The 72,089-nt window shown below is 43.5% G+C and overlaps 1 protein-coding gene across 1 annotated transcript; it reads left to right on the top strand.

Moving 5' to 3' along the window:
• The first annotated feature begins 1,731 nt into the window (after positions 1 to 1,731).
• PKDCC (protein kinase domain containing, cytoplasmic) lies at positions 1,732 to 38,995 on the top strand. The gene is made up of 7 exons (XM_056357537.1): positions 1,732 to 2,483; positions 16,731 to 16,853; positions 19,872 to 20,143; positions 23,835 to 23,914; positions 24,783 to 24,890; positions 34,862 to 35,035; positions 37,739 to 38,995. Exons 1-7 carry the CDS (start codon positions 1,818 to 1,820, stop codon positions 37,822 to 37,824), a joined length of 1,509 nt encoding a protein of 502 aa, XP_056213512.1. The 5' UTR covers positions 1,732 to 1,817; the 3' UTR covers positions 37,825 to 38,995.
• The last annotated feature ends 33,094 nt before the right edge of the window (positions 38,996 to 72,089 follow it).

Here is a 72,089-nt window from a genome sequence, read left to right on the forward strand (position 1 = left end):
CCCACAGCGGGCACAGGGGCTAGCTCAGGAAGTCTGCAACGAAGCTACCCTGGCACGGCTGAAAGGTAAGCGCTGCACCCGACAGATAAAACCAGAAACGATTGGGAGGGTGCCCAAAAAAAGAAACCCCTCCGCACTGCAGCAAACATAAAGCCCGGCTCTTCCCCGCCCGCAGCCGCGGGAGCGCAGGTGGCACCGCCCCGGCGGGCGGAGCGAGCTCCGCGGGGCAGCGCCCGGGGGGGGCGGTGGGCAGCGCCCGGGGGGGGGGCGGCACGGCGCGCCCTGGGGCTGCGGCCCCGCCGGCACAGGCACATACACATTCTCCGTCTCCGTGTTATTTTTATTTTAATTGGTGATTACGCGCTCCCCCGGTATCTTAATGTGGTGGTTAGTGCCGGGTTCCGGGGGTCCTGCTGGGAAGGGGCGCCCGGTCCGCCGTGCCGCCAGTGCCTGCCGAGGGCTCCCGGGAGAGACGGGCCGTCCGGCCCCCGAGCCCTTCCCCGCCGGTCCGGTCCGGGGGCTGAGCTTCCCCAGCTCCGCTTTCTGGCGGCGCTGGAGGAAAGGCTAGCGACTGCGGCACGCTGGCTCCTGGGAGCCTTCGCCGCTTCCTTTTTTTTTTTTTCTTTTTTTTTTCTTTTTCTTCTACCCGCCCCCCCTCCCACCCCACCCCCCCGGAATGACCGATGTGTATTGCCTAAATGGCTCGTCCCTTTCCCTGATTGCAAATGATTTCCCGCTTCCATTGTGCTGAACTTTGCCTCGCCAGACTCTTTACGGCTTTTCTCTTGTTGATGGCCTTTCCTTTGTGGCAGTTTCGCGAGCTGATTGTATTTGTTAATTAGTTGCTAACAGCATCGTAACGGGCTTGATGGATAACCGTGTCATTAGCACTCACCCCTGCAATTCACATTTCCAATAGGGCAGGGGCTACCCCATGCCGGGACTGTGATTTGTGGCTGTAGCCTCGTGTGGGTGACACGCACCCCGAGCCCCCACCTCCGCGTGGTGCTGTAGCCAGAGGGGGCGCGACCGAGACCCCACCGCTGCGGTTTCACCCCGCACCGCGACCCCGCGGCTCCCGGCTGCAGCCGCCCCGCTTCGCTTTGCTTCGGAGGCGAGCAAGGCAGGGAGCCCCTCCTTTGTGTGGCCCTGAGGGTACGCGTGCGCTGGTGCCGCCCCCGCTCCCGGGGCTGCCGGGGACAAGGGCATCCCGCACAAGCCACTGCCGCGCGAACACGCGTGGGAAGCACCGCTGCCCCCGGCCCGGCAGCCCCCGGCGGCGGCCGCCCCAGCGCCGGGGCCGCGGCTCCCGTCGGAGGGGCCCGCCCGCTCCGCGCCGCCCCGCCCCGCGCCTTCCCCGGCGGGGGCTCGGCCGAGCCTGGGAGATGTAGTCCCGGTTCCCGGGCTCGCCAGCGGCCGGCGGGGCTTCCGCGGGGGACTACGTTTCCCAGGCCCCCCTGCTGCTCGGCCGGGCCGCAGGGAGGGCCGGGCTGTCAATCAGTGCGCGTCGGCGGGGATAGAGAGCCGGGGATCCCCCCCGCCCCCCCGCCCCCTCCGGGTCCCGCTAATAATAAGTGCTTCAGGGGCTTAAAAGCAGGGAGGCAAGTGTCATGCGGGCGCGCCGTAAGGAGCCGAGCTCCGGCTGAGCGCCCGGGTCCGCTCTGCCGCCGGCGCAGCCCGGAGGAAAAAAAAAAACAAAAAAAAACGGGGGGTGGGTGGGGGTAGAAAAAAAAAAAAAAAGAAAAGCCTCGGAGCTGGTTCCCGGGGAAGGGGCGAGAGGAGCCCGAAGGGCTGGACAAGCCGGCAGCGGAGTGGCGATGAGGCGCAGGAAGACGGCGGTGGCGGCCGGCTGCTGCCTCGCGTTCCTGCTGGGCACCCTGCTCAACGTCCTCTTCATCCCCGGCTCCGAGCACCCGCCGCCCCGCGACGGGGCGCCCCCCTCCCCGCCCGGCGCCCCCCTCTACCCGCCGGAGGAGGAGGGCGGCGGCGGCGGCCGGGCCGCCCTGGCGCGGCAGATCCGCGAGCGCTACGAGGAGGTGCTGCGCTACCGGCAGCACCGGGCGGCGGCGGCGGCGGGGCGGCGGCCGCTGCGGCCGCGGGAGCGGCGCCTGATGGACCTGGCCCCACCGCGCACCTCGGCGGAGCAGCCGCGGCTGCCGGGGCCGCGGGGCCGGGCGGCGGCGGGGCTGCGGGCAGGCGCCTCGGCCGAGCTCTCGCTGGAGCCGCCGCTTCTGGGCTGCCGCGACATCCGCAATGTCAGCGGCGTGCAGTACTTGGGCTCGGGGTACACCAAGGCGGTCTACAAGGCGGTCCTCAACCGCACGCTGGCCGTGGCGCTGAAGGCGGTGGATTTCGGCGGGCACGACATCGCCCACTGCGTGCGGCAGTTCTCCGCCCTGGGGGACTGCTACCGCCTGGCCGCCTACAAGATCGTCAAGGAGATGATCCTGCTGCAGCGGCTGCGCCACGCCAACGTCCTGCAGGTACGCGGGCCCTGTGCGGGCGGCCGGGGCCCCGCCGAGCCGGGGGAGTAGCGCGGCTTTTCCGCCGTTGGCTCGGCCCCGCCGCGGGCAACCTGTCGGTGCGGACCGGGAAGCGGGTTGGTGGGGTTCCCCGCGGGAGGGCAGCGGGCCGGGGCCGTGCCGCGGACCCCCGGCGAGTTGACCACCCGCCCCCCACCCCCCCCCACCCCCACCCCCCACCCCCCGCGGAGGCGCGGTGGGGCCCGGCGGCTGGTGACACCGATGTCCCTACGGGCACGGCGGCTCCTCGCCAGCCCTCCCTACCGCGGGTCCGCGGGGAAGGCAGGGGGCGCGTCGATGGGCGCTTTCCGCCGCAGCCGCGCACTGTCAGCGGTGCTCAGCCCCCGCCGCCGAGTGCTGGCCCTGGCGGCGCGCCGGGCCCGGGGCACGGCCGGGGGAGTGCGGGGTGCGTCGCGTTCCCCCGCCGCTCCGGCACCCCGCTGCGGCCGGCCTGGCGGTTAACTGTCCCATCGCTCCTCCTCGTCAACAAAATTAATACTGAGGTGAGGAAGGACTCGGAGATTCAAAAGCACTCGCAAACGTGGGAATTACAGGCCGTCCCGCATGGCAGCGCCGCCTGCTCCCCGCAGCCCCGGGGGGCAGGGGCACCCCGGCAGCGGGAGCGGCCCGCTGGGTGACCTACGGGGGCAGGGCGAGTGTGAGCCGCGTTAGTCAGCGCGCCGGCACCGCGGCACTTGCCAGAAGGGCTGCATTGTAGGACTGTTACACATCAGCATGAATCTCAACGGGTCCATTTGGATGTAAATGCTGGTGTGGAAATTCCTATTGCGTTTCGCATAGCATGAGCAGTTGCAGTAGAATAAAAAATGAACGTTAGACCAGACGGTTTCGCAGTAGGTGCTTTTTGAACTGAATGGAGTAAAGGAGTTTTGTGTTTCTTCTTCAGCAGCTGCAGCAGGAGTACCAGCTCCCCCACGAGAACTTCAGATCCCAACGATCAAAGCTCTCGAGTTTCATATACTGTTCAAAGAAAGGGTAGTCATGATTTATCCATGACAAGAAAATAGATATTAACCATCCTTCCTTCCTTCCTTCCTTCCTATTTCCATAATCTTTCCTCTGTGGTGCCAGGTCTAGCTATAATAAGTAGGAAGAACAATACCTAGGAAACTATAAAAAGCTGTGCTGGTAGCAAGGATGTTAGCTGCAACTTGGTTACTGTGATGAATTCTCATTGGGAAAGCCAGGCTTGGGTGCAGCCATCGTTACTGATTGAGCTGACAGCAGGAAATACACCCTACAGTTGTAAAAGCTGAGGGGATCCCCCCCCGCACCCCCCAAGATTGTTTTTCTTGCTCAGTGGAAGCGAATTGGCCAGGCTGAGCTTGAAATGTGCGTGTTTTTAAAGTTGCGGGTCGTTTTGGTAGGCACTAGCGTTTCTTCCCCATCGTGGTGTTCTGCTCTGGAAATATGCATTTGGATCAATACTCCTCACGAAATGGAAGGAGGGTGCGTTGTCTGCGAGGGGTCCCGAGCCAGCCTGCGTGTGCGGGCAGGGGGACCCCCGGCAGCGGGACCCCCGGCAGCAGGCTGGCCGCGCCGCCCAAGCCGCCTGCAGCACCGCTACCGCAGCCTCAAAGCCTGGGGAGCCGCGGTGGTTCGCTGCCCCGTTCCGTCATCTCAGGTGGACTCTGGAGGGAGAGGCGAAGGGGGGGTGGGGGGTGTCCCTCGGCGAGGAGGGCCGGGGCTGAAGCAGCTGGAGGATGAGCAGGCGCTTCCACAAGCGCCGGGAGGAGAAACACCCGGCCTCCGTGCTGGGAAAATGCTCTCATGGGCAAAATTCCCGCGTGTTAATTAGGGTTTCATATTTACATGCCACCCAATTTCAAAATAGATTACACTTAAATCAGAAACATGTTTTCAGTTTCGTTCCACTTTTGTCACCGCGTTTTCTTTTGTCTGCCCTCCGGCTCTGCCAGCCCCCGGCAGAGCTGCCTGGCTGAGATCAGAGAAGCCCCAAGCCCCCGTACATCACCCACCTTTTTGTTTAACATATTTCATTCTGGAGGCGCACGGGGCCAGGTCGCTGCGGGGCGAGAGAGGGCTAAACGAGGTACGACATTACCTCGAAAGGGGGCTGTAAAAACCGAGCTGGTGGCTGTACCTCGGGGCGGCTGTATGGGCCGGGGATGGGGCTGTGGAGTCCTAAAACCGGTGCGGAAAAGGGGCACCAGCGAGCAGAGCGAGATGTATTGATTGTGTCTCTCCTAAAAGAGACATCTCAAAGGGGACAGGCTCTACCGACTCAAGACTGATTTTTAGCTTGTTTTCAGCGGAAGCCGGGCCGGGGCTTAGAAATCACTGTCCAGGGTTTGCTGCCGAGGCAGAGGAGATCGGTTCAAACGCCAGCATCTCCTCCCCTCCGCTGGCTTTTGACAGCCGCTTCGGCTTTCACTGGAGCAGCAGGACCCGCACTGCCTACAGATGCCAAAGGCACGGCGCAGCATCTGCGGGGCCGGCAGAGGCCGGGGGCTTCTCTGCTGCGCCCCTTACCTCTTCTTTGCTCCTTACCCCCGCCGGCGCCTGCCGCCATACCCGAACACGAGCCGGCCGCTTTAAATAGCTGGAAGGACATGCCACCCTCCTGCCACCCTGCCGCGCTGCGGGCCGGCGGACAGCCGGCAGCCCGGGGCACGAAGAGGGACCGGGGGGGGCTTTGGCACGGAGGCGGCCGGTGCTTTCTCCCTCGGCGCTGCCACCGGCGAGCGCCCGCCGCCCGCACCGCGGCAGAGGCCGGCGGGACCCCCGCAGCCCCCCGCTGAGCCGGGCCGGTGCCCCGTGAGGCCGGGGGGGCTTCCCCCGCCTACCCACGCCGCGGGGGGGGGCGGCCCCGCATCCGGGGCACAGCCACGCAGGACGCGGGGCGCCGTGGGCCGAGGGGCGGCCGCTCCCCCCCCCCGGGCTGTGCCGGCCCCCCGCGCCCCGCCGCGCCGGAGCATCCCCGGCCCCGGTCAGGGGCTATTCGGGGTGAGCGCGTTCGTGAGTTTCTCTTGCTGGAAATAAAGTTTTCGTGTAGGTTCAGTCCTAGGAAAGGGGGTTTTCCTGTAAATCTCTGGCAGCTGACAGCCTGAAGTGTAGTTTGTAAGATAACAGGCTTGTTCTTTACTGTCTCAGCAGTTCCCATTCTGGCCTGTCTCTTGTCAAAATCAGCTTTTTTTTTTTTTTTTTTTTTTTTTTTTTTTTGCCATCCTTTTAAAAGACTTGATTATTGTACAATATATGATAGAAGGGAAAAGAGCTCTTTCCAGAAAGTACCACTGCCTTCAGACAGCATGTTGACATATCCACCGTGCCCTCCGCCCGGGGAAGGAGCCAGATGTGTCAGCTCGGGCAGATGTGGCCAACCAAGTCTATCAAAAGAAACGCTGAAAAACCGGCAAAAGGGAGAGCAGTTTCGTGTTGGCCAGCGCTGAGGCGAAGGCAGCTCGCCCTCCTGTTTTTATTTCCATGCTCTGCCCATCACTCGTGTGCCCGTGCCAGTGCCGAGCCATCGCCCCCTTGCCCCCGCAGCCTGGGGCAGCGCACCAGGGTTGCCCGGGGCTCCCTGGCATGGCAGCCGCTGGGAAGGGCAGGTGCAGGCTGCAGTGGGAATGTATTTGCTTTGGAGCGGGGAAGAGAGGGGTAGTTCATTAAAGTTGATTTTATAATGAAGGGCACTGGGGAAGAGGGGGAACTGGGTCACTGATTTATGGTAACAGAGGATTTAGCAGCCCGCTAATTGCTTTGCAGTCGCTCTGTGTCAAATGCGGTGCCTGATCTCTTCCTTTCCCTCCGTGCTGCGGTTTCTTTTCTTGCAGAGTTCAAATACTGCTGTCTGAATCCTGGCTTTCCGTGCATTTTAGTGGGGAAAATGATTTAGTGTGCTTTAATTCCTCCCTGCCCGTATTTGAGGAAGAAAAGAAAATCAAACCATTTGCAGTTAATTTCAAACAATGAGCACGATTGTAAAGACACAAAGGCAATGTTTGATTTACTGTAATAATGTAATTATAGCCCTTGGAGTATCAGAATTAAGGGTGTTGCCGTTCTTTCTTCCTTTGGGTTGCTGAAGCTGAAGAGAAGGGAGGGAAGATTTGAAATTGCAGGCGTTTGGAAAAGTGCAAGCTTATTTCTGTGACAGCTGTTTATTAGCACTTCTAGTGTGAGTTCACAGTGATTCATTGGAGAAGAAGCTGCTTCTTAAAAACAAACACAAAAGCTCGTTCAAGGAAAAGGGCTGGCTTTGTCTGAAGCCAGTGGAAGACACTAGCTGCTAACGGAACTGGAGGTTTGCTGACTGCCCCGGCAAGGCAGTTTCATTTGGCTTATGTAGCTTTAGTGTAAAGTTAAAATGTGCAGATGAGATGCTGAGATAGCATCCGCACTAAAGGAGTCATTACCCAAGTTACAATCTCAAAGCAGTTTCTGTATGAATTGATTCAGTTAGCTCCAATGTGTTTGTTACTGGTTTGTTTTAAATGTTTGTGATTACAGTGAGAATATTTATTGCTTGGAAAATTAATTGATTAAAATAATGTTGGAAATTATACATCACTTGCTGTTTGACAGGTTCAGCAGACTTAAGATGTGCTAGCTGATCATGGTATTTTTAAATAACTGTTTTAAAAGAAGATTTTTCTTTACTTGTGATAATTAACAGACCTTTTACCCTGATTGTTTCCCTGTACATATGCATAGCCAGCAGGATATGGCAGTTTTAATTTTAATGTGGGAATTAAAATTATAAAGCTTTGTATACAGTTTGCTTCTTCCAGGTGGAAGTAGGCCATCTTTCCAAGTCTGAAAAAAGCCAGTATACAGTTAATTTCCAGTGCAAACACATTTGCATAGGGAGCATATGACTTGTGAAGTTCTGATCCTTTACCCCATCCTTCTTGCATGATCCACTGTTGTTTTCACAGAAAGCAGGGGGGAAGGGGAGACCAAGCTACAGTAAAACCAGCTACTCGGGGACCTCTTCCCTCTTGCCAGCGGGGACCTCTTCCCTCTTGCCAGCGGGTGGGCGTTGAATCCTCTTTGTGCTGGCAATGGTGCAGGATTCCCAACAGCAAGCCTTGATCTGCAATTGGCTGGAGTTTGACCATGACAGCTTTGGGAACTGCTCGCCTGAGAGGAGTGCTGGGATTGCTGACACCAGCTGGTGGGTAACTACATGGAGAATCTGTCATTCTGAATTTTGGATGCGGCAACAGAGATTCACAGCTCTTGGGAGCAAACCTTTCAAAACCAAGTGCCTAATGAGAATTAACCTTCCGGGCTGTGACTGGGGCTGGCTGGGGTCTGGCCATGCGTTCCACATGCGTGGTAGGGGACCGTGGCAAGTACAGGGGTCATCTTAGACTGGGAATTTCTTCTAAGGCTTTTCTAAAGTAGCTCAGTTGAGCTGCACTTGGGACAGGTTGGCTAAAGATGAAGGAGGCCACCACACCTGGTGCCAAGACCAGGCTGACACCACCTGTTTAACTGGCGTTAGGATCAGAGGACCTTCAGGTCCCAGGCAGATGAGCCTGCCAAATCCCGTTGAAGTGGCAGAACAGGTTCACACTGCTTGCTGGCCACCTCCTTCCTGTGGAAAAGCTGCCACCACTGCTGCTTGGCAAGTGGTGATGGAGCTGCTTCTTTGTCCTGGTCACTCCGCTGCTTGACATTGCCGTAGGTGCACCTTGCAGGAGATAAGGCATCTAAGTTGCTTGGGTATCCTTCGGAATTGTTAGTGGTGGTCGATGTAAGGTGTCACACTGGACATTTGTGTGGGTGGAGAGAATAAAGCAGGCAGTGCCACCTACTGATGGCTCGGTGGAGACAGTTCGCTGCTGCTAACAGATGTCCCCACAGCCCCAAGGAGCTCCGGGTGGAGTGGAGAAGGGCAGAGAGAGCAGACAGATGCGGTTTGGCGAGGAAAGAAGAATTATGCAAAGTGCTGCTTTATTGCAAGACTGCTTCCCAAAAGGCCCAGATGTTATCCTGCGCTTTTAAGAGTGAAGAAAGGATCTGTTAACAAGAACTTCAGAGCTGCTGCAAGCGCAGAGCTGATACAATTGCAAACCCAGTCTAACCGTTCGTGTCACTGGAAGGCAAGCTGTACATCTTGACACTGAACTCGCCAAGTAACATTTTTTCCCATTGAATTGCATGGGATGGTAGAGGGTGTTCAACTTGCAAAGCTGTTGGCAGGAACAGCTTTCCATAAGGCACGTGCCATCACGTAAGTTAAAAGGGCTACATTGTCCGTTCTTTTGAAAGCGGCATTCATAAAACTAATCCCAATCATTTGTTGAATGATTTCTATGATTGCTTCTCAGTTTTATGTGCCATGTAAATAATTCCAGAAAACTCTGGTTTGAATTTCTGCCTCCTTTATGAGAGCTGATGACTTCCAACCTCATCCGGTTTCCTTCAGGGGAGCCCAGCACTGCTCGTTCTGGGCAGTGGCTTGGGGAGATCACTGGTCACCACAGGATGCTGTGGGCAGGGTCAAGTTCTCCTTTGCTGCTTGCCTTTTTCCACAGGAGTGACAGTGAACGAACAAGGCCACTCTACCACATCAGTATCCTCTCCTGGAAATTAGTTGCAGCCGGGGCAGAATTGCAAGGGAAAACATGTGGTTTTTAGAGGCTGTCCTTTCACTCCCCACTCCCTCAACCCCGAGTGTGGGGTATACCTCCTCGTGCTGGTATCCAGTGATAGGATGCATGGGAATGGTTCAAAGCTGTCCCAGGGGAGGTTCAGACATTAGGAAGCATTTCTTTACTGAGAGGGTGGTCAAACACTGGGACAGGCTTCCTAGAGAAGTGGTCAATGCCTCAAGCCCATCAGTGTTCAAATGGCGTTTGGAGAGTGCCCTTAATAACAGGCTTTAACTTTTGGCGTGAGCCCTGAAGTGATCAGGAAGCTGGACTAGATGAGCGTTGTAGGTCCCTTCCAACTGAAATACTCCGTTCTGCTCTGTCTGTGCCCTTTTGTACGTGCTCAGTTTTCTGGTTGCAGCCATATTCTGGCAAGGGCAGGTGGGGCTGTGGTGGTGGGCCAAGGGGCCCTGAGATGACCCCCTGGAAGGGCATGCCAAGGCTGTCAGAGCTCTGCTCCTCCAGCCCTCTGCTTGCTGCATGGACGCAGAGAAAGTTGGTGCACTGAGGTGTGAGCTGGGGCCATGCTTGGAGGTGTTGTGCCCCAGCTTTATGAAGTGTCTGTGTCAGATATGCAAGCTGGGTTTTTTAAAGGTCTTTTTCAGGGATTTTTGTGCCAACACAGTCATCTGATGGTTCAGGTAGGTGCCTCGTGGCATCTAACTCCCATTGCAATTTTTCATTTCTGTGATGGCCACGAAAAACCTGACAAGAAGTTCTCACAGGCACTATGCTAATACTAGTATTGACTCTAAACTAATTTTAAAGGAATTTGCTTTTGTCACTCAGCTGAATGTCTCAGTTTAGGTAGTAGACACCAGACATGGGTATTTTATATTTTAGGCCAAATTCGGAAAAACATAGTTTGGAAGGAGTTGCCTTTTTCTCGGACAATGTAGCTGCAGATAGACTCCAAGCTTATTTTAGAGCTCGCCACAATAAAGTACAAAGTGATATGACTTGCATACCTAAGAAAGAAGAATTATACAGACAGGTCGAATGAATCCAAGTTGAGATTTTCCAAACATGCAATGCACAGACGTTATTTGATAGTTTTGTAATGCAAAATCATGTCATAACGAAGGGTTAAACTTGCAGTGCGGTGGAACTGAATGCAGTGGCTGTGGATGGAGGTCAGGGGAGATTCTGATCTGGCTATTTACAAGATAATGAACTGTGCCTTCAGTGGTATCAGCCCTTTTCCATTGAAATCATGGTTGTATGATCTATTTGTCTCCACTGGAAGGCTTTACAAGAGTAGGCTACTTGTGTGACTAAATATTTGCAGGGTTGGGCCTTGAGCTTGTGCAGTGCAATGCAAACTCAGTGTTGTAAATGTTTTTAGTAGAAGAATTTTCCACTCCAGAGCATAAGGAAAGCAGGGAGAGTAAGAGGGAGATAATGTTACTAAATCATAAGATTATAGCTGACATAATATGTGTCAGAACAGCAGGTATGGTATGTATATGCATAGTTATACACACACTTCATATAAAATGTATGGACATATCTGTGGATATGCCAACAGGTAAGGTTATATATATGTGTGTGTGTGTTTCTAAATAATAAATTCCAATTTTTCTGTTAATGAACTTCCATGTTTAGTAACAGTGCCAGGTGTGAGATTCTTGTACCTTTTAGCTCTTCTGGAGTTTACTGCTTATCATTAGACTATGTTTATAAATAAAACCCTAGGCAGAGCTGTGAATTTAGAGGTTAACGTTTGAATTGCCCACTGCTTGCTCTTGATTCCCATATCCAGCAGGAGAGGAAATCCTGCCTCACAGCTGTCAGCGTACAGTTTTGGTCCCACTCTTAAAAAGGTTCTGTGTGGTGCTGGGGATGCCCTCTATGAAAGTCTGTTTCCAGTGAAGCTGTGCCCTTGGCAGGGCTTGATTGCTGGATTTCAGTGAGGAAAATCAATTCACTTCTAATGCAACATCTCTATGTATCCTGTAGCAGGAAGGCTGATATTGGATCAGTATTCATTAAGTTTAGGCCTTTCAGGGAACTCATCCTTTCTCCAGGGAGATGCGTGCTACAGGTTTGCAGATGCTTTTGGGCTGAGTAGGTGTGGCAATATATAAAAAAATATTTTAAAATATGTATAAAACATAAAAATATAGGTACAAATATAGTGTATACATTATATATAGAAACACATATACATATATATGTCATCTATACACATATATGTGCTTGTGTGTCTTTATATATGCATATACCATCAGCAATGAAGGGAAGTACTTAAAACCCAAGGCATAAATAGATCTTACAGCGACGTGAACATCTCCAATCATATATTGGTAAATCTTGGCTGTATCAGGCACTGCTGGGAGTTTCTGCTCTTGCAGGGAATTATCCCAGTGCTCCAGGAATGAAAGGTGAATCCAAGAACTGGTTGAATAAAAAATACTACGTTCACTTTGATAGCAGTAAAGGAGCAAGAGCTTCTAGAATGTGCTGTTCTCGTTTTGACACATAGCAGCTCAAATGAATGGCTCATCAAATGGCTATCAGTGTCAGTGGGAGCTTTTTATTTCCCCTCGGCACCCAGTCACTACAAAATAAATCTTGACACAAACCAGTTTTGATTAGGTAACCCCGGGTCCATGTATTTTTGAAAAGAAAGGCCATGGCAAGTAGTGACTACTGTTGCTCATCATAACAGTGAGATTAGTCATATTTTTTTTAGCTTCACTTTTCTATTGTGGGCACTGTTTAGGCCTTACTGTAGTAAGTTTGGGCAAGGCCAACTTAAGATAAAAGAGAATTAGATTTCTAGAAATTATGTTTGGTGTAATGCAGTTGAGCCTGTCACTTATATTACAGCTGGTAATAGTGTTCTTCAAGTTCCCACTCTGGGACTCATGGAAATCTCATGTTCATTAAAGAAAACGGGGAAATTTCTAGCTTTAGTGGATGTAGAGAAAACCTAAAGACCGTGAACATGAAGGGCTAAGAACTAGCAAGGCAGAAATTCACGATGTGTTGCAGTTCTTAGGGAGCTCAGACGATCTGTAGAGGGGAGTTTTGCCCCCCGGTCGCCAGGGCAGCGATCCTGGCGCAGCCTGGCAGAGCCGAGCCGGGGGCTGGAGCCCTGGTGGGACATGGCCAGTCCTACTGGCCCTGGCTGGCCATGGTGGCCAGTCCTGCTGGTCCCGACTGAGCAGTCTCTATAGGTGAAATGTAACACTTCAGTGGAGGTTCTGGCTTGACATTTATTTTTCTGAAAATCCAGCTAGGGTGCCTGCGCTAATGCAGGAGAGCTCGTTGTTTGCACAGACTTACCCTGCTGATGACAGCTTAATAAGCTCCTTTATTTTGTGTTTTTATTCAGCAAGCTTGTCTGCTTTTGTGTAGGGGCTGACCTCTGCTTTCGCCCTCCCCCCGCTGCACCAGCTTCTCTGAAAGGGGCACCTCTGTCCCCGTAATTTGTAGTAAAAGGGAATTGTAAAGGGAGGTGAACTGGCCGGCTGTAGGGACGTGGGCACCTACAATGCGATATAAATGCTTGTGGGGGCTGACCCTGTGTGCCCAGCGTGCCTAAACACTCCTGAAGTCAGTGGGAGTTTTGGGTGCTTAAAGACTATTGCAGGACTGAGCCTTTATGACCGAGAAAATCCAAACACTGAGGCAAGGATTCGGTAAACAGGGCTACTAGAAATGAATTACGGCACACAATGTGAGAACAGACCAACATTTCATATCTGGCATACGTTCTTCTAAACAGACAGAAAGACAGCCCGATATTGTGACTGTTTGCTATTAGGTTCTACACAAAAATATATTGGGGTGGCATTTAAATGCAGTGACTCGAGATAGCAAAAAGATGTGGGATTGTATTTCTTTCCATTCATTTAATTGGAACCATGCTGAAAAGGCGTATGAAAACCATCACGCTTGAATATGTCTAAAGTGTAGCTTTGCAACACTGAGAATGATGTCCGACCTAATAGAATTTCAGATAGAGGAGATATTTTGGCTCATCTTTTGCTTCCAGCTATATTCAGTTTCCCCGTGTGGTTATTTTTCTTGTTATTGTATGCATCCAGCTATCTGTTTCTTACTTCACTGTCTGGGAATACAAACCATTTTGTCTCATTTCAGACCTTAAAATGGATTGGACAAAAACAAAAGGAAGGAAAAAAGAAAGTATTTTGGGCAGTACCTCTGTACTTGTTTCTGTGTCTTAATAAGCCTCTTAAATGAAAGCCCTAAGAATTACTGTCTTGTAATATTTTGCATCTATATATATTCTGTATTTTGTAACATCTGTATGCTGGGTGGCGGTTCATCAGGAGGGGATGAATATAACCATTTTAGATGCTTAACTGGCTGTTGGGACTTGCCCAGTTTGTAATCATGGTAATTGCATGTACAAATATGGCTGTGTAATTACATGTGCATTTTTGCATTTAGTTTCAGGAGTTCATTTAGAAAAGTATAAATGCGGCCCAATAAATCCTTTACATCTCAGACTTCTGTGCTTTTATAACTCTATATAATTATGTAATAACACTGCATCTGGAGAGCTTTCACTTAAGTAAAAGCAATAAAGAGTTCAGGTTAGATTATATATTTTTTGTGTTAGAGCTGCACTAACTTACTCAGTACTGTGTTTTTCAGCCTGTAAGATTGATTAAGTTGAGCAGTACTCTTGCAAGAAAATTTTCTTGTGAGAATAAAGAGCAATTTAAGTATGAAACCAAAACTGGATCAGGTCATTTAAGCTTCCACAATGACTGAAGTGATTAAGTGGGTATTAATATAGTAAAATATACACCGAATACTCAGATATTCAGGGCAGTGAAGACTTTTGCCAAGGTACAAATTGGATACTAAGATGAAAGAATTACTTACGAGCAAAGTTCCAGCTCTCTGAGAAGAAATTAAATCATTATTATTGCTATTGGCATTCATGGATTGAGATAAAATAGACACAAATCAATATTGTAATTAATTTCTACTTATGTGTTCATGTGCACATAAATACATAATAAGCCTAATTTCCCAGTATTTTGTGTGTACAGATATGTATGTAGTATGTTTTTATAATCAAATGACTGTGTACTCGTTCTTTGTCATCCATATTTCTATTCCTGGAATGGTTTTCACAAATGTTGAGACTGTCTAATGAAGACTGATACCTTTTTGTCTGTTCAGTGTTACTGTGAACCAACAGTTACCTTGATACTGTCATTTCCCAGTCTAGATTGCTGGCTAATTTCCCTTGCGGCTTTTTCCCCAATTGATAGTGTTACTGTGCTAATGACAAGAGCTGAACTCTGCAGATGATGCACAAACAGATGTTAGATTTTAACACTCAGAACTGAGGGTTTTCAAACGTGCCAAGCTCTGTCCTGCCTTCTTAGTCTGCCCCCACACACGAGATATGTGAAATACCTGGTAATAAGAACTGCAGAATCCAGTTTGTCTCTGAGAAAAGGTATACACTGTATTAAATATTTTTATTTAATTTTGGTTTTTGTTAGTTCAGAAGGCTTAAACAGAATTGTGCTGCTGCAGTCCTCTTAAGATAGTTTGTAGCATACAAAGATTTAACTCCTGTCAATAAGCTGCACAAAAATGGTGTCACAAAAGATAAGGAACAAACCCAAGTCTGGTCTGAATGGCTCTAGATTAAGAAGCGATTGCTGTTGCAGTCTTTGTTATGGTTGTGGCAGTAAAGGGAAAGGTCTCTTTTCCTATTTCAAATGTTGTGTCGGCATCTATCACAAATTCTCTGTTGTGCATCGATGCCAAAATCTTTTCGACATGTTTTAAAATAAAATCTTCTCGCTCTTTGCTTAGGTCAATGTCTGTGTTTAAGCAGCTGTTTTGAAATACAGCGCCATTTGTACACTGAAAAGAAAAATTGTTTACTAGTTTTACATTTTTTGGCACCCTTTTTTCCTTTAAAAGTAGACAGCTAGAGTCAGAGCTAGCAGAGTGGTTCATAACAAAATCCTGTATTTGCTGACTTTAGTGTGGTCTTTGCTTTTCTGTCTGGGAGGGTCACAAGCCGTAAGAATGTGCCTGATACTCGAATCTGCTCGCGGCAGTAGAGGAGGCAGCGGAGGAATAGCAGCAGGGCATTTTTTTAATGCTGCATTTTCACACAGACCCCTTTTACTGTATGGTTTATTTGACTGAGGGCAGAGATTACATTTCATTTTATTTCATGTGCATGCTGTTCTGGCTGGAAAGTTGCAATCAGATCCTTATCAGGCTCATTTAACTGCCTCTCTGCCAGGGCTTGGCAGGGAGTTTGTAAAAGTCTGTCCCCTCCACCCTGTCAGACATTGTCCTGCTCCATATAAAGCAAGACATCTCTCCTCCGCAGTCTTTAGATGTTCTTCTTGTGCAATTATTTGTGCAAGTGAAAATTAATCACTCAAATGGAAAGCAAATACAAGAAGGTGCAAAAGCATAGCTGAAATTGCCATTTAAATGCTTTTAAGTTGAAGAGGCTACTGGCAGCTAATATTTTGGAGTATTTGTCCTTCTTACCGATAACTGCACGCAGAAGTCCATCAAGTATAGCAAAAGGCAATTTCTGGCTGGGCAAAGATAAGTTTTGGCATTTCCATTGCTTTTCAAGCTGCCGTGTCACATTGCCATTCAATGCACAAACAGTAGTCCTATGGGAAACGTCATTAAAGCTATTTTGTGATGTCTTTTAAGCAGAAAATCAGTCTTATGTAGCCATGTGTTGCATAGGCTAAACTCATTTTCCTCAGATACAATTAAGTTTCTACATGGATATTTTAATTTTATTTTTCTTAAACATTTGTGGTGGGTTGACTCTGGCTGGACACCAAGTGCCCACCAAAGCCGCTCTGTCGCTTCTCTCCTCGGCTGGACGGGGGAGAGAAGATACATTGAGAGGTTCGTGGGTGGAGATAAGGACAGGAAGATCACTCAGCAATTAGCATCACAGGCAAAAGAGATGAGTTGAGGAAAAATTAATTTCATTTATTAGCTCCTTCTGCACCCACCTTGGTGTCTGCAGAGTTGTTGCTCTCACATATTCTCACTCCTCTCTCTGGCTGAAGCTGCTGTTGCTCAAGGAGTTTTCCACCTTCTTAAATACATTATCCCAGAGGTGCTACCACTGTCACTGACGGGCTCAGCCTTGGCCAGCAGTGGGTCTGTCTTGGAGCTGGCTGGCATTGGCTCCATCAGACGTAGGGGAGGCTTCTAGCAGCTTCTCACAGAAGCCAGCTCTGTAGTTCCCCTACTACCAAACCTTGCCATGCAAACCCAATGCAGCATTAATAGAGATGAGATCCTGTATGGAGGGGTATGGAGGGGACTCTTCACTGGTGTTGTGCTGCATGGTGCCCACAAGAGACTTTTCTAGCTAATTTGGGTGTCTCAAGGGAAAGATCCTCAAATGAGAGGACACAAAAGCTTTCGGGCAGTGGCTTCAAGGCGATATAATATATAGTGTTCAGCGCCTTGTAAGAGATGCTTTCTTTGCACCTCATCCACAGAGAAATGTAAAAGTGTGCAAAGATACGTTGCACTGATATTGCCTGGTTGTGATTTTTTTCAGCTCTACGGCTATTGCTACCAAGATAGCAATGACATCCCAGACACACTGACGACCATCACTGAACTAGGCTCACCTTTAGAGATGATTCAGCTTTTGCAGACTTCCTGGGAAGAAAGGTTTCGAGTGAGTAACAACTGTTTTAAAAGGGCTTTTAAGAGAGCGATGAATGTGAAATAACATCAAACATGAAGCAGGGGTTATGTACTATGGAGAGCAATTCACGTTTGTTAAACGTTTGCTTTGCATGTGATTACATTTTAGTTTAGAAACAACATTTAGCGCTCCCTTTCTGCAGTGTTTAAGATATGTTGCTATTTTGTCTGTTGATGTTATCTGCTTGTAGCTGGTTATATGCTTTTTACATGATATCTTCAAACATTTCTTACTTCTTAAAGCTTGAGGCCTAGGATTTTTGATGTTGAGCATTGTGTTCTGCAACTGGGGTTTAAACAATAGAAGGATGTTACATTTCTGTCCTGATCCTTATCGTAGCTTGGTTTTATAATTGTTTTCTACTGCTTCCTGCTCTGCTTGTCTTTTATTGGGGGAAGAGTGCAATAAATGTACACAAATCTCAGACCCTGGTTGTCCACTGCGTTGGCAATTTACCAGGAGCACGAAGGTCACACTTAATTTGTCCAAAATGAAGCCAGACTGCAGCAATGCTTTGATCAAGACAGCGCTGCCTCGCTCAGTGTCTATTGGGATGTGTCGTCAGCTGAGGTTAACTCCCTGAGATGTTCCAAGGCAGAAGCAGTCTTCATCTAAAACACTTTGGATTGTATGGCTACATCTGTACCGGAAAACTAAAAGTGTGCCTGACTGATCTTGGGGAGGAACCGGGGAGGTGCAGCCCACGTCTGTGCCGCTGAGCTCCTGCACGCTCCGAGGGCCGGCTGCACGCAGGGTGCCCGTCGGAAACGGTCCCTGGGCCGCGCTGCCTTCCGGATCGTGCCTGGGGACCGTGCCAGGGACCAGCCTTGGTCCTGGTCAGACCGGGGCCAGAGGCTGTGCTAGCAAGCGTGCATGTGGGATTAAGTTTCTGTGCCCAGGAATGTTCCCTGGCAGAGTTTATTTTACTTATACAGATGGAGCAAGTGTGTTCCTGCACTAAGCTTCAGCTCCCTTTTCCTGAAAGAAGTATGGTCTTAATAAGCGGTAGAGGCATTCGTCATGGCTCCTGAAATACAGGCCCTGTCTTCGGCTCGTCTCATTTGGGGAATGCAGATAACAGACTATGACGGCATTTATGTGCAAAGTAAATGACCAAGAGATGTGTTAGATTATGGGCAATGAACAGGGAAGTTTTCTTCCAGCATGGATATTTCTGAGGGAGCAATTGGAGAATTAGATGAAGGTGCTGAGCTGAACCACGGAGGTGGAAGTACAGATGAAACATTCTTGTGACCTCTGTAATGAAGTCCTGGATAACATCGTGCTCGTTAGCTTGTCTAGGATGCAACTAACACAGGGAAGAAGGATGAGAGAAGAGCCACGTCTTCTTGATGCATGAGACTTATTTGTGGTCCAGTCCTGAAAATGGCTGCATAAATATATGGTGTTATTCCTACAAATAATGATTTCCTCTTGCTGAAGGACTGGGCGGTAAGCTTGCTGCCCAGATCAGCAGTGCTGTGCCCAGCAGCAGCGTGTGGCCGCAGAGCAAAGCCTTCACCTGTGTTGTCACACGGGGGCACCTGCAGGTACACAGGGCAGCAGCCCGGTCACGGAGGCTGCCTGTGCGGGAGCAGGGGCTTTTTGGTGTTTGAGAAAAGACAATAATTTCAGATGACGAACTGTGGTTTTATTCAAGCTAAATTCTGGATTTGTTGGCATTTGATAGGTGTATTGATTACGTGTTAGTTTGGGCTGGATGTGCCTTTTATATACAGCGTACTGCAGGCTGGCACGTGCATGAATCCTGCGTCTTTCCAGAGGGAGGAAATGGGGATCAAGCCTGGTCCTGTAACCAGACCTGTGTTCATCTACACCTACAGCCTTCTCCATGTCAGCTGTGGTAGCCTGTAAGCAGGATAAGAATGTTCTAGTCTGGCCAGGCAGGAGAACAATTATAGAAGTGTGAGATAGGCCCAATGTCCCACAGGTGAAGGGTCTGTGAGGGCTGACTTCAGATGTGCTTGGCTTTCTTATGAAGGACGCTTTAAGGTGCTCTCCTGAGTATATCGTTTATGCCCTGAGACTGAATTTGGATTTGACTGCTTCAATGCACCTGGCCCTAACAGTTTATTTTAACAGAAAACAAAGATTATATATAAACAATAAAAAGCTTGCTAGACTAATAAGACCTGTTATTAATTTAATACATAGAATAAAAATTCCAGTATTTAACTGTTCATATTAATTCTATGTTTTTGCGTTAACGTGTTACATAGTGGACTCTGAAGGAATGCATGAATTGAAAACAGTGCTTTGCCGAGGGGGCTGCGATCGATGTTCACCAAGTTTGCTGTCTAGTAGTAGTTACTCAGGTTCCTAATGTGCAGTTGAAAAGTGCAGCATCAGCGCAGCCTCACAGTGGCACATGAGAGCCCACCAAGGCAGTGGGACATATGCGCTTACCCTGAGGCATAGTGAAGAGTTACGGTGGAGCTGTGGAAGTGCTTCCTTCTCTCCTGGAAAAAGGCAAACATAAGAGGAACCAGTGGAAAAAAAATATAAAAGCAGTCAAATGGCAGGATCAGTATGGAGGCAATACAGACGCTGTCTGTAGTTGGAGCCCCAGGCATGGGTGCAGGGCAATCCAGCCAAAATTTCCAGACCTGGCGTTTGTAAAAGAGCAGAATCAGGCTGCGTGGTCAAGGCCTGTGCGTAATGTGTTATTAAAAGTTAATGCTTTTATTTCTATTAAAAGTAAGAATAGCAACAATAAGCCCTGCTTCAAGAATAGTGTGGGAAAGCACTGGTAAAGAAGCTTATTTTTGTTTCAAGTCTCTAAGGGTTTTACAATCCGCTATGTTAATCCTGTGAAAAATACCTTTGTCGCAATGTTCAGTTTTGAGGATAAGTTATGATGCTTATATAAAGTCATATATTTATGAATACATCTTCAGCTAAAGTGGCTTCATTTATATACTTTGCACTGAGAAAATAACACGAGGTACCCATGTTCTTGCATTTCAGATATGTCTCAGCTTAGTTCGGCTCTTGCATTATTTGGCTCACTCTCCTCTTGGCTCTGTGACATTACTGGATTTTCGCCCTCGTCAGTTTGTGATTGTTGATGGGGAGCTGAAGGTAACAGACCTGGATGATGCCAGCATCGAGGAGAGCTCTTGCACCAGTAACAGTGATTGCTTCATGGAATTCCCCGCGAGGAACTTCACCCTGCCCTGTTCAGTTGAGGGACGGTGTCAAAGTATGAACGAAAAAAGGAATCTCTACAATGCCTACAGGTACGTGATTGGATAATGTAAAAGAGAATTAAGAGTGAGCCAAATGTCTCCAGTATCCTTTATAGTTATTCCCATCAATGAGTACATACTGTCTCAGAACCGTTATCCAAGAGTATGAAGCCACGAGTAAATGTCTTATTTGCGGAACTACGTAGCATTTATAACTTTGGAAATGTTTTGCATACTTTGAGTGTGATTCACCACTCAGTCTAATGTTGCATTTGTTGAAACCTACTGAATTCTTCACACAAATAGAGATTTTAATAGGAGTGAAACAGAGGTGCTTGTGGTGATGGGGGCCTGCAAGCTCTGTAGCGAGATGATTCAGACAGCTTTTCTTTGCTGTGAGTTCAGAAGGGTCATCGTGTGCTTTCTGCCACCAGCTGAGCAAAGGGCTGGCTTCAGGGGCAGAGTTAGAGCTCAGCTCTCATCCTGCACTCTGGCTCCGTGCTTCCTGCCATGCTGGAGCCTGCCACGGTAGGGGGATAACAGTTCCCAGTGCAGCCAGGAGGCTGCCGAGACCACCCTCCATGGCTGACAACCCGGGGTGTAATCCCAAACCTTTTAAAGAAGGGGGTGCTCCCTTTCACCCCCTCCCCTCCCAGCCCCTGATCGCTGTGTGGGCAGGCGCTGAGGGACTTGTTCCCAATGCCCTGCCTGTGTCAGGGGATGTGTAGATGACAGCTCGCACTGGACCAGTCGGCCATGCTGAGGAAAGTGTTCAGCTGACATGTCCATCTTCCAAATTTGTTTTTAAAGATTTACAGCGGAGTCCTTCTGGGCAATGGCTTTGTGTTTGTGGTCTCGGCTCTCCACCGTTGGCCATCGCTCGCCTCGGAGGTCTGTGTGGGATGCTGGGGGAGCCACGTTGCTGCTTTCTGGGGATGCTGGATGCTCAGTTCCGTGCCTGTCCTGCCGCCACCACTCCGTCTGACAGGCACTGCTGGGGCAGGCGGCCGACTTGTCTGATCCAGATAGGAGGATGGAGGCTCTCAAAGCAATGCCGTAATGGTGTGCTCATTTCTTAGACTTCCTTTTCAAGTATCGTGCCATTCACTGCCTGCCAGACCACAGTGAGGAGAGGCTGCTCCAAAGAGAGTCTTCTGCTTTGGTCCCAGGGCGCTTACCAGCATGTGTGTTGCATTAGCTGACCACACTGAAATGGGCTGCGCCACATGACAGCCATCTGCAGTTGTGCAGCGCAGTTTTTAGTGTGTCCTGCAAAATTTTCTGTTTCCATTTGCTTGGCTTAAAGATCTTGCTTAGCTTGCTGGCTTTTGGTTAAGAGCGTTTTACTGGTCTGGCTAAGAAACCTTTAATAGGCACCCATCCATCTCGCTCATAAGTGGGGATATGTCTGCGGTGTGGTGGGCTTGCGGCAGGTTGCTGGTCTCGCTGAAGGAAGCAATCTTTTTCTATTACGGTTCTTAATATTGCCTTTGAACCGCACGCCAGTGTGTAATGCACGCACAGTGCCGCAGTGTTTTCAGCCCCTGCTTTTCCTAAATTTGATAGAGACAGTGGGTTTTTGTTCAACATGGATTCATGTTATAGTAGGCTGTGGCCACCCATGCTAGGGCATTAACACCAAGCCCTGTGCACTTGTCTTGGAGGGCTATAAATCCTCTCTTCGTTAGGGTAGGCTACTAAATTTCACGTTTTCTTGGATGCGCCTGTTGCTGTAGGGCTAGAGGTTGCCCTCAGCAAAGGGCTGCAGGTGCTGTTAGGTAGAAGTCAAAAGCAGCAATATATGAAACAATGCATAAAACCCTTGTAATTTTAAAATATAGCATGCCCTAGCCTTGAAAGCGTAATCAGGCTATCTAACTGGTTTCTTTATGAGGTAAATAATTAAAGGAGAGAAGACATTTTGGAAAAAACTCTACTATGCAAGGACTGGCCCATCTTGACTTTCAGATGGTTACCTTCTGTCACAAATGCGTGTCTAAGGGTTTTCCTCCAAATGTTTGGAGGAACAGTTTTCAAAGCACTGGACAGTTTTAGAAGTAAGGGTAATTAATATTTTGAACTATTAACCAATGGCTGAGATGAATTCTCTGTCACTGACAAATCTTAAATTAAGATCAGATCGTTCTCAAAAAGAAAAAAGAGAGGAAAAAGAGGCTGTAGGAACAAATGTAAAAGGATCTGACAATCTGTGTTATGCAGATCACAAGGGATGCCACTGGCCCTGGAATCGATGAATAACAAATGTTACTGCAATTAAGCTGTGTAGGCGCCAGTGTCTATACGTGTCAGAATTTCACATGTGGGTGTTTGCATTAGAACAAGTCATATATTTCTATAGTCAGGGAAAAGCAATAACCACCGGACTTGCATCCGTCCAGCGTTTAGCAAAGCTACTGAATTTTTGAGAATAACTATTCACAATCAGTTGGACTCTGATTTATGGATGATCTCTAAGCATAAACCTGAGCTAATATTTACCAGACAGATTATTCTTTACAAATAGTATGCTGCTCTTTAGATTTCTGGATGTATTTGTATTGGCTGTTTCACACTCATCGTTAAGAAAACCGACCTGGGGATAATCCCATTTGGGAAAATCAGGAGTGCTACTTTTGTAAGGTGTGAAAAAGGGAGTTACAATCTCAAGGAAGTATTCGTTGTGTAAGTAAGATATGTCAGCTCAACAATATGTGTGTCTGTGATAATTTTTTTGCTATCAGTAAGTTACATTTTTAATTTGTGCTTGTGTAAGATGTCTGCTGCTTTCCCTCCTGAGCATGAGTCCCTGGACATTTCTGTTGGACAATGTGGTCTCTGTATATGAAAAAGCATTTACTTTGCTTTGCAGGTTAGATGTAAAGCAGGGCAATTCCCCAATGGTGTTCCTGTTCTGTCCATTACCTAATATTTATGTCTGATAGTTCTGTTTATACTGTCAGATCCTGCACTGTCCATCTCCATCTTAGGTTGCTATGACACTGAATTTGCAATAGGTAGTAATACTGGCAGAGTAATAAAAATTTAAAGGAACGTTGTGAAAATGAAGTTTAGTTCATGTGATGGTAAAGTCATATGGTTTTTTGTTTTGTAATTAAAAGTGTTAAAATGGAGAATCCATCAGTGAGTATCTACGTGAATGCATTTGGAGTTTAACATAAACTAGGAGAACAGAGGAGACATTCTGAATTGCAGTGGCATTACAACAATAGAGGAAGGTTGCTGTATTTTGAATTTTGAAATATAAATTCAGCCAGAAGCTGAATTGCTTCTGGCAATTCATTCGACAGTCTAAGAAAGCAGAAAAGAAAGCAATAGTCAATTATTTGAAATGAGCAGAAATTTGATTTATGCACTTTCAAGGTCTGAAAAAAAACCCCAAGACTTCTGGGGTTGATGGCATCCTTTTAGTTTGTTAAAGTACAGACAGTTTTGCACATAGTCACAATCCATGGGGCTTCACAGCAAATTTCTGTATTAATGGAACATTTACACGTAGTTACAAGGCAGCCTTGTATGTAACAGCGTGGTCTAGGTATGCTAGACAGCTGTGTGAATAGCCTTAGCTATATATTTATTTGACTACAGAATATGATTATATTTCCTGAATAGGTCAGGGGCTTATAAGCAATAGGAATTTTATTCCTTATGTTGTTCAGTAGTTAACAGACATTTGTAAACTCTTTTTAAGTTTTTTTCAATATGGGTTACTTTTCTGTTGCAGGTTTTTCTTTACGTATCTTCTTCCACACAGTGCTCCATCCTCACTGAGACCATTACTGGATAAGATAGTCAATGCAACAGGTAATCGCAATAAATGTGGTAATGCCCAGTATTTCCTTTTTTAGTGTAATTATAATGTTTGGGGTGGGGAGGATGCTGCTTTTGTGTTCACTGCAATAGAACCAGATTGTTTTTCTATCTGGGAGAAAATTTCCCCCATAAAGAGAAGGCAAGAATGTCCCTGTATACCAGAGAAATCCCATTTTGGGATTTTTATCTAGGCTTCACAGGGGTATTTGCTTCCTCCTGTCCCCTCAGCACTGGGGTGAACTGCATCAGAATGCAATCCCTTATGGGATCTGGAGGAACCCCTGTCTCTAGCAAGGGCAATTTTAATGATAAAACCAGGATGTTTCCCCATTGCCAATGGTACCAGTAGTGCTTTTATACCTCAGAAGCCAGGCAAGTGGCATTACCATAGATCTTTACCAATTACCAAGGTAGGTAGTGCCTTTGGGACAAGAGTATTTGCACGTGCCTGTAACCCTGATTTGAGAGGTTTTGGTGCGTTATTCTAGGGGTTTTATACCTTGCACTGTGTGCGTTCAGCATGGAGGTTAATGATGCTGGGCTATAGCTAATTAACAGGCAAAGCCTTTGGTGTTCCCTATATTGGCTAGTGTTTGTCCCTCGTGGGGAGCTCACCGCAGTGTTTGCTGCCCGCAGACCTGGGGTTCCCAGGCGGATGAGCCAGCCTTGACGTGCCTGGCTCATGTCAGTATGAAACCCAGTTTGCAGTAAGGCAGGGATTTCACGTCTACATCACAGCGCCTCTGTAGAGTGGGGCACCGCTGGGCTCTGATGCTTAGGGCTTTATTCGAATGCAACCTCATTTTGTCCTGTGCAGGTTACTCCTCATCTAACTCATTCTTTTTCTGCACTTCTAAAGGAGAACTTCATTGGGGAATAGATGAGACGGCTGCTCAGCTAGAGAGAGTCTTGAATCTGTATAAGAGTGGAGAGTACCTACAGAATGTGACTCGGATGCCGAAAGCTGGTAAAGTGTTTTTTCTTGAAACTTAATTAAAATAGATTTATTTTGAGGTTTGAAAGGGTATATGTGCAGAGAATGGGGCTCCATGACCCTTGAAATCATGCACATAAATAATCTGTTGTCTGCTTTTTGCTTCCTGGGTGCCTTCTGAAGCCCTTCTCACTAAATGGCATAGCTGGACATCCATAGGTGTGAGCAGGCTGTAACGGGGATAAGGAAATCAAATGGAGCATTGGTCTGCATAGCAGATTTGTGGAAAATGTGTTTCGTCACAGCCACACGCTTCTCTGCTGTTGGAGTGTCAGAATCTGCCCAAACATGAGTTGGAGGGAGTCTGATCAAGAAGCCGTAACTCTCTGTGCATTTCCTGCACCTTACAGGAATTTCTTGCAATGTAAGCACTTGTAGCTTGGAAGAATAAAATTTTTGCTTGCTTTGCAAGGGAAAGATAATGAGTCCCTCAGCTTCTGCTAGCAATACAATAGAAAAGAAAACAGGATGAAAATGAAGCTGTGCAATAATATCTTTCTCACAAAATCTTTGCAGCACCACAGGTATGTAAAATGCTATTTATTCAAGCTGCTGTGATACGAAGGGATGCATATTCTTCCCGGAAGGATAGCTTGTGGAATTACACACGTCAAAGAAGATTATGTGTGATGGAAATGACTGCTAAGTCTAACAATTGAAAAGGCTGTTTTGCAAATTATTTTTGTGTACGTACAATATTCATGTCAAACTGTCAGCATAATTGACTGCAAGTTGATAGGAAAATTATGTCTTTGCTGCAAAAGCTCAGTAAAGAGGGAAAGATGGGTTCTAAATGAAGATGAATATTGGCACAGGGGGTTTGAAAATTTCAGTGAAGCATTTGCTCTGTGAAAGAGACACAGGAGCCAAATTCATTCCTGTCGTAGCGCTGTTAACCTCAAAGGGCCATGACACCAGGGATGAATTTGATCCACTTATCAGAATAATTCAATATTTATTTTGTTGTAAAATTGGCAGGAAAATTGTTGCAGGTGTTCATTTAACTTTCTAATTTTCAGCTTTTCATCACAGTCTGTGCTGAGTGATGCCTGTCAACACAGCAAAATTATTTTCAGCAGTACAATCAATAGTACAAACACGTCCTTTGTTGAAGAAGTGCCAGGAGGGCTGAAGTTTTTCTGTGATCCTGGTTGATTCCAGATTTAACTGCCATATCAGGACATGATGAAGTCTTGAATTTTACAGGGCTGTCATGTTTATACAGAATCTCAGAGAGAGAAGCTTAGGACAGCAGTAGTAAATGTGGCAGTGCACGTTTCTACTAATACGGAGCAGAGCTCCATGTCTATTTGGCTAATGTAATAATTACACATTTCGTGTTAGTTTAATTCCGTAGAGTCCTGGATAATATAATGCAGAATCCGCTACCTGTGTTCATGGTTAGTAATGCCCTTCTGTGCAAGGAGCCCTTTTTATTTGTAGGACACTGCTCATGGTCTTAGGCACTCTACAGCGTAAGCAAAGATGTTGATAATCCGTTGATGCTTTATGTAACATGTTTGGCCAGTCTACATTAAAGACCACGAGCGTAATATTGCATTCAACATAGGAAAATGTTCAGTGGGAAGCCTGAGGAATCAGATGTCTTAGTGGAAATTTACACTTGGATAAGATGTGTTTTCAGACTTAGCTGCCATGCCTTTAAGATGTGTGGGCCTGTTTCTTGTTTGTTCTAAGGCTACTTTAACAAAACAGAAGAGGAGTTGTAATTTATTTCTATTTTAAGGCTCCCTTTCCTTGCCAAAAAAGTATGAAAAAGTCATATTGTGAGGGTGAAAATATGCCTACCTACGCATTCGTATCACTTTTATTCCAAATGTATTCCTTCCTCAGCTGGTGGTTGACTGGTAATACTGTGTTAGAATTAATGTTTAATGTTCTCAGTCCAGATATTATGGAATTAGAAATTATTAATTAGAAATTACCCAAAGATTATGGAATGAGGGATTCACCTGTGGTACAGTGAAGTTGCAGGAGGAGGGTGACAGTGGTGCTGGAAGGGACTGATGTCCCTGTGATGAACCTCTTCCCCTGGCAGGATGTTCCCAGCTGAGCTGGCACCCTGGCCACCGAAACCTGGGCTGGACAGCTGAGCAGATTGTTTTGTGTAACTCTTGGTGGATAGTAGAGGGGGAGACAGGTGAAAAGGGACAACTGTGATACTTTCCCAAGCTGTCAGCTAAGGTCCAGCTTTGGCCCCCATTTGCGGTCTGGGAGGACACTGTTACACTGTGAAAGCAAAGAAAAAATATTTTTTAAATGGTGGGATTTTTTTTTAAACCTTTTCTGTCTTGTTCTACAGCATAATGAAAGTTCAAGGGGAGTGTGTTCCCACCCAGTGGTAGGTTAAGATAAAACTAGAGGTGATGGTTTGGTTCTCAGGCCAGAGTGGAGTTAATCAGAGCTTTGCATTTGGTATGCCAAGACTGGGCAGGCACAAATTCACACTGATTTTGCTCCAAGTGGTGGAAATTTCACAAGATGACTGGCTCCCAGGACTTTTGCTTCCTCAAATGGTAAAAATGACCAGAATTAACAATGCCAGTCTCCTCTGGCGTCTGAAGGGTTGTGAGAAAATAAGGCCGTTCTGGTGTATGATCGGTTTTGAAATCCTAAAAGCAGAACTGGAGAAGAATTCAGATCCAAGAATTGCAAGATTTTACTTTTTTTTTTTAGGAAAAGAAACCACAGAAGGTTCAGGTAAATGGTGATTAGGAATTTGGTTTAGTTCTAAATGCTTTGAATTATCCATTGTCTTGGATAGAACATTGTAAATTCATACTAGCAAAGAAGAGATTTTGACCAAGTGATCTAAGGCCCTAACTAAAACATAAACTTTGAGGAAACAGTCTGTTATCTATCTGAACCTATGTTTTCGGAAGGAAGACCTCCTCCTATGAACACTGTGAAGTGAGAAAGGTGATATTGATAATCAGTAGGGAAGTGACTTGAAAAAAGTTCTTGTCAACCCTAGTATTCGCATAAATAAAGTTTAACAAGATAAAATAGTCATATTACGGAAGGTCTTGGATATTAAGCTTTCACTGTGCTTCAGTTGTAAAAGATTTTATAGTGCTGTAAATTATATTATGCACTGGACTTTGCTTTAGTATCTTAGAAACAGAGTAGAGGCATGGGAGACATTTGATAGCTGTGTATGTATCATAAATCACACTACTGTTAATGTTGATGTAGGAACATTACAGTGTTTAAAACAACACCATGAACAAATACTTTTATATTTCATTGACTGTTTGTCCCTCTTGCTGGAATCCAGAAGAATGTGAATTAAGCCAGGAACCGTGTATTTCTTCTGACACTCATTATCTAAAAATAATGAAATCGTTCCATTAATTACCCAGAACAAGAAGACTATACAAATATCTACTAATGTTCATCATAAAGTCCTGCCCCAGTATCAACATTTTTATTACTTCAATCCAGTGACACTGATTTGTACCAACTGGGTGTCTGGCCCTTGGGCTAAGCCCCAGCCCTTCAGTTAACTCAAAATTGACTCAGAAACGCATGAAAATAGCTAATGCTAGTAAATCGGATAACTTTGTTATTCATTAAAGCTAATAGATGACCCATTATTAGGCCTGAGGGTGTGCAAGCCCACAGGAAAGCGTAATTAGCTGCTGTTGTTAGTTGAGAGTGCATTCTCAGAGCTAAAAAAGCTGGAAGGCTGGACATAAAGCAAAGGCGCTTTGTGTTTTCCTTTGTCTTAAGACAATTTGGCAGGATTATGCTGTATGTAAATATTTACAGTACAGCAGTGTTTTGAAAAAATATTCTGCAGGGTCACTATAGCAACCTGCTTAGGAAACTGTAAATCCACCCAAGAATTATTGAGATCGGGGGGGGGGGGGGGCGGGGGGTGTTTGTGCATATGTGTATGTGCGAGAGAGAAATTTTGCAAGGTTGTTGGAATATTGTTTGAGGCAGTTTGTGTATCCTATGGCAGGCCGCAATGCGAAGGCTGAAAGTCTGCCGCTGAAGGTGCGGGAAGGCTCAGCCAGGAGCATCCTGCCGCCCAGTCCTTGCACCCCAGATTCCTGCTTTATCTGGGACTTGTGCGTTTGGTGTTTCTTTCCCGGGGATGTCAAGGCTGCTTTGTGTCCGGCTGAGGGGGAAAGGTGCACAGGGCTGCAAGCACGGGCAGAAAGTTCCCCTCTGTGCCTGGCCTTGCACAGAGGGCTTTCACAGGAGCAGCCGGGAAGTCCCAGCCCACAAAGGAATGCAGGAGCAGGTTCCTTTGCACCCACACGGCACTGGAAATACAGTGGGGCTGTGTAACTGTGTAGCGACCGGTTGGTTGTTGCTCACACGTATCTGCTGTCATGCAAGCCGTGTGCCCAATTCACTGAGCAACATGTTCTGCTGTCGCTGAACTCCAGGTCCAGTTTGGCAGCATACAGCAAAATGCTTGCTGCTAATGGGTTAGGTCCTCTGCTTCTTTCAAGAACATTAAAGAAGTTGCCAAGTATCTTTTACAAATCCTGTAGGCATCTGTCGTTAAGCTTAAATGCCCCAAACACATGACCCTAGACACCTCTTGGCTTGTCCATCATCAGCATCATTGTTTTGATGAGCAAGTGGGCCAGATGCAACTGATGAGCATCTGTGGCACTAGTTTGGGCCAGTTACCTTCAGTAAATCGGTGTGCACTGCAGAGGTGGCCAGGCGTGCAGAGCAGCTCCACAGCCCAGTGAGCAACCCTGGGACGTGGGGCACGAGGCAGGAGAAACACTCCAGCTGTGATGTGTTAACAGGAATAAAATGTAAGGGAACATGTCGTTCTTCTCCTTATTTATTTGTGTTTCGGTGACAGGCTGCATACCGATTTAAATATGGCTCTACTGTGAGCACAATAGAAGCATATAAAGCGAGGCGAGCCTTCCTCTGCTTCCAGCCTGCACGCGGGAAACAGCCAAAGGACGGAAATACTCACCAGAGAAGCAGGGCTATCTCCCGGTCTGACGGCAAACCCGTGTCCTGCCAGGCCTGTCTGTCCTTCCAGACAGTTGGGATTCGTCAGAAATGATTGAAAGCAGAGACACGCGGGGTACGCCTAGCATGCCGTTTTCTCAGACATACCAAAAAACAGCTTTCCGTAGCGCAACTGTGCTCACAGCTTTGCAAGGCTCGTTGTCAGAAGCGTGTTTGAATGCGAGGGATTGAAGCGTTAGGAAAATCTCAGCATAAAATGAAGCGTGGTAAAAGCATAAATGTATTATTGTCTGTTTAGGATCCAATTCTGTTCTCCATAAGCTCCCTGGGAATCGGTGGGGACTGTTTGTAGAGCAAAACACTGCTCCATACCATTTTTTGCTAAGATTGGCAAGATCAGGCTCTTTCTGCTTACTTGTAAGCAGAGCAATTAGAAACAATTCCAGAGTCGACTGCCAGTGTTCCTCTTGAGAGTGGAGGAAAAGAGGAGGGAGGAAAAGGAACAACGTGATTTCTCTCTCAAGGATGAACGTTATGGTGTCTGTGTCACTGACCCATGGTGTATTGGCAGGTGATAACTAGGAAAGAGAACTGGGCAAATTTCCAATGAGTAGCTGTAGTTGGTAGTAAAAATGCAATCTGGCTGCTGTGGCTGAAATAAACGGTCATTAGGACTGATTAAAGTCAGATTTAGGGTGATTCAAACAAGCTAAAAGGGGGAAACCACAGGCGGTTTCACATAGTTTATTATATACTTGTGGAGTTATTTATATGATTCAGTGTAGTACAGTGAAAATGAGTTATGTTTATAGATTGTAGTCGGGCTTTGGGACAACGCAGGTGATTTTTGATGGAAAAAAATTAGAATAGGATTTTAGAGCATTGGCTGTCTTTTACAGCTGTTGCACTGGTCAGTGATGCTGCAGGTTGCTTTTAAAGATTGCCTCTCTTACCTGTCACGAGAATGTGCTTGGTTTGAATATCACTGTGGCCGTCGTGGGGGCTGGCTAGTGCTGTCAGAAACTTCTGAGAAGGTTTTGGCCTGATTGAAACAGCGTGTTTTGATTGACCAGTATTTTTGTATATTTGTAATATTGAAAAAATATTTTAAAACTATTAAAAGTATCACAAAAGAAACTTTTGGGGATTGCCCAGATTCAGCATAGCAAGATATTTTGAAGTTGCAATATGTTTACAGGGCAGGAAAAATGTTTTGTAGTAGGATTTATTTGTGTAACTGTGAGCTGGGAATCAGGTTCCCTATGTTAAGCTGGAGTAAGTCTGTCATAAGTGACATCAAGATCAGGCTTACTACATTGCATTTATTTGCTTCAATTCTCATAAAACCAGTAGATGGAGAAAAGGAGGTTTTTTCCATTGTGATACCGGTAGGAGCATCTTGCATTTCTCTGATCTATTCCTGCCATTTCCTTGATAGAATTTATGTACTTTGTGTCAGGCTATGTGTATGTATGCAAAAGTGTAAATTTACGGCTGCATTTATAGTATTAAGCAAGTATTTATTGGTTTTAAACACCATTAGTCTGGAAATCGACCAGAACTTTGACCTTTTTATGATGTGATTTACTGCCATGAGCCTTCAAATTCCATGGACTCCATTTAAGCAAGTTTCAGGTCTTGGCAGGACAAAAACCTGAGTTGGAGCTATCTTTAAACCAGTGGAGTATTGCTTAATTGAGCAAGTAACTGCACTGTAGTGACCAAGATGATCAGTTAAAGGTGCAGGGGAAGCCCTGCTCTCCTGCAGGCTGGGGCTAATGTCATTGCCAGGGCACATCTTGATGGAGGGGCATCCTTCAGGAGCGTCCTAGTTCATGTAAGAGGAGCACATTTTTTGACAGCTGCTACAAATAAGGGCTAAGGGGTCAGCTCCCTAATTTGTCGCTGTGTAAACAAGAGATTCCAGGCATATTTGCTTTCGCCATGCAAATAGGGAAGGCAGCTACCTTGTTCTGCTCAAGATAAAGTGAGTTTTGGAGGAATGTGGTTTCCTTAGACCAGGGCTTGGTTGGTGTTGCAATGAGTTTCTGCTCAGTTCTGACTGTAATAGTTTAAGGTGAGGTCCTGTGTTGGCTTCCCAGGGTGGTGGGAATGCCTGGCTGGTTTGGGATGATGAGCCAGGGGGCAGGGCCATTGCGCATTCTGCTCTCTGCTCCTCATGGCTGCCTTCCCATGGGGATGCTCCTGGGGGATGGCGCTCCCATGCCTGCCATGCAAGCAGGGAGAGGGGCTGCCTTTTTGCCTTTCCCCCTCACTGCATCCCACTCCACTCCCCACAGGCAGTGTAGGCAGGAGGCTCAGATCCCTGAACTGCAGGCATTCAGTGGTCTGTGCCAGTTTGGGGGAGCTGCCAGAAGCTGCCTTTGTGGAGCCCGTGTGACTGTGCTTTGACTTGGACCCCAGTGTCTCTATTTTCACCTGTCTGGTGCTTGATGGTCTCCTAGCAAAGGAAAATGCTCTTTGCATGTGGGTGGTGCTGCTGTGTACCTGTTACACTACGCTGTTCCCGTGAGTTGTTGCAGATGGTGGTGGCTTCCCTCGTGTAGAAACTGGCAGGGAGCAGCAAGGAGAGAGCAGGGACAGCCACAGGGCTCTGCTGCATGGTGAGACCACACTAAGTACCAGTCTGGAGGTTTCCATCCTCCCTTGCACCTGCAAGCCAGGACCTCACCATCACCATTGCAGTTATTGTTGGCCCAACTCTATTGGTTAATGTGTCCAAGCTGCCCAAATAATTTACCAGGCTTGGTCACCTTGAAAAGTCGGTGGAAAGGGAGAACTTTGTCTCCTACCTCTGACAGAGCCTCAGGTCACATAAATCACTGCTGCTCTTTTGAAATCTGTTTACATCAGCTGAGAGCCTAACCCCTGACATCTGTACTGGGCATGGTGTTGAGAAGAAAGAAAGTGCCATAGGCGTATTAAGAGGCATATCTGTGTGCAGAAGAGTTTAAAAATTGAACGATAATTCAAAATAACGGCCTTGCAGACAGGCTCCTGCCTTGCATGAAGAAAAATATATGACGTGACATGGGGCTGTTCTGCTTCAGTGCCCTGATGGCAGCTCCCTCCCGGCGCCTGGCAGGCCCCAAGAGCACCTTTGGGCAGGGCCAGGACACTTTCCTTGCTGACATGGAGAACTGGGCAGATGCTTCATCTGCTGCTGCTGCAGCAAGGGCCATCTTTCTGTGAACATCCTCTGTGGCCTGGGGTTTGGCACAGTGAAGTGTTAGGTGGCACTTCTGTAGACGTGCAAAGAAAAGTTGTCGATAGTCACATTTTTTATCTGGTCATCATGGCATATTCACTGATACAAGTAGTTGCGTATGGTGCCAGCAACAGTGAGTTGGTTTATTTGCATTTAATTTGTGCATATCATTGTACTGGCCTTGGCTGTGAGGTACATATCAATAGTCAGCGGTTACCATTCAGTGATAAGAAAATATTATTTAGTTGCATTCAATTATTGTCACATTGTAAAGTTGATACAGAAATTGGAAAAAAGGAACTTTACCTATCCAGCCAGTAGCAGTTTGATTTATGCTCTGACCTTTCTTCAGAAGAAATGAATATACGTTTTTGATGGAGAAATGACCATTTGTAATGTGGGACTACATTTTGAGTTGTTTTTTTCTTTTTTTTTACTTCACCTGCATGAATCTGCATTTTCTGAATTAATGAGAACTTTTTTGCCTTTGATTCAAGTGGGACATGGTCAGCTCTGATTTTGCTTGTTATTTGGGAGCATTTCTTATGATACCTTTAATGAGCCAGGCTTAAAATAGAATGCATTTACTGCATTTGATTCCCACTGTTTCATACCATGTGGTGTGAACAAGCACTGGTGGATGTGTACTTCTTTTCCCAGCTGAAATACTGGCAGTTTAGAGTACCAGACACACACACTCGCCTTTGACTCGGTTGTGTTCATACAATGTGCTGTATGAAATATTAACAGGTTGAATCTGCAGTGTCAGGCAGAAAATGCGTGAACCAAAGTGATTTAAGAATAGGCTGTGAGTCAGGGCAGGCAGCTCTGGTTTCCATAATAGATACAATTAGAAGAAATGTAGAATGTATTCATTTTTTTGAATAGGATGTAGGGGGGAGAGACAGGAGGGAACCGTCAATTTGTGTGTCTGGACGCTAAATAGAAATGTTTATAAATGATTAGTTGAATTTGCTGATGCATTCATTAGAGAAACTCCCGTCAGCGGCTGGGAAAGTGAGAGGAGCTGTGAACAGGGAACAAGAGGCAGCTCATAAAGGCAAGTGAGACTGAACGGCAGCCAAGGGAGAGGAGTAATCGGCGGGGCAGCGCGGAGGCGCTGGGCGAGGACCACGCTGACATGCTCCCGCTACTTTTTTTTTTTTTTTTTTTTTGCTTCTCTTCAGAGGCCCATCAGGCGACTCCCCTTTTGTGCTAATCTGAGCAAGCAAAAAAAGTTTGCTTAATTAAAAGCCTGTCTTTTCTTCCTTCTCTAAAGGAGCTGGGGGAAAATAGTGTGCGCTTCTGAGGGAGAGGGAGGGCTGGGAACGCCTGGTCGGGTCTCACCCCGACAATCCCACTCACTGTTAAGAAATAGGACAGTGAGTCAGTTCATTCAAGTGGATGCTGTTTATTCAATGGGACATTCTTCCTGTAAAACTCTAATAAAACCAAAGCCTCGCCTACGCAGTAGGGAAGGGGAAGGGGTTTTGTGCACAGACTGTTTATTTACAGACGTTTTCTGGAGAAAAAGGTGAGAAGAAGAAAGGAGGAAAGGAAAAGGAAAGTAAGGTGCAGAGCTATAAACACATTTGGGAGTAAACTGGGGCTGGTACAGTCTAGCCTGTTACCTTTTCCGTCATATATCCTGCTCCTAAGCTGTTATAATAAACCTTACCTGTTAAAAACAAGCCGTTTGCTGGAGCTTTCAAAATGACTGCTTTGCTCTGGTTATTTGCAGAGTACAGACGGGTGCCTGAAGCTTTTATTCCTGATGAGAACTACAGATGCTGGCCATCTTACCATCATAAGGGCTGCCTCCTCTCTGTGTTTGACGTCAATGAAGCCATTGAGATCTGTGACAGCTACGCTCAGTGCAAAGCGTTTGTCCTAACTAACCAGACAACTTGGACAGGTAGGTTGTGGATGCTGCAGAGCAGAAGCAGCAGCTGAGTCACATATTCTGGTTGTTTTAAGTTATAATACAGTTTGAGGTGCATGCTGTGCTGGGCTGCGGTCGCCAACAGCAGCAGCTAGAAGTGGGATAGTTTCTGAAGCTCCAGCTGAGGCAGTTTTTGTTTACGGTGGGGCTTCTCTTTGCCAGCTGTCAGGGGAGCAGGAGCCTGTGGACAGACTCAGAGGGCTACAGCACATGGACCATAGGTCTCCAGACCGTGGGGTCTGAAAGTTTATTACATCTGGATTTAAATAAATCTTTTCAATCCATATGGTTGTTGCAGTTTGACACAAAACCAAACAGGTTCTCCCATGTATCTAGCTGGGACTTCCCGGCTGGTGTCAGAGATGCCCTGCTGCTGGCAGGAACACTGTGCTTCTAGCAGCAGGGCTTTGGCTAAAGGACATTGAGAAGGGAGGGTTTAAAATCAGGTAGAAGTATAGAAGTAGAACCTCCAGGGGAAAATCCCATTTGCTACCACAACTCATTTTCTTGTCTAACAGAATACACTTGTTGAAAAGAGAAATACATTTTGCAAAAGGCCTGTGGGCCTGGCAGTCCCGGTGTGGTTCCCCTGAAGGCAGGCAGTCGGTGCCGATTGACATCAAGCAAAGAATTGGCACTGGCTCGCTGCTGCTGCACCAGGCTTGTGCCTATTGCAAGCGATTCCAGAGCAATATGAGAAACAAAAACGTTACCAGTCTCTGCTAAAAATCTCCGGTAGCTGCAGCTCCAGAGTGGCTGTGGGGTTCAAAGAGCTGAATGCTGCAACTGGCTCCCAGCTCAGCTGGCAGTGTTCCCCTGAGCACGCTGCATCCCTTGAAGGGTAAAGAAAAAGACATGTTGGTGCCTGTAAGGTGCAGTGGACCAAATCCACGTCTTTCATAACGTCCTGAGGTAAAGCTGCCACTGAAGTCAGGAGTCAGGGTGAGTTTTTGTTCTGAGATGGCTGGTTGTGGACATGTGGCCTTTCCCACCTTGCGACTGCTGTGTGTCATCTCCCCATGCGCTGGGCTGGTTCCCTGCCTGTGATGGCCATTTTCTGCTAAGGCCAGGTCAGCAACCCTGCTCCTGTCTTTAAGAGGCAGGGTAGCTGATGCTAGCCACACTTTGGGAAAGCTGATTGAAGTCCTTGCTCTGCCACAGACTTCAGTGTGGCAAGTTATTTAGGCTCAGAGGCTCATTTTCTGTCTGTACATCTGCAATCACAACATATCTTAACCTTAAAGTAAAAATCTACCCTTGCTTTAGTTGTGCTTACTTGACCGATGTAAACACACACCACAGCCAGGCTTATATACCCGCCTAGCAGGTCCTCAGCTCTGAAAGCATCACAAATGAGTAGAATCTTTTTGTATGTATGTTTTGTATGTTTCACAGTATTTTAGGTAGTGTAGTGCTACAGCTTTCTGCATTTTTTATGCTTCTGGGTGGTGTTAAGAAAGACTTCCATGGAACCTAGAAAAAAGTAATTTATATTAACCTTGCCTGTGGCTAACTGGTGACTACTAGGTCATCATGTCAGACTATTGAAGTTAATTAATGTACTGAAAAAGTAATTATTACTTTTCACAGGGAAATTCATAGGAAGTTTAGAGCAGCTCATGTCTCAAGTTGCAATATTAAAAGCAAATGAGACATCGTAGCAATATTTCTAGTCTTATTTACCATTTCCTTTACCTTGTCATTCCTGATGCAAGAGCACTTGAATCCCTGAAACTAGCAGCATGGAAATGTGTTCAGTAGCTGAAGCATCCCATTTGCCATGTGATACTTTTTAAGAAAATAGTGTTATGGGAGCCCCCTAGAGAGGCAGGCTGGGAGTAAATAGCATTTGATTTTCTGAAGTTTAGAGAGAGGGAAAGCAGAGGTTGAACAGATGTGGAAAGTATCTCTGTGGCCTCTGCTGCCAGGGCAGGCCATGGCAGTGCGGGTCCGTGGGGCGGCAGGGCTGTGGGTACGATGCCAGGTCAGTAAGCACGGGGAGATCCATGAACTGCACTGCAACTCCCACAGCCACTGGTGAGTGAACCGTCATCAAACTCTCAGCCCCCACTGGCCTCGGATGTATATATGGCAGGTGCCTTACACTACCCAGGCTGTGATCGCTTGCTGGTGCTTTTTGTATGAGGAATAGAAACCTTGTTCCAGCTTGTTTAAAACCCAGAGCTACAAAGTGATCAGCAAGGGCTATTTCAGAGAAAGTCCCGTTGCACTGATCAGTTTTGCTAAGATTCAAGCATGCAAAGGTGATTCTGCTCCTGTAATCAAATGAATGTCCTTCATTTAAGCCCTGAACTCAAGCCTGTTTGTATCAGTGGGAGACTTTTCTGAAGATCATGTGAAATTTGTATTAAAATTTTCAGACCTTTCCTTCGTTTACAATGTTAGCTGTGCACAGCCAGATCTTGACCATATTTAGATGAGAGTAAACATACTGTACCCAGGAGAGATTCGGTGTCATTTTAGATGAAAACATTTCAGGTTTATACCAGTTGAAGTTCAGAGAGTTCAGTCTTGGGTTGCCTGAAGAATGCATAGATTGAAGAAGGATATGAAATGTCAATAATTTGAGGTAGGCAACCTTTTGCTCATCACTTCTAAGGTGTTGTGGTTTTTTTTTTCCTTCCATCCCACCTCCCTCTTTCCTGTTTGGTGCAGGTCGGCAGCTTGTCTTCTTCAAGATGGCCTCAAATCATATCATGCCTGATCCTGACAAGATAACATATGTGAAGGTGACAGACTGACACCTAAAGTGGCCCAGTCTGACGCGTGAGTGATAAGAGCTGTTTGTGTATAAATATAGGCAGCTGTTAGGTAGAAGGTGGCTGTGACCAGCGAAATAATTGCACTATTACTCATTCTAATCTATAGAGTGCTAAACAAAACTTTAAAGAAATAACCTGCATGACCAGGATGAATGTGCAATAACACAACATTTTGAAAATGTGATTTTTTTTTTTTTTTTTTAAACAAAGCAAAATACCAGATATGATACACTGTTAGGGTATAATTTTGGTTATAAATCAGCTGGCAGCTCTGGCTTTTCTAACCAAGGTTAGCATAACTTTTCTGACCTGTACATCTGTATACAGTGATGCAAATTGATAATTTCTATGAGAAGTCTGTATCCTCCATGCTGATATTTATTTGGGCACGTACAATCACAACAGAGGAACTAACTGAAGCATATCGGTTTGTAAGCTGAAAAGCAAACGTTACTGAGACAATCAGCATTTGTGTTAAAGCTATCGAGTATGCGATGCCGGAGTGTTTGTCAAAAGGAAGCAATTGGTTATGTTTAGAAGTGCAAGACTCTAGCTGATTTTCATTTTTGCTTCCAATGTTATCATAAAGTTTCATTTTTAATTTAGAAGAGCCATTTCATAGCAAATCACATAAGCATATGAATAGTCCCCCTGAAAGGGCAGGGACTTACCCAAGTGCCAAGTGCTTTGCTGAATAGGCATAGGCCTAAGCATATGCTTACAATTAAGCCTGTGCTTAAGACTTTTCGTTGAATGAGTTTGAATTGTTCAGGAAGCCACATCTTTGACACTGGCAAAGCAATCCAGCTGGTGCAACAGTACTAGTTTAATGACTATCTTGCAGTTATCCGTATTTTTTGTCATCAAATCCTTGGTTTTCTGAGGCACCGCTTGCTAATTCTTAGAGTGAATGAAGTAAATGACCTTAATAATGTCAAGTGAATGCTAGCCTTAATTCTATATAAAATGCATTTTACAGGCATGGTGTGTCTAGAGAATTTGCTTTCAGTGAAAGCCATAAAGTAAATGCTAAAGTGAGCAATGTCATACTATTTGTAGTTTGTACAGTCAGGAAAAAAATGTGCTTTTGTTTCTCAAATTGTTTATTTTTGTAAAAAAAAAAAATAAAAGATAAATTCCGTATCTTTCATACTGGATTTTTTTGTGTTGCAAATAAATGCCTAGATACAGCAAAGATTTAGACATAATGTATTGTATGTAAACTTAAGCCTGGGATATTTTTTGCAGGAAGGAACTGAGGTTGTTGCAGTGTCTCCCAGTGACGGGCATGTTCCCGTGGTCCATGGTGGCTTTGTCTGTGTGGTTGCCCGTCATGAAGCAACCATTAGAAGACAACGCTTGAGTAGCCATTCGTACTCTGTGATTTGAGTCACTGGTACCAGCCTTCTAACATTTGGAAGGGGCAAGGATGAGAGTATAACCTGAAGGAATTGTTCGTTGGGCTAAATGGTGTACTTTCTTTACCCAGGAGGGTCAGGGAAGGAGCGTAGAGGCACCAGGGAAGCCAGGAGCAGTGTCACCATGCAGGAGAGATGGTCCAACTGTGACAACATCAGCAGCAGGTCTTGTCTCACTGCGGTTTCTCGGAGGTCACTGATACCCTAATGACTTCTGGCAATTGGCTGAAATGACATGCTGTAACTGCTGTAACTCACAAATTATCAAACTCCCAGCCGTAATAGCTCAGCTGATTGTGTCGCTGTGCACTTAGGAACCCATCAATCATGCTGTGGTAATAAACAAACACTACAGATTCTTTTAAAATTGCTACATAAATCATGCCAACACATACTGCACAGTTCATTGAAGTGATATGGGTTGCTGGCACTGAGGTGCTGGTATGTATTTTGAAAGTCTTCAACCTCCTGTGATTGCCTTCCCATTAAGTGCCATACACCGTTCCAAAAATATTCAGCATTTAAAACCACTGTGAACAGTTAAATTCTTTAGTTGCATTCCTAGGTAAAAAATATCAACATCTAAAAGAAAAAAACAGGTATCTGGGGTAATTCTTTAATGTTGTAATCAGGTAACTTGGGTTAATTTCATTCCATCACTTCCCAATTACTAGAAAAAAATGCCTAAGTCAGGAATTGTTTATCCGTGAAACTAAACAAACTTGCCAAACCAATTTACATCAGCTTTTGCAAACAGAGATCAAGTAAGCAAGAAAGAAACGCAGCCATGAGCCAAGAAGCTGGATTCTAAATTTCAGCAGTAATCAACTTTATACAGGCAGTTTTATAACTCTTCAAGACTAAGGCTTTCCAGTGGAAATGCTGATTAAAATCTTAATGAGAGAGGCGTGATACTACAATAAGTGAATTTAATAGCTGTAATAAGCACTGGTAAAAGTCTGAATTTATGGGGAGAAAGTGTCTTTGGCACTGTGGGTCTGATTCAGCTAAGTGCCTGGCTGGTGCTTGTGGTATCAAAACCCCTGAGAAGCTACAGAGGAGGAGGAGGAGGAAGCAAGGCATAAAGCGAGCTGGCAGGTCTGGACCAGTCAGCCAGGGAGCTGCTCCACCTTTTCTGTGGAAAAGGTATTTCTATCTGGTTTTCCCCCTAACATTTTGACTGCTTTTTACATTTCCTGGCTTCCTCAAGCCACAAGGTAGAAACGTGAAAGAAGACACCCACAGGGCTTTAAACGACTGATGTCTGCGTGCGCTCATGCACGTGTGTGTATGTGTATACATATTTATGTGCGTGTCATGCTGAACAGGGAGAGCTTATTTCCTCAGTGAAAAACCAATTGGCTGTGCAAAAAATGAAGTGCTAAACAGGATGTTGAGTTCATCTGGAGAGGTGAGAGCTGTGTGAAGGAGTGGGTGCTGCAGCTCTGCACTGGGCTGTGCTGGTGTTCGGGCCAGTCCAGAACCGCATTGCCCCGGCCAGCCTGTGTCTCAGAGTACCTCTGAGAGCTGCCCACCGGCTCCATGATGGTTTGGGGAAGGGGTGGCACTAGCCCCACCACTGGGAACAGACTCCAGGCCCCAAAGTGGGCAGTGCTCAGCATCACCTCAGGCCTGGCATCCTGAGGGTTGTAGCAGAGACATGCTGAGAGCTTTGGTCGTTGCTTAGACCAAAATAAAATGTGTTCTTTCTGTATCTTGCCTGAGCCTACTGTTTTCTATCTGGTCATTTTTCAAAGCTTTCTCCTCAACTTCAATGTGTCTTTTAAGTGGGAAAGTGAGGTCTCATCTATTCAGCTCCAGAAACAGGATGTTACAACTCGCATCATATCAAAGATAAATCTGTGGTGAAATTAGTGATATCGCCATGAGCATTCATCACCCTGAGAGAAAGCCTGAAAACAAGTGGGCCCTGCTGCCAGCTGAGGAGCTCAGGTAAGTTTATATAGAGAGTGAAGGGGGTTGGATGGGCAGGGAGGCAGTGGTGAAGAATCTCAGAGATGTTCTTCCAACAGAGGATAAAGGAGTTCAGTGTAAGTACAACTATTCCTAATGTGCTTTGCACTGCCTCTCCCTGCTTCACGGAGGCATTTTGCTTAGTACTTCTGCCAGCTATGACCACCAAATTTCCCATAAGATCTGTGAGAAGGATGGTAGTGGGGTGCAGAGAGGACAGCAGCTCAGAGTGAGGGCAGGTCTTCCTATTGCCAGTTACTGTGTGTGGTGCGGTAACCTCTGGGGACCACCGTCCTGGAGCAGGACCCAGCTGTGGTAGGTGCACAGTGAAGACCTTGTCCCTGCCTCTGAAATTCACCTTACCAGCTTGTACCACAGCTCATGACAGGTCAATGCAGCTTTGCGTTCGTACCAGGTGAGTGAAGGAATAGATGTAGTGACTAATCAATCACAGACAAGCATCCTGAGAAACAGCTACCCACATGGGCTGTCTGCTACAGCTACGGAGGGCAGAGCCCCAGCAGCTCCCCAGGACTGCTCTGCACGGCTGCTTTCCCACAGCCCACTCTAACAGACACCTGGGGACGTGCAGAGGCGTGCATGACAAGGAGAGTTGGAGAGAGGCAGAATATATCCTATAATTCCACTTCTACTGGTGCTGACCCTATTGATGTTTACAAGGCCCTGCACCTTCATGCGCTGTTGCTATTTAGGCAAAAAAGACACTCTTGTTGATAATAATTTAGATTAAGCAAATGCTTTAGAGGAATTGTAATTCAAAGCATACGAAAGGTGATAGTGAACATCCAGAGATCACATTATGGGGCCTGTCAGGAAGAAATATATGAATACACGGATGTTCAATCTTTAGTAGGAAGACCCTTATCTTGTATTCTTTAGCACTAAATTTTGTGAAGACTAACTAAAACCTACTACCAGGGGGAAAAAAAAAACCCCACAACAACAAAAATGGAGCGGCAAGTCTGTTCGCAAGTTTTTCCAGGAAAACATATCCCTAACCTTTCGGTCAAAGTGTGAAACAGTGTTGAAAGAAGCCGAAAAGATTTGGGTTGAAAAGACTCAAATGAAGTTTTCATCAATCAACTGCAGAAAGAGGAAGATGAGGCTCAAAGCAGAAACTGGGGCTCACAGAAGAGAAAGATTTGTGGAAAGCAGGCAGCATATAAAGACTTTACAATCATACTCTGCTTAATGTTTTTTGATATGTGATCATTTGATCAATTTTTTTTTTTTTTTTTTAGAAAGTATTTATTTCATCTCTTGAGTTTTAAGCAGGAGCAAAACATACTGGGCTGACCAGGGCTGACTGCCCCTGAGAGCTCCCAGGACACGTAGGGTCCATATCCTTCCTTCAACACAGACATGGATCTTGCCATTTTAACTCTTTAATGAGCGAGTTGCTTGCAAGTAAGTATAAGGGATTTTTTTTTTTTTTTTTGAGTTGACATGGATGGTTTTAAGAACTGCATTTTAAGTGTGAAGCAAACAAAATGTTGTATCTCTTCCCTTTGTAGCTGCAAACAGTGAACAATTGCCTTTGCCTAATAGGTGCCCCACTTCCCCATGCAAACTGAGGGGAAATATGATTCAGTAGGAGCCACTCTCATTATAAAACTGGCTTTGATGTCAAGCCCGGGGGCAAACAACACATTTATTAGAAATTGTGGCTTTTAAAGAAAAAATCCATGCTTAACCACAGTTTTTCAGCAAATGACTGTGAGGCTGAGAAAGAAGAGTAAACTATCTGGTGGCTATTTGAAATGATAGAGCCAGAATATGATCTTACTGAGCTTGGTTTTACCACTGTAATTCAGTTAATCCTTGATTTATGTTCACACAAAACAGAATCCGACTGTTTGATTCTGAAGTATCTACAGAGTAGGAACTTAATAAAACCTGCCTCTTGGACCTAAATATTTGGACCATATAAGTGAGGAAAAATACACCAATTTTCCCTTACGTACACACACTTGTGTGAGCACGTTTGTAGGGTCCTGTAAGAGTTAAACAATGACAACATTACCTTATTTTAAGATGGAAGCTTTTAGCAAGACACAGCAAATTACAGACATTATTTAATAAGTAATCTCAGGAAAGGAATAAGAGTTCTACATGTTTACGCTCAGTGTTTAAAAGGTATAATGCCATTCTTATTTATCATCTTTCTGCCTACTTCAGGTATACCCTAAGAACAATTTCCAGCTTTCAGTATTACAGGTACCTGACATGTATGAAGATAATGGTACAAATTGGTATTTACAAATTGCAGCTTTCTATATATACACTAGAAGGAATGCAGAGCAGCCAGTCAGACAAATAGATGACCAGGGGCACAGTGGCACTTTTAGGAGTGGGTGTACTTAATGGTTTATACAAGACTTGGATTTGTGCAAGTTCATGTCCTATTAAAAACCTTGTATGACTTACTAGCAGGTATTACCTCATTCTTGGACACAAGCTGGTGATCAGCATGAATGCTACTATTTCTACATGTTTTACCATCCTGTTCTTTAGTCCCCAAGAGTAACAGACCCAAAGCCTGTTTGAAGAATGGAAACGCTTTAATTAAATGTCAGGTTTTCATCTGTATACGGCTCTGATTTCCGATTCATTATAGAATTTTGATGAAAGACTTCTAAGCAGACAGAATATTACAGAGGCAACGAATAATGCTCATTTTGTCATATAGGCAATGAATTTGCAAACAGACTGCACAATTCACCTGGAGAATTGAAAAGTTTAATGACTTAGATTGTGGGTCAAGGTGGCAGATGTGAAGACTCACCATATTGCTGCCTTACATTGCAACATATGTTCCATGACCCATAATTATTCTGCTATATAGTCCATTTCTTAAAGATCAAGCTCCTAGAATCATATGTTCATGTGGGGACAAACTCCTCTAAGCTTCTTTTTACCAACTACTAAAAAGTATGAATAAAAGAGAACTCTATAAGTGTAATAATAATCTTGCAATTCAGAAACCACTGTTGCTGTGGTGCAACTGATTCTGCACGGCTTCTTTGCGGTAACAGTCAATGGACAAGAGTAGGTGATTAAAATTAGCAGTAATTCCAAAGTGGATGTTGATGCTAAACAAGAATATCACATGATTGCAAACATCTCATTCTAAAATTAATAGGAAAAAGACTTGAGAACTATACAGCAAAAAAGGTGTAAGCAAAACAGAGATATCATTTATATAATAATATTTGTATAATTTGCTGTGGGAGAAAAACAAATATGCAGTACAAAAAATTCCATCGTATATCTGAGGAACGGATTAACTCTTACCTCTCTGAAGTCACCAGCCCATGCAATATCAGTTCTCAGTTTCTTTAGTACCCTTTGCAATTTATTTCTGTTCAAATTTCAGTCTCCCAGTTCTAGCTCAGAGGTGGTGGATGCCTTGTGTGCAACAGAAGGAAATTGCGGCAATGCAGCGACTGTTCAGCCAGTCTCGGTTCTTTCTTCGTGTTGCAGTTCCCTCTTCAAAGTTGCATAGAACCTGCTTTCAGCTTTCTTGGAATAAAGTCCTTAACTACTAGTGTACCTATGGACTGCTGACAAAAGCTACCTTTTTCCTATGATGAGATAAAGCACCCTCCAATGCCATCTAGTGATGCTGATAGAGTCCAATTCACAAACCTACATCTTGTGCATTCCAAGTAAATTTTATGTGTGCGTATACTATGATGTATACTTACGCTTTCATAGCAAACCCATAACAATGTTTCTTCAATGAATTTCAGCAGTTTTTACTAATGTACTCAGTTAATTTAGTGTACTATTAGTATATTGCTCTTTTTCCCCTTCTGAATTGTTTGGCCATGTAAGAGGCTGCTGAATCTGCTCCAGCTGTCACCTGGAAAGGGAAGTTATTTGGTGCCATATTCCATGCTGATTGCCCTTAATTCAAACTCTACCACAGGACCACGTGAAGCTGGCTGTTTGGTACCCTCCGAGGGGCATGCAGCTCACTTTAAAGCAGAGCTCCAAAGGCAGAATCCTACAGGAAAAAAAAATCTAATAATTAAAGAACCTGCACATTATTTATTGTAGCAAACCATGTACGAACGGCATCAAATTTCTGTTGCCATGTCCTCCTGGAGCTGTTGAGGCTGATAAGATTTCATACAGCCACAGAAGATTTGGGGAACGGAACACGGAGGGGATGAAGGAGGGAATGGCAAATTTGCTGTGTTTAATGTATTGGACACCATCTGTATTTTATTCAAATAGGGTTATATATTTTGTGAAAATAAAAACCAGCCTCATGAGTCAGTGTGTGCAAGGCAGTCACTTGAATATCTATAATGGGAAACATGTTTTAGGTTGGAAGTTGCAAAGGGAAATCAAATGTTTGAAGTGTCAAAGTTGGAAAAATATAAAATACGCCTGACACCGTAGCTATTGAAGCCAAAATGAATAAATCATCATCTCAGGAAAGAAAACCCCACCAAGCTCTTGGCTATAACCTTCATTTTCCTACACTCAAATAAAATTACATACAACCTGATAATTTAACCAGACTTGTCAATAAGAATGGATGGCTTCAACAGACACTATCACTTCATGCCTCAGCGCAGATTTCAGAAGCATCCAGTGTATTATCCAAGAAATAAATTTAATGTCAAACTTTTCTCTTTAAGTTGATAGATAGGAGAAGCTTACACAGTGGAGCTGATGTAAAATATGTCGTATTGCAGAACACTAGAGTAAAATGAAATTAATGCCAGCTCAGTAGTTTATTCCCCATGTACAGCTTTTCCTGAGCAGTTATGTAAGAAGTATTTTAGTATCTTTCTAAGCAGGGCAAGCATGACTTCCAAGAAGGAATTTGAGAGAAACTTTGAGGTTACAATAATAGGAGCCTGAGTTTACACTCCAATTTCTGTTAGTGTCTCAATATCGAGCTCGGTCACATTTTAAGTCCTTTTCTCTTCATGTTAGGCTCAGAAGTGTGATTTGTAACATAACAGCACCTATCTGTGCCTGCCTGGGGAAAGTTATTGGGAAACAGCTGTTTTCTGGCTTTGTCTGCATCAAGGTTTTATTTATAACAAATGAAGTAGCCTGATGGAGAGATGAGAATACTGTCTCTTCAGCTGCAACTTGACATGCAATAATTTGGGCAAACTGAGGACTTTAATTTACTGTTTAAGATGCATACATGCTTATTTATTTATTTGTCAGAAGGGAATAGTCCCTGGAAATTGCAAATCAAAATAACGATTCATTTTTCTTTGCTAAAAATAACCTCACTGGCCTTTTACTTGCTGGTACAATACGATAGCTGGACTAAAGCCTCTACTGTGCACAGCCTGAGCCGAGTGCACCAGTGAGCAAAAGAGTGATAGGGATTGGATTTAGCATCCCAAATCTCTCTCTCACTCTGGCCCTAGATACATGCTGCAAAAGGTTTTCCTTACATATCGAGGCTCTCTACAGGTCTCAGAAGACCACAGTCCTCCTGGGGAGCTGTCAGAGTACTCCACCAGCTCCATCCTCTCTGACTTCCTTCTCTTTCCCAGCTGTGACCCATAGCGAGCGGTGCAACTTCTCGGGCACAGTTTTACACTGTGAGAACACCCCAGCTTTGCCACATGAGTTATGTTTAGAGGTAAGCTGGACTTCCCCTGAATGGTGCCAGGTAAGCAAACTGGGCAGACGACACAAACTCCAATACCTTCCACTACACTGAGCAGCAATTAGATTTCAAAAGGGCCTGTTGGCTTTCAAAGGATCACGTGAAGTTAGGTATCCAAAGCTGTGGTGACACTGAGAGACTGTCACCCAGGCAACCTTCACCTGCTCCAGAAAGACCCTGATGGGTCTGAACAAAAAGCCAGTGACCCCGGCTGTGATGGCCGACGGTGGCCAGCTACTGACCTCAAGGGAAAAAGACCTGACTTTTCTTCTGACACTCTCCTCCTCTCTGTCAAGCAGCAGTTCAGGACTTCCATGAGGTTAAATTATTAAACTGACTCCAGCCATTATCTACCAGCATGTCATATCACTTGTCTTGGCAGCTGTGGCAGGACTAGTATCTGCTACTTTGAAAATAAACTCCTCAGCTTTGGCTCAGTGCATATACAGCAGCAGGAAATCGTTATTCTGTGACTGAGTGCTTTTCTATTGACATGATATCTTAATTAAATCTACAAATGGAACACGTCTTTGGTGTTTTCAGTAATTTTTTTTCCTCTATGAGTTACTTTCAATATTTGTTTGTTCGTTAGCCAGAAATGCAGTCCAAGGGAAGCTGGAAACAATGCTCAGCTTAAAATCTTGGTATTAGTGCATACAGTCCACATAAGGCCATTAAAAACATATATTTAGCAAAACCTCAGCCTCCACAAAGAAGGTAGTGTTTTTCACCGTCCTTGAAGATTAATTTAAAACTCTAGCAGAGGACAACATTGCTACATGTAGATTGATATTTTTTATTATTCACCTCTTGAACAGTTAGCTTCTTGAAGCAATTCTGCTGATGGAACTAAGAAAAAATGATGCAATACTGCAATCTTTTTGACATCTATTACTATTATGTAGATCTGGAGTAAGCAATAAGTTTCTGATTTTTCTGGACATGGTTGGTAAAAACAACTGAGGCAGATTCAGTGCTATCTGATCCTGTAGTGCACGATCTCCAATCTCAGTTGTCGAGCTCGAGTTGCTGAGTCCACAATTACCTTGTCGAATGAATAGACTATAGGTTGAACTAATTCAGGAATTGTGGTGAGATAACTGAACACTGAAGTTGGGCTGCTAACTTCAGATGACTGTGTGGAAATCAAAACTCTATTGTGTATATTTTTCCACAATGTTGCAGTTAAATTCACTGTTTGGAATGCAAGTTTTAAAGCATGTTCAAAATCTCTCTTTTGAGGTCACCTGTTAATCAAATGTACTTACAAGAAGACATTTATATGCATGATATTGTTTTCCAATCTCCAATTGCATTTAATGTGATAAGCTTGAAAAGCTCAGTGATCAAAGGTATTAATTACTCTGCTTCATACACTGAATACCTTTGCTGTAAATGAACATAAGAGATCCGATCCTCTTTTCAATCTGCATGAAGATTTTATGAACGAACAATTTTTTATCTCTAACTATCTAAGTTTCAAAGATATATAAGATATACCCAGCTTTCTGGTAACTGTACAAGACTACTAAGAACAAAATACAAATGGCTAAGGAGTTGGACAAGCTGAGGTTCCCTTACTCTTAAGAACAACTCTTGAGAAAACTTGTCCTATCTCCAAACCAGAAAAATGTTTGCGAAAAACTGCAGGAGTGCAGAAGAGAGAGGAGGGGAGAGTGAAGCCTGCCTGTTTTCCCTAAACTGTTATGTTCACTCATGAGACTCAACAAAAACCTTACTGCTGTCATGTGAGGTGCATGAGAGGCAAAGAAGGCTTAAAATGTTTATATTATAGCTACTTTAACTTGCCTTTCTTACTCCTTTTGGTTTCTTGCTCTCTATCAAATTAACACTATCATTTATATATAGCAGTTGTATGTGAACGGATAGCTTAAGTCGGGTTTGTCATGGAAAGGTCAAACTCCCACTGCCAACCCATCCTTTCTGAACTGGAGTGCAAAATGAGGGCTCCTCATGCAGCCTTTGCTCTCAGGCGAGTCCTAGCCCAATACAAACAAAGCCATTGACTTCAGTGTGCCTGCTTGTATGAATAAGGCCTGTAAGATACAGCCTGTACATTCCAAATTGCCTCTTTTTTGTGCCATTCACACCAGGGATTAATATCTGTGGGAGGCTTTTGTGAAGCCTTCACCCTCTTGCCCTTCCACAGTCCAGCAGTAGCTATGACTTCAAGGATGCAGCTAGATTATTTTTTTTTAATCAGTTCTGCCCTTTGTAAAAATCTGCCCTTCAGTTGAGATTGCAGAAACTGAAAATTTTCTTCTAGTCTGCAATTTAAGGTCCCAAAGTGCCTTTCATGGAATACTGTTGGAAGGACTGAAAGCCAGTGCTTTTCAGTTCCCACTGCCAGTTGATACTTCCCTGCCCTCTGTCAAAATTGGAGAATGGCAGTGGCTGTGGAATACGAGCTGTCCATTAGCTCACCTAAGAAATGACGCATTGAATATTCATTGTTCCCTATTGCAAAATGTCATTTTTCCATGAGTACTGCTTGAAGCAGTACAGAGAATACATTTGCATAAACCATTTGTCAGAAACAGAAGACCCTTTGTGAAGAACTATTAAGAAACCACATAATCTACTTTTCTGTTCTTATGCAAGTTCCAGGGAGAACACAGAGCTCCTTTGTAAACAGAATCTAAATACAAGTGTTGGGCATGTTTTTTCTGCAATCAAGATTCCATAAATAATAAAATTGGAGTTCAAAGCCAGAAGTACCTGAAATTGTTAAATGTAATGTTAGTTATTTCCTGGCAGTATTTGAGATTCAGAAACTTAACACTATTAATATCCATGCTATTTTGCCTGAGCTGTACTCCCCACCCCAGTTCTGCTAAATAAAGCTGTAATTAATCTGCAATACAAACTGGGGTATCTCCAGTTCCTGGGGAAAAGCACTTTTATAATACATCAGGGGAAGTTGATTCTGTAAATTCAGTTGTGGGTTTTAATAGCCTTCATAATTCATTGCTGTCTCAATGATTTTCCACTTTCATTGCCTGTCTGAGGCCTTTTGTCTAGATAGGTGGCCTTGAAGTTTGCTTTTTTTTTATACCACCTTTCCTCCTTAAATGTTTCATTGCCCTTCTCCAGTAGCTGGTCTCGTGCACAGTTAAAGAGGCCCTCCACCACCTCCATGATCACACAGATTGGGATAAGTAAGCCAGATAAGTCAAGGCAAACAAAGCCCAAGTGTGGCACACTGAACAGCCAAAGAGATTACTGCTCATGCGATTAACATCTTTTCATGCCCCCTTCTCCCACCGCAAGATGGTCTTGTTTCCTTTTCACTGGACAACACAGTTCAAGTATTTATTTGTCGCATTTCCCTGCAGTGAATTACTCAGGCGTTTCTATCATTCCCTGGGAGCCCTCCCGTGCCTGGCTGTGCTGCAGAGGGGAGGCACAGGGGTAGTGCTGCTCAGTGGGGAAGCGCTGGCAAAAAAGCTCTGCACGTGTTTTGCTAGGCAGTCTTGGCACAGAGCATGTTAATGTAATGGCTTTCTGTTTCATTAATGGATAACTCCTTGTTTGAAATGAAACATGAAACCTTTGCAGACAATATATGCCCTCAGTGCACAGTGACAGTCATTTGGATTAGCAGAATGCAGCCAGTTACCTGCAATTATTATCAACAAAAGTCATATGGTCTAATTATCTATCACCTTTAATCCCAGTGTATCAGTCCCTTGCCAGCATTTATTTACATTGGCCAGTTGTGCTAGGTGCTGAGTGCCTCCTGATACCAGGCAAAGTCAAGGTGCCCCACTGGGGCAGTGCTCGACCTGGCTGGAAGCCCCACAACCCTGTTTTCTGCGTGCCTGGTTTTCCGGCTGATTAAATTCCAGAATTCAAATAGAAAATAAATAAATCGATAAAGTTAAAAAAAAAGAAAGGGAAAAGCATAGGAACCACCAAACACAGGAGGCCTAGTTTAAATTACCCACATTTAAGTGATCATATAATGAAATTTTAGAATTGCACAGTTCTAGATTCAGCACAGCACATACATGCAAAAGCTCTGTGAGACTACAGTTGCCCTGCAGGCTAAGCCCAAGCTTAAGCAGTCAGAAATATTCCTCACTACTCACCCCTCACAGTATATCCCAGACTTGGGGCTCAAATCCTCGATCCATCAACTTCTTAATTAATTACACCAAATAGCACACATTCAGCAAAAGGAACTGAGACCTCTCTTTCTCAGGAGCTACAAATAGTGGCACCGATTATGTTCTGCTAATGTCCACCCTTGCTTTTAAGTTAATTTATTTGGCTCACAGCTGTTTGTTGTTTGCTTTCCATAATGTTTGTGTGATCAGACTTTAGCAGCTCAAATATTTGCAGAGACCGGATTACTGGAAAACTTGAGGAAATACATTACAATGTAAACATGAAATGATTCCTTACGGATGTATTCATTCACACAGTGCAGAAACAGACCCAAATCTATCTGAGACCTTTTGGCCAATCTCCTCTAAGCAGCACAACCCAAACTTGCTTACCAGTGAACTCCAGTGAAAAATTGAAAGCTTATCTGATTAGGTGGACTGAGTTGTGATTGACTTGCATGTATTGGCAGCAGAGACAAATTTCAGCAAAGTCTTATGGGCTTGCTGCAGCCCTGAGTGGGGCCGAGGGCAATTTTTCCTACTGGATTTTGTACTTCAGGACACAGTGTGCATCCCATGCTTGCCTCCTCCTGCACTCCCTTGCCCTGCTGCTGCCTCTGGTGGGGTGTGCCAGCACATGGGGAGAACAGATTTTAAACTATCCACCAGCTTTCTTTACCAAACAAACAAAGGAACAAACCAATGCAAATCAGAATAGTATTTGGTGGGAATAGGAAGCATTTAATTTTAGTTTCCTTTAATCAGACTCAAGACAGTTTGTTACACGCTAAATGGAAAGCATTTAAGATAATCAGGAGCTGTAAATACCAAACTGAAAGCGAGTAAGACAATCAAAAGCAGGTTTAAATATTTAAAATGAATTGATGGCAATATAGTTGGTTTTTTTCTTCATTCTAATTTGTTATTTATTTCATTAATTGCTTTTAAGACACAGGAAAAGAAGTATTTACCTTATGCTCTGAAGTTTTTCAGCAGTGGATGAGTTTTAGGCACACATTTTTTCTTATCAGCATACGTCTGGTCCTGGACATCTGGTCCATAACAGCTCATTCAGTACTAGTTAACAAAGTTGGTTTGATAACTGATGGTGCAGATGGAGAACCAAACAATTAACTCTGGGGTTAATAATAAAAGTATATCCCATGCACCTATTCTTCGAGCTAGAGATCCAAAAGCTTGAAAACAGCTATGCACTTTGGGCAGATTATTTACTTTTGTTAGTAATAACATTTAGCTTAGCATCTACAGATTCAACAGCTAGCATCCTTCCTGGTATATTGAAGTGTGCCAGGTAATAGTGTTTTCTTTTATGGTGTTAATGCTTGCAGCTGGGATGGACCAGGTGGCTTCAACGAGGGGGCTGCCCTATGGTGGTGGGTGGGCATTAAACTGGAAAAGTGCATGCTGCCTAAAGATCTTGGTTTTGTTCTGTGTTTATGAAATACATTGTCTGGGCTTCAGGGTACTCACTTTCCAAAACGGTAAAGTTTGGTTCTGTTTTTAAAAGTTTCTTAATGGTGGTTTTCTGACTGCCTTTGCAAAGTACCAGCAAAAATACAGTTATTCTGCTAGATCTTTGAGCTGATAGCTATCACATGGGCTTGTTGAGCTGAGATTTTGTAGGTAATTACTGCAGCCAGACAGTATCTGTCACCTTTATTTAGCAGAAGTCAATCCCTGAATGCATCTGAAAATCTCAGCCTTTCCAATAAAGTCAAAATTTGCATTTCTGAACCATCCAGATGAAATTACTCTACAGAGTAGCTGTATATAACAATGGGTAAAGGGCAAACCTATGCATATTTTGTGCTATATCACTCTTCTGGTTGCGGAAACATGACATTGGTGGAAAGAACTTGGGAGCCAGCTGGAAAACTTAATCCTGATTATTTTACTAGAAAGAAATTATATCTCTTTAAAGACAAAGAAGAAAACAGTATGAAAAGAATTCTTATATTCAAAGTACATCCCTCTATGTCCCTTTTCAGGGACCACCTTCTGATCTTTATGTTCCCCATATTCCATATTTATAAAATTGTGCCTGTATATTCCTCCTTTCATAAATTTGTTAACTGGACATGGATTTGTACTCAGAAAATGAATCACTAAAAAGCAAACACTCGAAATAAATGGTATATTTTGTGGTGTGCTGCAGAGAAGGGTGATTAATATGACCCCCTAATGCAAGAGGTTCTGGCAAATGGGATTACAATTACACATGAAGTTTTTTGCAGAACAGTGCCACAGGCCCAGAATCACGGGTTTTTGAGAGCTCTTGCATCTGTTCTCTTTTTCTAGTCTGACTTGTGTCCAAAATAAGGTGCTGGCAGTCAGCAAGTTGCTGTGTATCTTGCAGAAGCACTAACTTGTTAGCTGAGTGATGACTCCAGACTCAGCATTCCCTCAGCTCTCACTTGTGACAGGGATTGCCAAAGCTAGTGGTGAACCAGATAAGGTGGGAGGAACAAGCACAAAGTACTCCTTGGGATTCCTTTTGAATTTTTGAACAGTGACACATATATGGCCTTATGTTCTTTAGATAGCCTAAGGTCATGCATTTGCTAAGAAAGAATGCAGAGTCATTATTTCTCACTCTCTGATTTCAGGCATGAAATTTAAATCTCACACGTTGTGCCAGATCTTAACAGTTCATTACGTTACAGCAATCTGGATTACTAAAATCACCTTTCTATTAGGGCCTGGTTGAAGACTAGCCTAGCAGAGCAGCTGTAACTTTCAGGAGAGCCTGGGAATCCCTGGGTTTAAAAGGAAGAGGCAGGATGAGAGGGGCAGGGCAGTGGTGGTTCTGTTTTTCAGAAAAGGTTAAGGCAGTGTTCTGGTGCAAAGGGAGGGAGCGTGATCTGCTGGAGACATCTCTGCCCAGGCACTTTGGTGGGTAACTGCTTAGGTGTTGCTTGAGCCTCACCATTTCTGAAGCTGGTAGCTCTGCTGGGTTTATGCTTGAGCCACAGAGAAGGCTGTAAAGCTGAGGAGCATCCAAATCAGCCTGGTCAGCTGGTGTGGATGAAGGGTTGGGAAAAAGCAACCCATTAAACAAATTCCTTCATGACAGATCCAGGGTGGGTAGAAGCATCACAGGAAAGTGGTAGATATGTTTATTTGGCAAGAATTCATTCCAATAGTCCCAAGACAGCCATGATATTTAGTGACTAAACAGAAAGTAACTGCCACATGTAGCAGCATTACCTTCATTTTAGCACATCCCTTCTCCCAGCTAAATTTACTATTTTTCTAGTCATTGATCTATCTTGGAATCCTTTTCAAATTCACATGAGTTTTATTAAATGTTGGGTAATATGTGACCCTATCAAATGAATGCAGCGTTCACTTGGGAGACTTTTGTTCTATTCAGACCTTTGTTGACAATGCAGCAAGCTCTGCTCTGGGCTGCTTGGGGGTGGGGGGTGGGGTGGGGAGCCCAGGCTGAGCTGCGCTTTGATTGATTTGCACAATAGGAACAAAAATATTCCTGAAACTCTTGAGATCACTCAACTCTTCCTGCCAGACTTCCATGAAATATAACATGCAATCAATTTAGCTTACAGCCAAATTCTCCCCTTTCAGCCCCCTCTTTCCTTTGGTGTGTCAGCAAAGATAAATGAAAGAAGCAATAAGGAGTACAAACAGCAGTAGCAACGAAAGCAGCAATTGCTTGTGTAGGGGGGGACTCGTGGTGCCAGGCCAGAGCAGAACCCACAACAACTTGACCAAACACAGGAATGAATGAAAGGTCTTTTTGAAAGGGCAAAAGAAAGACCGCGTTGACCTCTGCAGAAAGAGGAAACTTCAAAGGGTTTACAACAGTTAAAAGACCCAGTTACACGCAGCAAAAATGACTTGCATTGGATGCTAACACAGCAAAACTAAACAACCTCACAGTAAGAGATATAGCAGAAGGTGGAGTAGAGGAGGCATATTTTCCACTAGTCACTGGAAAAATGTTGAAAAGGCTAGTTCTGTCAGTTTGGTGTTAGGCATAGAGTTCTTTTCAAAGCTTTACATGTGAGGAAAAGAGAAATTTAGACAGAATACCTAACAGGCTTTGGAAAAGTCAGGCACATGTTTTCTTTTCATTTTTCTCACCAAGAAATGTTCTCATCGTGTGCTACTTCTGGAAACATTTGGCAGTTCCTTAGGTATGGCAGAAACTGTTTGAGGAAGTTAGCACTAATGAAATAAGGTATTTAGAAGCAAAAGCTTCTGAATGATCCAAGCATTGTATACAATTTATGAAAACTATATTGAAAGGGACAAAAAAGTGCAATTGTCCAAGATAATTGTGTTCTTCTGTTTTTCTTCACCCGAGGTTCAGGTTTTTTACTTGCTCAATACAATTTGGAGGGTATTGATGACACATAATTTTAAGCAAGAGACAGGGCCGCTGGCTGCAGTGAGATTGTGCTTAGGGTTAAGCAAGTGCATAAAACCTTTTGCTAGACAGCAATCTTGCAGGGCTCTGTCTCTGAATTCCAGGGATTTGAGAGCAAGTAAGTCACAGCACTTCAATGAACAAAGACTTTCCTCTTTAATCTGCTCTAGTTGGGCAAGATAAGACCTCAAATGGAATCTACTTCAAGACTAGATTACACATTAAGATAAGCATAATATGATAAGGACCAACTGACACAGCTTCTGTAAGGGCAAATTGTGCTGCTCTATCTTTCAAGTATTCCTTGAAAAAGTGCATAAAGTAAGAGATGAAATGTATCTTTCTAACCTAATTTATGTGGTATTTCAGAAGGCTTCTGACAGGAGCCATCATAGAATTTTTGAAATAAAATAAATAGCAAGTCATGTTGCTAATCTATAGGATGCTTGGAATTCATAGTAAATAACCAATTTTAAATTAAAAGAGGAATTAGAAAACATGTTGGTCTGCTGTTTATTATTTGAATTAGTTTGGAAAAAGAGATTTAATGTTATTTGTTAACAAATAAATCCGTATTGGTAATAACTAAAAAAGACCATTAGACACTCCTAGAAATACTTGTATTCACACAAAGCATTCGTTCTTCCATCCATCTTTCACCATTCTGGCAGCTCTAATGAAAAGTAGTATGTGTTAGAAAATATAATAAACTTCTCATTATTGTAATAGACTTTGATCTGACATGGTTCCCTGAGGAAACAGATATGAATCATTATGAGTATTACAGCTTAATAAATATGCCTTTCCAAAATAAACTAAGGAAGAGAAAGATTAGAGAAAAACTTTACAGAAGTAATCTGTCTCTGTAGTAATGATTTAATAGAAAACTATGTATGATACATTTTGGTTGCACCACAGTTCAGTTTTGGATGCCTCAACATAAAGTGACGTGCTGTGCATAGGAAGTGTCTGGACAAGAACGACAAAACCAGTCAGAGTTATGTGAAGAACCCTACGAATGATTACTTTAACTATGGGCATTTGACATCCAAAAGACAAGGTTAACAAAGTATCAGGCAAAATATATTTTCTTAAATTCAAGCTTTGGTATGGCCACGTTCTAATCTGTGGGTTTATTACATGCTTAACAATAAGAATATACTTACCAGATGCATAGTCAGTTCTTTTCAGCATAAGAAACGGGAACCCATTTTCATGACAGCCACTAGTACTGTTTTTTGCAGTTAGCTTTTACAAACTTTTTACAAATTCATCCATAAATTCCTCTATCTACAGGTTATCTTTTGCAGACTTTTTATAAATTAGTCCATTAATTCTTTTATCCACAGTCCACAAGCTGAAAACAACTGGCTTAAGTAAAACTCAAATGTGATTTCAAACATAGAATAACAAATATCAATGAGAAAAGTAGCCACCCCTTTCTTTCTTCTTTGCCCCACTATATAAACATGAGGCATTTGATTGAACTCAGGTGCAATACATCCAGGACATTTAAATTAAAGTAACTTTGCTACTTTATCTAGTGTTAGTAGTAGTCAGTTTGTTGTTCATTAGCACATGCAACTGCTAGAATGTGGATGTAACATTCAAAATTGAATATAGGTTCTCTGTGGTACCTGAGTATAAAAAGGTTTGGGTTGATTCAGTTTTCAAATCTACATAGGAACTTTTCAATTTTAGGACAATTCCTCAATTTTTCCTGACAAAATGAGATAGTCTTGTGATCTGTAAGGAACTACCATCCAGTGGTTTTTATTTTATCTTATTTTATTTTATTTTATTTTTTTATCCCCAATAAAAAGGTATCTTCTCTAACTCTATATAAAGGTAAAAATCCCGTCCCTAAATATGTCATCAGTGATGACAATTCCATAATATCATTTAGCAGAACTTTTTCCTATAGTCAGTAGTATAAATGCTTTGGAGAATTCATACTCCAGTTATTACTGGTTTAATAAGGTCACATGTTTGGAACAAAATATCAGTTTATAAATCACCATTTTTCCACAGTGCAGTCAACATCAAAATCCAGAATGACTAAGACATTCATGCAATACTGTCTATTGGATTGGTTTTATTTGTCTCTGAATATATCAAACCCATACAGTGAGATGAATGTGTAAGGTAAGACTTTGTAAATGCCCTGTATTAAACTACTATATTCATAGTAGATCTGACATGAAAATAAGAAGCTACTGCCTTCTTTTCTGCCTTGGTGAGCTGTTACTTTGATAATTCCAAGTGGGCAGGAATAAATGGTACATGCTTCAGCCTGTTGACTCACAGTCACTGATTATTCTTATGTGGATAGCTGCAGTAGCATGAAGATTGATTGTGTTAGCCCGTAGGCAGCAGCTGCCATTTACAAATGCCAGCTAGTACTTCCCATGGGGTTTTGTGACAGAATGCAGAAATAAGCCAGAATTACTCCTTTTAGCTGAATACATGCCTTTTTTTCCTTATTTTGCAGTCACACTGTGTGTTCCTGCAATAATCTTTTTTACAACACTAGCTGATTTCAAGCAAATGACAGAGGCAACTGAAGTTTAAAAGGCAATTAAGTTCTTATAAGTAGTGTCAGAACCAGTGATCAAGTAGAAGAGAAAGAAAGAGGTTTTTCAAGTGTCCTGTCTAAAGGAGGAACTGCCACATTTATTTATTATACCTCAAGGAATCTATACAACCAAGAAATCTAAACGCTCCAAAACCCTGGGTCTTGTAATTGTGAGATGTGAGCAATGCTTCCTCTAGCCAACCTGGTGTATGTGTGTCAGTTCATGTTGTGTATCATCTTGTGATCACACAATTGTGCTCTCTCTGAGGCAGCTTGGCATTTAAGAGGCAAGCCATGAACAAATTCCTTTCTTTTCATACAGATGAAGTTTACTTGATTCAACAGAGAAATAATCACTAGCTGTTTTGTTTAACAACATGTGGTCATACAAGAACCATAACCCAAGTAGTTCTATTTGTTTCAGAACCTGGTGCAGTGTTTTTAACAGTGTAGGTGTGTGTGTGTAAATAGATACATATTTGTGTGTATATATGTACATACATTTTATACAGTGTGTAACCTGTAACCAAGACTATCAGATTGGGCACTTTCTTCAGCATGTTCTGTTTCAAACAGAACATATTTCTGCCAGCTTCACTCACAGTGAATACTATCTGTTGGTGTCTTACTCCATTGGTTTATACCAGATTACTCATGGAGCAAAGAGCTAGTCAGGAGGCAAAAGTGCTGCCAAGTTTTTCAATTTTGTCACAAAGTCTTGTGATACTTGTTTTTTTCCATGCCCTAGCTGCTGGAATAAAGGAAATTCATGAGAATCTAAGCTTCCATTAAATAGAATTACTTGCTAGCTTTCCAGAATGTGGATAAAAGTGGAAAATATGAAGCAAATAACCTCAGAGGGTCAAGAAATGAGAAGTCAAATATAAACATTTTTCTTTCTTGATAAATTCTCATAATATCACATAATTTTCCAGTGTCAGTGATGAATGAATACCAGTGTCAGAATTTCTTCCTCAACTTTAAAATGCTATAGGGTGACTTCAGAAAAGATGAAATATAGACATTTGGTTTTCTGCATGAAAAGATGGATCAGTATACACAATATGTAGGGCTGAAACAACAACAAAAAGCACTATTATGGATTGAGCAGAAATACAGCCCTTCGTCTATGACAGTTGTTAGAACTATCAATCTCCTTTCTGTAATTAGATTGCTGAAACTATAGCAGCAAGCTTAGCAAGTACAAGCACATGTGTCTCCACTCATTCAAGACAAGTGTTGGTGTATGGGCTTCCTGATGATGGTTTTACAAAACTTTGTGTGTCGGTGAAGGAGAGACAAAGAGAGTGAAAAGCTAGAAGGAGCTAAAAACCAAGTACCCATTTTGTATGCAGCCTGGGGAATAAAAAAATGGCAAAGCAAAGGTGGGGAAAGGGATTTAGGAGTTTGAAAAACAGCATTTTCTGTTCTTTGGTTTTGGGGAATGTTTGGGGAAACAAATAGATGGAATCACTCAAACTTTACTCCATCAAGTGGAGTGGCAACTGATAAAAACAAATCGCGTCACATTGAATCTGGCTGTTTAAATGGTTAATGTAGATAGCCTCATAATCCTATGCAAAGTGGTAGCAGCTTGCTAAACAATTCACTTTTTTTTTAATATATATATTCTTGTTTGTGTGGACTTCAGTTCCTCATGAAGTTAAGTGGACACACTAAACTTTAAGAAACAACATAATAAATTGCAGCAATCTAACAAACTTCAGGACTGTGCCATCAGGAGTAATGACCTAACAAAAACAGCACATATTTTAAGAAACACTATTAATCAAAATCACAGACAGAAAACCAAGTTTAATGTACTCAGCTTTAACTTCCCAAAAGTAACAGTTTTCCTCTGCTGTGAAGGGTATTCTGGATGAAGCCACCTAAAAAGAAGTTGGAGCCAAACCTTTAAACAGAAGGTAATCAGCTAGTGAAAAATTCCCCAGAACCTCTCCGTCATTTCCTTCTCACTCATTATTTTGACTTTGGCTCATCCCCAAAATAAGCCATGTTTCCTGAGATATAGCTCTCTGTGGCTCCTGATGTTTCTCTCTCTCCCCCATGGATACTCTCCCCAGCGAGAGTATCACATGGATATCCTCTTTTGCATTTTTTATGGCATTCTCATCTCTAGCTGTAAAAGATTAAATTAAAAGACTATTTGACCTGCCTTTTGTGGTCAGTGCCACTCTAGCAAGCAATACATCACTGGAGGAATGTCAACTTCATGACCCATTACTCAAATGAGGCGCCAACTAGGAAGAGTGAGCTGAGAGATCCAGGAGTTTTAAATTTATTTTCATGATACATCTAAAAATAAAATAGAATTTTATAGTGTGGGGAGTGGGAGGCAGAGGAAAGAAAGTTTAGGAAGTCTCTCAGGTCAATCAAAAGCTTTAAATAATGTGACTCTGGCAAGCAGGGTTTCTTTTCACATGAGATAACAAGTTCTGCTAAGTTAATTTTCATCCTGAAAAAAGCAGAATCTTTTTCATCCTCTTTCAGTGCAGCCATTAGAATAGACTTCGGGCAGACTTACAGCATCAGACTGGATTTGGATGGACAAAGATATACCAGTCATTCCATCTTTGCGCCATGAATTGTTATCCTGAAGCAAGAACGACCAATTTGTGACTCAGCTGCTGACTTGCTGCAGTTTTTCAGGCCAGATGCTTTAAGATGGCTCTTGTTTCAGGGGAGACAGTTGCGGCAGTAATAGCTCCAGACGTTTAGTTTGACCATGTTTTGAGTACTACAGTGTGACCACTCTTCCTGCTTCCATACTCTTTCTAAGCTCAGGTTTTCCTCACAGCTTTCCTGCAGCCTCACTCTCCCTTGCCCTGTGGTCTTTCTCTGTTGATCTTTCCTTCTTATTTCCATTTGGCTTTTCCATAAAGATTTCCCTCTTTTCTCTTCTTTAAAGTGCATATCCTACTGACTTATCTCTCTGGGCCACCCCTCCAGGTATCCATATCCTTGAACAAATCTGGGAAAGGTAACAAAACAAATTCCTCGTGGATGTGAACTCTGTGCTCTCTGCTGGCACACTTCAACTCTGTTGCCCCAGACAGTCTGATACATTTGTATAAACTTTATACTCTTACAGAACAGGGCTTTTTAAGGATTTCTGTAGTCAAAAGTGAGTTAAATGAGTATTAACAGAGCCCCAAGCCTGACATGCACTTCAGAGTGCTACTAGAAGGCTTCTGAGGAGGAGCGGGGGGATAATATCTGTAAGACAGGGTACGGCATTTCAAGCTTGAATGTAGAACCTGAAGTGTCTGGTTCTGATGAAGAAAGGCTGAAACATAACATTTGATGCAGTCGGAGGTAGATCTGTTTGTGCCATTGACAATCCTCTTTTAGAGGGCCTGATGAAAAAAAGTACAACCATGGGACACTCAAAAGTAAGGCGTTAAAAGGATGAGGGAAGGACGTGATTTCAGTCTAGTCTCTCCAGTGTTTGACATGCAATGTTTTGGAGTGCTCCAGTATGAAAGAAATTCCAGAGACCCTCCAGGACTGGAAGAATTTTTCAAAAACATTAAAGCATTCAGAGCTGCTCCGTGTTACAGTCTTTTCTTTTAGGTGTGTATAATTTCACAGCTTTTGCAGTGCCAAGGATTTTTTTTCATCAACTTTGTATTATATCTTATGAAGTAATAACAATATAGTATCTCACATTAATACAGGAAAATATAACTGCGCAAGGCATTTATGAATTGATCAGACTTTGGAGGGACCTTAGCCCAGTGGAATGGAGAAACACACTGTGCCAAATTCTGCCATAAATTGTACCCATGTGACTCTGCTGCTGCCTGCAGTAGTTTTGGTAGGATTTTGAGGGTAGTAGAGCAGACAACCAAATCCAGATTATTGATATAAATGTCTCCTTGTACATGTGTAATGGTTCCCACTTTTTCTTCCTCATCAGTTCTACCATGGCCCTTACTTGGATCCCAGCCATACTACAGCCATTGCTGGGTCATTTCGCTGAGCTGCTGACGACCCCTCTGTGCTCATTTGGGATTTGTCTGCATGGAGTTTCCTGTAAGGTTGGGACTTTTGCTGCTTGGAAAAAAGACAGTCTAATTCATGATGTTTGACTGGCACCCAGAAAAATGAAGCTTTAACTATAAGTGTATTATGCTACTACTACTAATGATAATGATAATATTATTGGTACTACATTTTCCAATTACATTATAGCATTAAAATGTTATTTTATTATTGTTATTATTGCAATAATTTATTTAGTTTCACTGTAGTGAAACCAATTTTTATATAGATATTTATATATATGTATAAAGAGGGAAACACTTTTTAAAAACCTAGTTTCATAGCTGCTGAAAATGGCTCATTTTCCAGGCTTTGGGTTTCTGCAGGGATAATCCCCAGCACAGTAGTAAGCCAAGACACCATAGACTGGAAACAAAAGTATATGACTCAAAAGAAAGACTTTCATTCATGGCAGAATTACTGCAGCAACTCACACTTCTGTGCTGGGACAAAGCAATCTCCAGAAGGGTGTGATCTTGGCTGAGAAGAAACAGTTTAAGTCCAGTCCTCCACCAGTTTTGGTTTATAGTGTCTCATGGGCTGACAGGAAGGTCAGTCCCTACGCAATAGCTCCCCTTTCCCCGAGGAGCTGTGAAAGGCTGTGCAGCGCTTGTTCCTTACGCCGCAGCCACGAAGGAAACGGGCTATCCATGCGCGCTTACTGACACAGAGGTCCCAAAGCAGCTGCCAGTGCTTTCTGCTACTTTGGCACTTAGAATCCTTTCTTTTTTTTTATTTTTTAACAGCACTCTGTAACAGGTATGAAGTGTATCTGAGGATTGCAATTTATAATGACACAGAAGAAAAAAAAAATGGCAACATGGCAGTGGAATACTTAGCCTAAACCTTAGCAAAATAATTACCTTTGTGTGCTATACATCATGTGATTTATAGTATGGCTTCAGGAGAGACCAAATGAAACCCTGGGGTGAGTTTCACTCAAGAAGATCAAAAGTAAGATTAATGAACTGGAATTCTTTACCTATAGCATTTATACTATTTCACTGGACATAGAGGTCATTTTATATGCTAGGAGTCCCACCTATGTATTTGTTGTTTAATCCACTAGTTTTTACACTTTTTGTATAATTCAATTTGCATGTTTATATAAAATTATTATTGAAATTTATTATAGAACGCCATAACTGTGCCAGATGCTTTAGATACCGCTCCACAGACACATAGTTATCTGTTTCAGAGTTTAGCAGTAAAGACATAAGCTTAGAAATGTCTGCATTCAGGGATGGTTTTCCTCACTTTACTTGCAAAATTGTTTGCAGGGTTGGGTCCTGTACAAACTACTGGGGGATGGATATTGCAGACCTGAAAACTGTTATCCTGAGATTTACCTCAAGGCCATGTTTTTTTACCATTTTGGAATCAGAAATCAATAGGTTTAATACTCTTCAAATCTAGCTTTGCTTGGAGACTGCTTGGGGATGTAAATTTGGTGGAGATACTCTGGAAATATCTTAATCCTCCTCTCCAAAAGCTGTATCAACATGTAGTAGTAAGGGGACCCGAAAGCCCTTGTGAAAGAAATTTCCTCAGCAGGCATGTGCTGGAATGTGGCCATGAGTGTTTCTGTAAGGAGCCTCTTCTGCAGAGGTGGTGGCAGGGCTGGGGACGGCACAGCAGAGCTGGGTTTACAAGAAATTCCCATTAGTGCTTCGATCGGTATGTCTGAGGTAAATCAGGGGTTTCTCCAGTCCTAAGAAGAGCTTAGGTAGTAAAAGGTATTCTGGGGTGTGTGTGTGTCAGATTCACTTTATCTTCCCCAGAGTGTGAAGTGCCCCCATGAAATGGAGCCCAGGTGACCATGTGCCGTTTTTCATACCGCAACACCGTCCGTTGCCCACGCAGAGGGCCCGGCAGTGCCACGAGGCCTGCACTGCCCTCAGGGCCCTGCCACCCCTTCTCCACCCACCGCTGGGTCACTCGCTGGCCACAGTGTCGCTAAACCAAAGCCTGTGCTCCTGTACACCGTAATAGCTCTCTGAAAATATTTTTCGGGCACACTTCATGTTTTTTTTGTGTGGGAGGGCGCAGTGGCAGCTGCTGGTGGCAGGGCTGGCTGGAACCCCGGCCACCCCGGGCCTGCCCAAACGTCCTCTTTCCCCAGTGCAAACCCAAACAAACAGAAGTGTCTGTAATGATGATGAATGCCCACCGAAGGCTACAATAACGTGCCAGTTTCTATTTTGTTTTTAAATATAGTGATTTTATTTGTGGGGGTTTTTTTGTGCAAGCCTCTCAAACACCATTAAACTCATACTCAAATATTTACAATGTGTTTATACTTACTGTGTTCACCTCTGAACAAATTGTTTGACCTTATTTGCAAATGTGTTACAAGAACCCCCAATGACAGATGATCTTTCATAGGCAATCACAACATGTAAGTGAAATTGAAGCTATGCTGCTGCCCTGTGCCGTATATCAAAGTGCCCTGATCTCCCCAAAAACATAAATCTGCAGGCGGCTGCCCCGGCGGGCACTGGGTGGGGATGGGGAGAGCCCACCATCAGCCCCCTGCCCGCAGCGTGTGCCGCGTGGCCCTGCGAGATGGGGGCGTTGGACATGCAAAGCCTGTGGGGCTGATGCTACCCAGTCCCTCAAATCACAGAATTAATGTGCTTCTGGGTTCCAATAATAAACAACTCTGATGTCTACTCTCTACAGCCAAACTTTCCCGGCTAAGAAAACAGCTCTTTGCTTAAAAATGGCTCTTATCCAAAACGAAGTTTTTCAGCCATCAACCAATCCTGCTGTGAGTTTATATATTTCCACAGTTGGGGGGGTGGGTGGGGGGCCGTACACGACACCAACTGATTTAGTTTCCCACTGATTATGTTAAGATTGAAAAGGCTTATTAAAGAATTATTTATGTTTCTGTACCTATAAATTTTATGTTGACGTTTGCTCACGTTATCTCCAGGCATAGTAGTCGCACTTACACCATGTCATTTTAGCTAAGTAAATATTATTCTGATTATAGAACTAATGGAAGGTATGTAAAACATGAAAGAAAAAAGTGCAGGAAAATTAGGATAATTCAAAATATGCCATTTTATATCTGAATGGCTCACTACAAGTTGTTAGAGAGCAAGAGGGTACATGTTCATCTTTGTGTGTCTTACTCCATCAAGGAACTGGCAGGCTCATTAGCAAAGCATTTCCCACTTGCCAACAAAATATTTTGGTCAGACTCTTCTTTTGACGCTCAACAGCTTTACCAGCTGAGCTCTGAACAGGAGGGATGAACAGCAGGGAAGCCTCTTCTTCCTCAGGTGACACTGCGTGCAGCTTACTGGGTGAGAAAAATGGTGAACACCTCCTGTACCCAGTGACCCAACCCAGCCCATCCACAAATTTTATATTGAACCATTTCCATGAATGGCATCAAAGCTGCTGTAAATCAGCAATCCTGATTTACAATATCTGTGTCCAATAACAGAATCAGGCCAATTACAGTTATTCAAACAGGAGCCTAAGCAATGTCTGTTCCCAGTTTAGCCACAGTCTAGACATCGCTCTTCAGCTACCCTAAAGCCTTTCTGGAAGGACAATATTTCATAGTCATGTAATCATTGGCTCTTTGTTGACATGACCAACGAGAAAGTCAATTGGTGTCAGCTGTAGTGGTGACTTTGTGATGGGAACATCTGCCCAGTTTATTTCTGATGAGACTTAGTCTTGCTCACTGTTAATTGGGCTAGGATGAAAGCTCCAAAACCTGTTACAAGCCCTTTGAGTAAACCAGTTATGAATAATTTTTTCACATAGTTTATCTCCTTTGATTTGTTAAATTGCTTCCACTTGATGCTTTGGGCCCAGGTGCCTTTTGAGTAACAATAAAACTTTGCAGCAAGTCCCTGACAAATCCTAGTGTTCTTTTCTAGCTATCCTGATAGTTTAGGAGACACTATATCTTCCTTGGCCCTTCACAGTCCTTTAACTTTTCATGTCTGTTAATTAATCATCCTGACACGCAGAGCTGTACTGCACCAAAAAATGTTGTAAATATCCTATATATAGTTCTCAAATTGGACTAGCAACTAGGGATTTCTGCTTTGTTCTTTTATCACACATATGTCTTACTTTGATGTAAACACTGTTTCAAAAACAGTAAAAAGAACTTTTTCATGTTGTGCATAGATTATTGCATAAACATATGCATCCTGTCAGACACAGTAATAATTAGAAATAGCTGTAGTTTCCTTGCAAACTCAGTATTACTTCAAACTGCTTAGATTTTTAAAACCCCAAAATCAGATGCACATCTTTGATTCTGGGTAGACACCCTTTATTTTCAATTCATTTGCCTGTCGCTAGGACCCATTTAATGCATATAGAAGGTAATTTAATACTAAACTCAATAAACTCATAAATTTTTTCCAAAATGTACAGCAGTAAAATTTCACATTCAAAATTCACCTGGGTACAGTGGTTGAAGTTGCTTAAATATGAAAATGTCCCACATAAAAATTAAGGGTGAAATTCAGAAATGTTCTTACAACATTCCTACTTTTTGTTGTTGTTGTTGTTCCTAAAGATTTTTTACTATTCAGGCAAACTGATGACATGTATAAATGTCTGTTTTATCATGCAACTGCAGTCAATGAATAATTGAAAAGAGTTCAAATGAAAAAGAATGAAAAACCTTTCAGAGGGAGGATGCATTTATATGAGTCTTATGTCCCATGCAGCTAGCTCTATGGGTAATAAGATCGGAGTGCTCTCTTAAACACCGACACATTTATTTTTAATTAAACATCTCTAAATGCAGGCAGTACAAGGTGGTCTCTTGAGAACAAAGGTGAAGTTTAAAGGTTTTATTTGCTCTTACACTTGTTCATGCAATGAGTGTATTTTAGCTAGTAAGCACAGCAGTGCTAAGTAACAGAGAAGTAAAATGTGGTTTTTTTTAAAAAACCTGGCTATCACAGGTAGTAGTAGGTTCATTTTCATCATATTTAATGGGCCAACATCAAACCTCAGTGAACTCAACAAAAATATTCACAGTACATTCAGGATGGATTGGAATTTTTTTTATTGTCTGGCATTAAAGCTTGGACCTGCTGCAGGGAAATCATCTTGGGCACCCACGAGACTTCCACAAAATGCTGTAGTTCCAGGTTGCACTTGTCCCTTATGGCTCCCCAGCTCAGAGCCAGGCACTGTGGGAAAGCGTTGTGTCTCACCATCAAGCCAGGCAGCCTCCTGACTCTAAACTGGATGTCTTCATCTAGCGATACCTCAGCTGTTCAGTGTAAGATTAGGGCTGGGACGTCAATGGGCAATTGTGCTTGCCAGCTTTGGGTCTTTCACTTTCAGCCCTGCTTTTTTTCCCTACCTCTTTTATAAACAAACTTTTCAGGAAAATTCTGCTTTGCAAGGAGTTGTGCCAAGTGACATGCTTAGTGAACTGTGTTACCCTGGATAATTAAGAGAAGCTAAACCCCAGGTTTATTACAACAGCTTTAGCTATAGAGCTATTATTGACACTGTGTAATTATCAACAAAACAATCTCCCACCGATCATTCTTCAACTTTTAGTTTTGAAATACATTAAATGAACTATTGCCAACACTAATGTCTCTGAAGATTAATGAAGAGGGTTGGGTGGGAAATTTTTTACAAATACAGATCAAGAAGTAACCTTTTCTGCCAGATGTTTCTGATGCAAGTCTTGGAAACCAAGTGGCACATCATCTTAAAAATCTCAGTGGAAATTTCTAGTACAATTTTATTTTCTTCAAAATTGTAACAGCTAGTAAAGAACGGACAAAAATATTTTTTCATTGATGACATTGCAGGTACAGTTTTCAAAAACAGTCAGATGGAGAGCAATAACCTTTTATGAATCTCAGTGTGCCTGTGACTTTGGTGTATTTGAGATAATATCATACTTGTCCATCACGAAGAGCCTGGCAGAGATGCTTTCTCTTTAATTCTCCTTCAACAAACACAAGATCTGATCTGCTTCCTCATCTCCCCTCCCTCTGAGGCCAAGGAAATTCCTTCTGCTTGCTCTGTTAGCATTCAAGTCAAAACAGTATTTCTGCTATCAGGTATGCACTGATGTTGTTCTGATTCAGCATTTTGTGCTATAAAAATTTAATACTGTTAAAATGAGTAATGATCCCAGGATTCCCTCTGCTGCTTGGCTCTCCACTGCAGGTGGTGCCAAGCCTGAGAGGGTGAACCAGTGTTTTTCCAGCTTGCTAAGCTCTGCTGAGTCCTGAGACCTCCTGTGTTCAAGGCATTGGGTTCCAGAGTACTCCACCACTCCAAGCTCTTGTGTATTTATGGCCAGATGGAATTGTGATTCAAATACAAACAGGTGGCAGGACTCTAAATTTAACTAAGTGTCTTAATAGATAAGTGGATAAATCACTGATTACATGCTGTTGATGGTCCATTGTTCATTGTTCAGAAATAAATTCCCCTAGCAATCCTTCAGCAGTAATGATATCAGCAATACTTATCAGAAGCAGACTGATGCCTTTTGTACAAATGGCTCTGATAAAGACCTTGTGGAGCAGACCAGACAACAATTGAAACAAGTGGAATGAACAAAGAGGTGTATGGCTTATCTTTTGTGTCATTTTCCATGGCTTCAGAGTATCTGACTGTGGGGCCAATGGGAATATATACTTTCCATGATAACAGTTACATATGTGGCTTGCACTTTCAATGTCCCCACTGGAGCACGCTCAGTCTCCTGTCTGAGGATGCAGAGCAGGGTAGCTCTGGCACAGGGGATCAGCCACCACTTCAGCTATCCTGGCCTCAAAGTGCCAAGTGATTTAAGGCTTTCTCTCAGGATGGTTGTTTTCCACAGCCGCACCTACTGGTCTCCAGATAAATCTCATTTTTTTGTCAATAGCTATCACAGTTCTCAGTCCCAAAGCAGAAATCCCCAGGGTTACTATTTGTCAATATTCTGACTGCTAGAGTACTGCTTTACTTTATTTGCACCATGCTGTGGGTTTCTCATAAGGAAATATGAGACATTACTTTAGTCCTCATTTTTCTGTGATGACCTGCCCATTATGTCCTTCCATATTCCTCTCCCTGACCTTCCATCAACAGTGTGTAAAGATGGACTTGGGGCTGGAGCCTACATTGTTGATACCTTAAAATAATCGTACCTCATTTTATTTGTTTAGAACAAAAATATTGAGATCACTGGGAAGGACTCTCATTTTATGCTACCTGAAAACAGTGGAGTTTTTCTTTTTCCTTGTCTATCAAAACCTATTGCTGCTCCTTCTCCTTCTATCTTTCCTGCTTTCTTTTCCATCTTCCCCTTTTTTTTTCACTACAGGCTCTTTACTGTTCTCATTAACACAGTATCTGAACCTGTGAAGGCTTCCTTTTGCTGCCTTTGAAATAATTGAAACAAATCTACCGTTAATGCTCTCTGAATTTAAGTTTACACCTCCTCCAAAATGAGCTTTCTGTGTACTGAACTGTGGTACAGCAGTTTCATAAAAGCAAAAGCAGAGTGCAAAGCCAAGAAGCATTTTATAAAATAGCCTGGATTGACATAAAAATAATGATTCTTCACTCTTAGATGTAACACTCTATAACAAAGCACTGGAGAAAATATTGCAGCACAAGGAACAGCCTTCCAGTGTTCACTGGACGCCTGCTTGTGAAAGACCTTGTCAGGTCCTAAGAGCAGATGCAGAACTCCTATTTGAGCCACAGCTAATATCCAGATGCCTTTTGTTATTGTGCTGTGGAATACACAAACGCAGATACAGCACTACTCAGAGTAATTCAGTTCACACACACACACACAGAGAAATTAAGAAATTGAGATGATTTACACATTAAATTAAGAGTCAAGTGGCTTAAGGAAAGCTTCAACAGTCTGTGTGTGAAGCAGGATAGATCTTCATTTGACTCTCGTATTGGTTGAGCACTGAGCATAGCTGTGTTGGAGCTTATGTCCTTGTGTGCTTGTGTGACTGACAGAGTAATCTTACATCCTGGCTTATAAGAGTAAAATTATTAGTCAGCAACTGTACGCTGCCTCTCTGGGCAATAACAAGCACCTTTTTAGATATAAGCTGTTACCACTAGTCTGAAAGGTGATGTAACATTGGTGCAAGAATCCTGCAGACAGGTTAACCCAATGCTTTCCAAAGACAGTGGAGAGCCCTGCGCTGATTTCACTGAAATGAGGCTTAAATCCAATGTTTCCATTTATGAAAATGAGGATCCTCATCACTGCCAGTGACTATGTGAACTATCTCCTGCGTGACTTTATATAGTGTGTTGTCAATGGAATAACCTAACTTTTACATTTGGATCAGGAATGTAAAGTGCACTTAATGGAGGTAAATAGACGATACCTCTGTTCACTCTTCCAGATATGGTTCTCGCTTACTGAAAGGAATGAGCTACGGAGACTTCATCCCTTCTGCTTTTTCAGGCGGGTGTTAACTTTTCCAAACAGCTGTCTGTAATATGTGTGGCTCATATCTCATGAGAGGCATTTTTGATACCCTGTGAGGTTAAGGTTTCAAAAATGTTATTGAAAAAACTTCCCTACTTAGAATATTCTTACTTCGGATAGTTATAAAAAGGGAAACCCATGCCCTGAGTTTGAAATCCACATGCTCCTCTCCATGTGGTTCACACATGTGTAACATAGGCATGTTTTTATGAATCGTTTGTATATTCCTTAGCCAGACTCCTGTGTTTAAACAAATGTGGAAACAACACAATACAGCTGTATAAGGAATTTTTTGTTCATAAGTAGGATCTATAGATTTTTAAAGCTACACTTTCAGCAACAGAGGAATTGTCCATATCGCTGGAATGTACTTCATGCCTTGATAAAATCTTTCATTCTTTTGGTCTGGAAAGAAAAGACCTACGAACATTATAATGATGTCAATTTAGCATTACAAGAGTTAGCAATAGTTGAGACTGAAGGTGCTATTCATTAATAAGGTATCAAAACAGGCCTGTCTCCTTGGCAAGGAGATGGGTTCTGGTGTTGTTTCCAAAATTATTAACAACTTATTAAATGAAATGCTTCAGACCTTGAGAAAATTGAACACTAAAATAGAGTGAAAAATGAAATACAAAATATGTGGCCTTTGCTGGCAATTACGTCCAAATATTTTTGCATTCCTTCCCCTTTCTTTTAGACTATGAAAGGAATAGCTTTGGATGGTTGCAATAGTGTATGAGAAAGTGGCCTCATTTCTTGTACTGGATGATTTAAAATATCACTTCCTGAATTACTGTACTCTGGAGCATCCAAGAAGTAAAAACCTAAAATCTGAGAGTATAACAACTTGCCAAAATAAAGTGCTGAATTTGGACAACGTGAATTTTAGGTGTCAGAAGTAAGATGGTCTACAATGATAAATTGTCTACTGTCTGCTCCACTGCTAATTTGATGAAAAGATGAGTGAAGTTCAAATTCTATATTGCCAATACAAAGAAAATGAACTGCCTTTTATTGGCATACCATTCAGTCTTTTTCCTGGGTCTTATTCCTGCATCTCAGACCTAATGCAGAATGATGTTTTGCTCCCAATAGACATATGTGACTGCTCAGAAAAGAGTAATTTCTAACTCAAAGGGGTACCACACACTACCCTCCCAACAGAACCGTGCTGCAGACCCTTGTGTTTCTTTGCTGAATTCACATTCAAAGCAAATGTTGCACGAACACTCAGCGTGTTCATCACCAGGTTTGGTATATAGGACAAAATTTCTTATTCCTTTCTCATCTTCTTTTCCCACTGGGAAAGTAGTATTAGATTCATCCTGTAGGGTCCTTCAAGAAAACTAATAAACAAGCATCTTGCACAGACATGACTATTTTTGTTTAAGAGAAGTTTCAAAAATGTGGTTAGTAGCAGATTTCCAAAAAAGTAGAAGTATCTTTTTCCACAGAGTATGAAGTCAACCCCAAATATACCTGCCCATGTAAGCCCAGTTAACGAGTTTCCATCACTAAAATATC

Source organism: Falco biarmicus, chromosome 12, assembly GCF_023638135.1.
Source record: "Falco biarmicus isolate bFalBia1 chromosome 12, bFalBia1.pri, whole genome shotgun sequence".
NCBI lineage: Eukaryota > Metazoa > Chordata > Aves > Falconiformes > Falconidae > Falco > Falco biarmicus.

Excerpts from the sequence above, each read along its gene's own strand:
- PKDCC (XM_056357537.1), top strand. The coding sequence starts at position 1,818 with ATGAGGCGCAGGAAGACGGCGGTGGCGGCCGGCTGCTGCCTCGCGTTC. Across the intron at positions 16,854-19,871 it reads CCTGGGAAGAAAGGTTTCGA|ATATGTCTCAGCTTAGTTCG; the intron begins GTGAGTAACAAC and ends CTTGCATTTCAG. Across the intron at positions 24,891-34,861 it reads GACTCGGATGCCGAAAGCTG|AGTACAGACGGGTGCCTGAA; the intron begins GTAAAGTGTTTT and ends GGTTATTTGCAG.